Here is a 60,948-nt window from a genome sequence, read left to right as displayed (position 1 = left end):
GGACGGCGGCAGCCCCGGCACAGCCAGCCCCGGCAGGAAGCTTGCGTTGGTGCTGGTCTTGGCAAGGCCGGTTTTCACCCGCAGTCTGAGCTGTTGTTTTCAACAGCTGGGGTGTCTGAGCCGCTTCACTAGACACGTGGACACACACGCTACACACAGCACAAACAAGCACTGCCCCGACAAAATCGCTACTTCTAAATGAACGCAGGGCTAATCACTAGTATTTCTAGTCCCATCTGACAACTGTGTCAGCTCACTTCTCAGTAACACCAGAGATAATTGAATTATTAGCGTGTTTTTGGTAGCGTACAGATAGCTGAAGCAGTGGCTGAGGGATTGCATTACAAGGTTTTAAGCATCTAAACTCTTGGTTGAACTTCCCAGGGCTAACTCCAGCTCCGATTCCCCAGCATCCCTGTATTACCCTGCCTGCGGCGAGCAGCTGCCGAGTCTTAAACCCTCGGCGCTGTCTCCTTTGCAAAGAAACTCACTTCTTCCAGGCTAAAGCAGGACACCTCTCTTTTCCTGGGCATGGATGTCCTCTTGTGGTGGGCCAGGCTATTGCACTACGCCATGCACGAAGCAGTGAAACTAATGTGCCTCTGACTGCCTTTGTTTCAAAGGATTAATTCAGTGTCTTCTCCTGGGTCCTGTCTCTCGGCTGACAAACAGTTTGGCCTTAAAGCTCATCTTCTTAACCTTCACTAAGCAGGAGGCAGTATCCAGCCGTGAATGGAGTTAGGTGTTTCAGGAAAAGCATTAAGAAAGCTTGGAGGTAGATGTGCCCTTCACTTTTTTTTTCCTTCCCCGATACAATCTCCTATTTCTAGCAGGGTTGTTTCCAAGTTACAACAGTGTGACAGGGAAGGATCAGGCCTTTTTTTGAATCAAGAACTTTCCACAGCCTCAGAGTAATGCTAATAAACCCCTGGGACATGAAGCACAAATACAGAGGACCCAAGGACTGAAGCTTTTTCAGTCCTGCTGATGTTTGTAGTATCACAAGTGCCTCTTGGCTGAGTCCTTTGGTTGCTCAGTTTCTGGTTGTTCCCGAGACCCCATAAAGGTGAGATGAGGTAGGTGGGATACGGAGTGAAATGGCTTCATGGGGGAGCATCTGCGGGGGCTGCTTCCCAGCAGCGTGTTCACGGGTGGTGGGCAGGAGAGACACCTCGGGGTCCTGGGCAGGTGCTTGGGACCATCCTGGTGTTAGCAAGATTGATGTAGGGACAGACTGCATCCAGAAACAAGCTCAAGAGAGATAATTGTAAAAAAAAGATTTAGAAAGAAATGTCCAGGACCACATCTGCTATCAGTTATACCAGATCAAAAAAGCAGTAGTTTCACTGAAGTCCTGTGAGCTGAAGAGGGGAATAAGACCTCCAGACACTGAGTCATGCTGGTCTTGGAGGAGAAAAACCAAGTTTCTGTGACATGCTGAAGTAGCTAAAATTGCCCTTTAGGAACATCTGTCACGTACAATGTGTTAGCAAGAAATGTGCAAGATCGAAGCCTGCTCTCAGCTATGCCAGTCTAAACCAGCAGCAGCGTCAGTGAACTCAGTGCAGTTACGTGAGTGCAAATGTGGTGTAAAGAGCAGGAGCAAGCTCCCCGATTCGGGGTTTCCTAAAGAGAGGAAATAGCATGAACTGTCTGTAGAAATGCATTATACATACATATATATGCACACGCACATACATAAAAGCATATATATTTTATATATAATACGTATTATGAGTATGCATTATATATATATATAATTATACATCTAATATGTACAAATCCATAGATAAGATTTACAGCTGGGTGTAAATGATGAGGGGTATGCAGGATCCCGTCCCGTCAGGGCGCCTTTCCCCATCAGCCTGGGGGTCCCCAGAGAGGGATGCGTGTGGCCCTGGCGGGGCAGCTCTGCTCGCAGGATCAGCCATTTCCCCAGCGACCGCGGGGCGCCACTCTGCACCGAAATAATCGTCACGAGCCGCCGCCGGGCGGTGAGCAGGTCGCAGGCAGGAGGCATGGGTGAAAAGCAGCCAAGGTCCACTCCGGTGTGAGGAGACCAACAGGTTTTCCTTTTCCTTCAGCAGCAGCAGGACCAAACTCTGCATTTAAGCAGTTTTTGAGAAATGACAGAAATACACAAATGACAGGGCAGTCACAGTCAGGCTGACAACGTGCCCTTAATTTGGGGTACTCTGGGAGGAGAACATAAAAACCACATAATAACCTGGCAAAAGAGTTGTAATTACATTCCCATGCTTAGAGGGAACAGTCTTCTAGGTGCAAAGTCGTCAAAATGCTGAGGGAAGTATTCGATTTAATTTTTAAAGGATAAGGTATTTCTGCAAGGAAGTCTTGGGAGCTTTTGTCCAGTGATGTTTCTTCTTGGTAAAAATCTAGATTTGTCAATGAGGTAGCAGAACAGCTCAGATCCCCGATCAGGTATGAGTTTTAAAAGATTGATACTTAAAGTCTCCAGGCGCCCAGCTACTGATATACTGTGTTTCCTTCAGGGATTTTTCTTCTGGAGAAGGTACAAAGTACTCTATACGAGTTTTTGAAATGTTGAACAGTTTAGTCACAATGCAACCTCTAAAGAGTAATTCTTCTTTTAGAAAAGAGTTTTCACACAAAAATGACTTGCAGCCCATTGGAATTGGAGTTGCTCTGCTTATATTTTCATGCCATAGAATATCTTAATAGCTTGTAAAATTGAAGTCGTTTGGGGAAACCTCTGCTGTGCCTGAGGAACGAGGGGGAAAAGAACCAGGAATAAAGGGTATTGTGAGCTGGACGAGGGCCTGCAGGCCTTGGCCGGCAGCTCGGTAGCAGGCTTGGGCAGCACAGAGCTGCACCAAACGAGCCCAGCCTGGCTGCACGCGTCACGGGTACGGCCACGCGCCCCCGAGGCGGGAGCGGCGGCGGCGGCTGTGGCGGTGCCCCTTGGCGTCCGTTGTGCCAGGCTTCGCGCGGCAGCGGCAGCCCGGAAGGGCACCCTGCACGGTCCCGGGGTACCCCAGCAGTTTAAAAATTGACGTTTTTGACTGAGCAGCTGCAGGGTACGGAGAACACTGCTTTGCAGAAAAATTGTAATGAAGGATTGGATTTGGTCTCATTCAAACTGAAACAAACCAAAAAGAAAAAAAAAGAACTATTTAGCACAGACCAGAAGCCATCTATTTAGGCCTGCTGCTAACCTCGCGGTGCAAAGGGCTGCCGCGAGCGCGCTGCTACGGGACGGTCGCCCCCTGCGCGAAATAGCAGGCAAACCTAAACCCTCCCTGTCATTTCGGCTAATGTTCTCCTCCTGTGAAATAGCTAATCTTTACATGCTTTGGCCTTTCCCAACACATCCTGGTTCAGAAGTTCAGCAGCTTCAAAGTTGCATCTGATCATTAACCCTGAAAGATCAGAGATTACTTAAGAATTTAAACCGCATGTTTGAGATGGTTGGGACGCACAAAGTTCAGCTACAGATCTGACACCAAATCCTGAGACAATCTTCAAAAAGTTCAAGAGGGAGATTCAGATTCAGGGCTTTGCTTCAGCCTTTTGTTGTCTGTAAATATCCAGCCAGCTTTTTACAGAAACAGAAATGTTTCCACTGCTAAAACATTGTCTGTCTGCAAAACCAGAAAGCCTGTGGACATTTTGAAGAGACCTCTGCAGCCCTCCATGCTGCTGGGATTGAAAGCCCTGCGCGAGTCCTCCTTTCCCAGCTCTTTGGCTAAGCTGGAAAGACGATCGCATCCAAAGCGCTTGGCTTTCAGTGAAAAGGCTCTGGGGTTCCTGTGGGTGTTGAACCAGGCTGCATGGGACATGGCTTCATTTTCCTGCAAATGCTCTCCTCATTCATCTGCTCTTGTTTTCAGGCAGAATTTAAAAGTGGTTATTTTTTTTTGCAAAAGGAAGTCTGAGCATATTCAAACTGCATTTCACTTTGAGAATAGTGTAGGTTTGCTTGCTTAGTTCTTTTTAAAGCTGCTTCCATGAGTTTTGGGTGTTTCTGGCAGCGCACAGTCTTTGGTAAGTATGGCCTGGCTTACAGCTCCTGAGACTTCAGCTGGAGAGAAAACAGATTTCAAGTAAAAGTCCCATAAGTCACAGTTCTTCAGTTATACCAGAGGCTTTGCTGGAAAAATACTCTTTTCTGATGCATTTTCGCTGTCACTCTTATTCCTCATAAGATATGTGTGAGAGACATTGCTGTTTGTGACCGTGTTATACATAAAAGACAGAATCACCACCTATCATCACGGTTAGTTTTCTTTTCCATTTGTTTTCATTTATGGCTTTCAGTGTCACAGAACTGTAGGAGACCTTAGGTTGGAAGGGACCTCCAGGTGTCCTCTAGTCCACCCTCCTGCTCAGAGTGGGTCTGACTAGATCAGGGTGCTCAGGCCCTCGTCCAGCTTTTTCTAATATCTCCAAGGATGGAGATTTGACAGCCTCTCAGGAAAACCTGTTCCTGTGCTTGAGCACACTCATGGCAAAGGCTTTTTTTTTCTTATATTTATTCATAATTTCCCATGTTGCACCTTATGTCTGTTGTCTCTAGTCCTATCACTGTGCACCTCCAAGAAGAGCCTGGCTCTGCCTTCTCCATCCCTCCTCATTTGCCCGTTGAAAACAGCAGTAAGAGCCCTCTTTTTTTTTTCTCTTCTTAAGGCCAAACAAACTCAGTTCTCTTGTGCCTCGTGTGTGCCAGCCCCCCAACCATCTCGATGGCCTGAGTTGGACTCGCTCCTGTACATCAGCATCCTTGTCCTGGGGTGCCCAAAGTGGACCCAGTGCTGCAGATGTGGTCTCACCAGTGCCAAACAGAGGGGAGGAACCAGCACCCTTGGCCTGCTGGCTGCACACTGCCCCTGCAGCACCGCGTGCAGCTGGCCGGCTTTGCTGGAAGGGCGACGGCGGAGCCATGCTCAAGCCAGCCCAAGCACACAAGAGCGGCGCAGGGTGGCAGGGGTGCGGCATTTCCCTCTTCGCCTGCTTGGGCAGCGTGAGCCGCTGGTCTAAGTTAAAGGTTTTGGAAGGATCTTAAAGAGTGCCAAACAGCAAATACATTGGCATTCTCCTTGATGAGATTTAACCTTAATGCAACTCATTAGTCCTAGCCATGGAAGTTCTGAACTTGATGGTGCCAAAGGATTAATTTAAGTCTAAATTCCTCAGGAACAAGCTCAAAGAAAGGGAGCTGCAGGTCACTTAGTGAAGGAAGCATGTTAATGTAGCCTCATCTGTAACGCCAGTCTATGCTGCAGCTGGGAAGCAGGTTCCTGCTACGGCAGTGGGCTGAGCTCAGGCCCCTGTGGCGCGCAGAGCAAACCGGATGCGAGCCGCAGCCTCCGAGCCCTGCTCACAGCCGTTCTCCTGGAATGCAGCAGCAGGTCGGCTCCGGACAGAGCGGAGCCACTCTCTGATTGCTCAGGAAAAACTCTCAAAATACTTGGATTCAGGCATGAGCACAGGTTGTTGCTGCTTTTGTTTTTCTGTTGTTTATATTGCTTCTACTTAGCAAATTCTGAAAAGAGGATAAATTTGGATTTGTGCTTTGTTAGGAGCAGGCTGGGGCTGCTACCTGTTTACTGTTGTCTAAGTTCAGGTCAAGGACATCTGACATAGACACAAACTGCTCTTTTTATTTTCCGTCTCCTAAAACTGTACCATATTGCCTTAGCAGGCTGGCATGTATTCAACACTGAAAACCAGACGTTGCCAAATTTCTAGTGGTTGCTCTTGATGTTTTATGCTGTTACCTTAACAGAAATATGCACGTCATTTCTTTTGTAAAAACAGCCAAGATTTACTCCCTCAACGTGGGTCATCTCTGCCTTCAGCTGCCTTGCTCTCAGCAGCGATGTCTATCTCAGAAATGTTGCCCTCAGCCTTTCGCATGTGGAATTCGGTAGATTATTCCATAGCAACCCAGAGTCCTTCCAAGCCATTTGTCACCTGGGCACCAAACAGCTTCTCATTTTGTGCCTGTGAAAACATTCACCCGAGTATTTTTGCCAGTAAAATGACTTCTTTTTTCCATCACAGTTGCAGGCATTAAATTGTGTTGCAGAATTGTATTGCAAATACAAGGTTGTGCATGTGCATGCAGAGGGAACAACGCTGTAAAGTTAGCTGTGGGCAAGTAATAGAAATGTGGGAAATGTTCTGGGCAGTTGATTGTTTCACTTGATGCATGCACAGATTGCAAGAGACCTTTGGAGAAATGGAAATATGGGTACTCTGGGATATGGACTTCACATGTTTAAAATGAACTCCTAAAACAGTAAGCAACTGTGGCAAGTAACATGGCCCATTGCTAAAAGCTTGGAGAGCTGTGGCGACTTCACTTGGTGGCTGCGTTTCTGCTGTATCCTGAATTCCTGGTGCGAGGCGCTGGAGCTGTTGGTGCTCCACTGCGGGCTCTGCAGCAGCGCCAGCCTCGCCGCCGCCGGCCACTCGTGAGAGCAGCTTGCGCCTGAGTCCCCGAACACCCTCTGCTCCCTGTGCAAACACCAAGATTTTAGCACAGATGCGCAGTGTCTTCGGTGCTAAGCCCACCAGGGACGCTCTGTCGCCTGCAGCAGTGCTTGCTTAGGCCTGGCACTCTGCCGTCTGCCAAGCAGTTCAGCTTGCGATGCCGGCCGCACAAGCGCGGAGCCGGAGCAGCCGGGGCTGTCACGGCCAGCCCGACCCGCCGAGCACGTGCACGGCCACGGGGCAGCAGCTCGCGCCGCTCCAACAGGCGCCGTGGCTTCGGCGAGCGGCGCTGCGGGGCCGAGGCGGCCGTGGCAGGCAGGACACAGGGCCGAGGTGGCCGCGGGGCTGCACCGGACCAGGAAGCGGATCGGCACCGAGGCGGCCTGAGCTGCAGCGCGAGCTGCTTTGCAATGGCCGCGGTGTTAATCGTATGTGGATAGGGTCGGCTTAGGAGCCAGGAGCGCCCGTCAGCTTCAGCAAATAAGCACCTCCGTGTCCAAGAGCAGCAGCACCGTACAGCTCCTTGAAAACGGAGCCCGAATGAGCAACACAGGGACTCTGAGGAGGTGGGAGAGTTTCCCCAAGCCTCTCTTTCAAGAGTTTGGCAATGGTCCAGCGTTATTTTACTCTGCAAAGCTGCAAAGCCTCATCTTCTGCCTGGTCCCCCGGGATTTCTCCCCGGCAGGGCTCCAGGGCACGCTCGTCTGGGACGGCCCGGGAGCAGGGCTGGCAGCAGCAGGGGCAGAGCCCAGGGCAGCCGGCCAGAAGCCCTCGGGTCTGCACTTCTGGTGCCTTAAAAGCCCTTTAAGTAATGGAAACGCACTTCTGGGAAAGGCCTTGGCCGGCAGGAGCGGCGTGGGGCCGGGAAGCGCTGCCGGGGCTGGCGGGCAGCGCTGGCTTTCACGGTGCCGTGGCGGGGAGCAGCGCGTGCTTGCTGCGCTCGCACAGACGCCCCGGGGCCCGGAGGGGCCGCGGAGCCGCGTGCTGCGTGCTGCGTGCTGCGCTGGGTGCGGTGGCATCTCCCCGGCTGCAGCTCCGCAGAGCTTTTGCCTTATCTCGGTTTCGCGCATACTTTGCTAACAGAAGCCCCCGAACCAGTCCTGCCGCTGCCTGCGGCGCCATGTGGGCTCTTCAGCCTCCGTCCTTTCAGACATATGTAACAGATACACATGTTTTTTTCACTTCAGGGATTTAGAAGAGAAAGAAGGCTGGGAAGGAGCTGCTGTCCAGTGAGCATTGCATTAAAAGTGAGCTAACATAGCTTACCAGTAAAAGCGTGCTTAGCAATACGAGCTGCCACCCAGCAGCACTCGCACCGTGCTCAAATCGAGACCTCTGTCAGACTGCCAAGGATGCCGTAAGAAGCGGCGACACCTTGCAGGGCCCAAGGCTGTCACGGAGCGCTGCCGAGGAAGGCTGCTGGCGCCAGAGCCGTGTAGACCGGGCTGCGGAAGTCTGTGAGAGCCGGTTGAGTGTTCCCAATCCCTTCGGCAGGGCGTGGGTAGCTGGAAGCAATAGTTACCAAGCAGGACGGGCACTTTCACAGCCTCCTTTATTCTCTCCGTGTTTCTGAATAGCTCAGATGTTGATTGGCTTGTGAATCTGGATACACTTTGCTTTTTTGATCAAAAAAAGGGCTGAAGATTTTGCTATTTTAATGAGGGTGGCTTATTGTCTTCCATATGTGTATGTATGTGTTGAGTGGCTCTACCCTGCAACTTTGAATTAGGAAAAATAAGCAAAATTCTTCTAGCAACTTTCTGAACATTTATTTTTTTCTTATTTGACCTTCAGCTGGAAAAGAAGGTGCCACATTAACAACCCTGTTCTCAGAAATACAGTAAAACAGCAGGAAGAGAAGGGATAGATTATTAGTGGCAGCTTGTTTTTGTGGGCCAATCGTTGTAACTGAAATGTTGTTTCCTTAATGAATCGCAAGTGCAAATGCAACCAGTGACAGAGCTAGCCACGTGTTCGCAAGCACAGGGCTCAGGCTGACTTCTTACGTTGTTTCACAGGCCCTGCAGAAAGGTGACAACTACCTCTGGAAAACAACCAGCCATTTACCACCATATGCCGTGACGCCGAGCAGTCAAGGGCGTGAAGTGGGAGCTATACTGGGCCCACGTGTTCCTGCAGGGAAAGGGGCATGGCTCCTCCGCCGGCGCTCCGGGAGTCTGCGGTGCGCCGTGGCCCCACCGCAGCGCCTCGGGCAAACGCGGCACTGCGAACACGGCGGGTCCTTTCTGTGCGGGCTCAGGTTAGCTGGGAGATTGGGAGAAAAATGTCTCTAGTGCAAAAGCAGGTCTATATTGAATCAAGACACCGAAAAGCACTTGGTGTTCCCTTGCAGGTTCCTTGTATCGATGCTGAGCTCCTAAAATAAGCAGCACTGTCAATACACGAGCTTCGTGCCACCCTGTGTTTCTGGCCTGGGAAGTGCTCTGCCCAAGCGAGATGAGCAGTGCTTTTTGCAAGATAACACTGCTTGTTGTTGAGATCAAGCCATCCCCAGGAAGGCTCAGAGGTGCGTAACCGTGACATGCAAACGTGCAGCCAGCTCTTAGCCGCCCTCTCCTGCAGCTGCCATTCTTTGATCGCGTTCTTCGTCCCTGTCACTTTTGTCAGAGTTTCCTGTACTGTCCTGATGCCAGAGCATGTGAAAACTGGCAGAAGAGTTGGTTAAAGCAGCAGTACAAGTGGCAAATGTACAGAGCAAGGGTTACAGCTCCTTCAGGCTTTGGTGCCTTAGCTGGGAGCCACAGCCGCTCTGCATGGAGAGCAGACTGGACCTTGCTCCGGCCTTGCGTTGGCATGTTGTCCGACATTTGGGCAGGAGAGACGGCTTCACTAGGGCCCTGATTATATAGAGGGTTTTATTTGTTTCTCCCGTTATAAATATCTTGGTTGCAAACAGGAGCTTTTCTATACTAATACAGATGTGTTTGTTAGTTGTAAGTTGAAGGTGGTTTCAGTTACATTAATGTAAGTGTCTTATGCCAGTATTTCTTTTCCTTCCTCCCAGAGGAATAAACTATATCAGTTCAGAGCCGTGTTTATGACAGTCTGCAGTTTTGCCTCTTCCAGCATCATATAGGCTCTTTCTGCACTAAGCCAGGGAGAAAGCGGAGGGAGCAAAACAACCCGCTGAGCTCCCCCAGCGGACTGCCCCCGCCGGATGAGCGCGTTTCTTGCGTGCGCTGCAGCAGCCGCGCCGGTGGCGCCAGCTCCCGTTTCCCGGGCACACAAGGGCTCGCGCCCCGCGCCGAGCTCGGGGCCGTCGGCGTGCTCTGGCTCCGGGGCCGCCGCTGAGCCTGCCGGTCGCTGGGAGAAAGGTTGTGGCAGACCGTGGCTTTGAAGCAAGCACAGCCTTAGCGCTAGGCATAGCCTCCCGCGGGAGCACCAGGCATGCTGAGCCGCTTTGTCCGAGCTAAGGATGGACGTGGAGTCGCTCGGCGGAGCACCAGAATTAGACTCGCAAGGCTGAGTTAGCAGGTTTCCAGCTCACACTGCTGCAAACAGGCTAGGGACAGGCTGGGGTTTATTTTAAACAGTCCTCGGGGCTTTGCTCTTCAGCAGCGCCCCAGGTCCGCCAGGGCACCAGCAGCTCCAAAGGTGAGGATGCGCCGTGCGCCAGCAAAGGCCCTTCGCAGCCGAGGTAAATATCCAAGTGCCGGCGGCGGGTTATGAAACGGGGCTGTGTTCTTACTGAAAACACAGAGAAAAACATTGATAAAGGATAAAGTAAAATCTGAGCTCAAGTGTATTGTATCCAGGTTATTTGACTGCAAAGGTCCGTGCTGCACAGGGAACGTGGGCCCCTTGGGGAGCTGCAAAACCCGCCGCGTCCCTTCTCCAGGCCACGGGAGGCAGAGAAGCAGCGTCTGCCCTTTGCCGAGGCTGAGTATTCGGCACAGGGAGGACGGGGAAAATGCCCCTGCACCTCTCAGGAATTTTCCAGAAAAACTGGTTTTCACTGGAAACTTGAAGTTGTGAAATATCTTCACAAAGTTGAAATCTTACAGTGAAACACCTTGGAAGTAATTCGGAAAAAATTGACTATTCCCTCTCATTTGGTCTGTCCTCTTTCCTTTTAATCCTACTTCTAGGTCTAATTTCAAGTATTATATTCGTTCGGCTTTGTTTGATTTCAGTTTTTATCATTTAAGCCTGAGTTTCCAGTTCGTCTTATTGGGCTGGCTAGCTTTGTTCTGACGCGGGGCTGACAGGCCACTGCGCACTGTATACAAGACCTGGCGTTAACCTGGGATTTTGCATGTGTATTTTCCTGAACTATAACCCCAACTTTCGCCTGAATCTCAGATGCAGTTAGAGCCAGTCAGTCCTTTACAAAACACCTTGAAACGAGGCTTTATGGTGTCTGAAAGGACAGCCACCCCCATTCTAACACACTAAACCTTGTGAAAATTAACAGTGACTAACCACAGCCTGGCCTGGGTCCCAGCAGTGCTCGCTCTACAGCCCTGCAATGGCATCAGACCTAAATTTAGTGCAGGGTTTGGGCTCATATTTGGGAATGTGACAATGCAAGAGCCCAGCTTATTGCTGCCTTCTCTGTTAAGAGTTGGGATTGGTGACGGGGTTGACAAAAGCCAGTACTTTGCGTTTGTTTTTGCCGTCACGACTAGTCCCTCTGTTACGGATGAGGTTAAAGGTAGGGTTAGGGCCACCATTAGCCCAAACTTGTTCCCAACGCTACTGCTAATGTAAACTGCTATTTACCAAGTACTCATAATGACGCAGAAAAGCCCTACCGCTGTGACCACCAAGCCTCATTCCCGTCCTTAGGGATTTGTGTATCCAGTAACACAGCAAATTCTTTAGTTCGTCTTGGCTCCAGCTCTAACCTCGAAATCTTTGCGTATCCATCTCCAAGCTGCCCGTGCCCTGAGCAAAAGGAGATCTCAGGTTTTCCCCCTGCTGTGCCCTTCTCCATGAGAGACCCATGCCTGATACGGACCCCTCCAAGCCCTCTGCTTGCTGACGACAGCCGTTCGTCTGAATTTAAAAAGCTGCTACGTGCCAGTGGCACTGATGCACCTCAAAGAATAGCTCAAAGCTCTGATGATACAGCCTCTACAGCAGGGCTGCTGAGCCGGTGTCAGTGCTGGGAGGTATAAGTCACTCTGTGACTGCTTTGTAGATCTATTTTTGTTTTAGAAAAAGCACAGTTTAAAAAAAACCCAAAACTGTTGTATGACTTTACTTAATGACTTTGGGGGTCAGAGGGACTTGCACTAAAGACAACAGTTTGTTCCCAGATCTGAAGCACTTGACGAATTGCTGCAGGTCCAGATCTAGAAGATAGCCCAAGTGCTTCCTGACCCAGCGTTTTCCACAAGACGGTAGGGAATGACTTTCCCAGCAGAAGCAAGCACAGTGTAGACAAGATGAATGGCTCATTTCCTCTTTAATGCACCACAGAAACAATCTTTTATTAAAAACTATGCTTTAGACTGCAGACCAAGAATGAAAAGGCAACAGTCACTTTTAAAGGTCATACGTACAATTTCTTTGTGGCAAGTTTGCCTTCTGTGACTGACAAAAGCAGGACAGAGCAAGTGTCTTCCAACTGCTCTGCATTAAAAATGAAGCAGCATTACTTGGAGGAATGGCAGGCCCCACCAGAAATAATACAGGCTGCTGACGGTTGTGCTTGCACAATAAAAAGCAGCTTCCCACATTGTCAGAAGAGTTTCTCCTATATAGAAATAAATAAGCATTAATTGTATGAAAATGGTAATGGCAAAGAAAGAGAGATAAATCATATTGCTCCATTGTAAAAATACTCTGTGGCTTAAAAATGTATTCTTGTTTCTCATATGTAAGAAAATGTGTGTGTGTGTGTGTGGGGGGGTGCGTGCGCGCACGCGTGCGCGCCTGTGTGTGTATGTGTATAAACAAGATAGATAGGCATATCTATATATAGCTATATGTAATTATATGCATGTGTTGTACACATGTCAGTAGCTAAAAATACTCAGTAATCAGACGTTCTCCTAAGAACAAATGTTTGATGGGATGCACTGAAGGCTGTTGTGTAAGATTTTCCTAAATATCTTTTACATACATGAGCGTTGTAACTTAGCAACCACTGCTGTATGCAGCGAGGACAATATTTCAAAGGTAATTGTAGCTGGCCTTACTAATGGCCCCTATCATGGCTTCTGAATGCGTAATTGAGCCAGACAAGAAGAACAGAGGCTTTAATCAAAAAACCCGTGCAGCAGCTGGCCACGAGCGAATCGGAGGTGCAGGGGCAGGCTCCCACTTTGATCGCGGTCTGCACAGCAAAAGAGAGATTTAGCTTAAGAGCCTGAAATGTTCAAACTGCCTTTCCCCAGCTGAAAACCGAGCAGAGCCGGTGAGAGGGATTACAGGCACTTCTAGCAGGACAGTGTCGTTTTTCATGGAGGAGCTACAGGCTGAGGCAATGCGCCAAACAGGGAGCTGAGGGCAGGCGTTTCTGTTCTGGTGTTGCTGCCAGCTATTATCTGTTAACTCTAGTACCTGTTCTATTGTCATTACGCATCATATATTCTTCTGCTCGATGACAGGCATGCACGCAGAGCCGCACGCCCCTCGCGGGTACTGACGCACGGGCGAAGCGCGGCGGTCGGTACGCAAGGGACCGGTCCCCGTCCCCGTCCCCGTCCCCGTCCCAAGGGCAGCCGCGGCTGGGCCGGGGACGCAGCCGTGGCGCTCGGCTGCCGGGCGCGGGAGCTCGCTGACGCCCCAGCGCCGCTGCCGGGCCCAGGGGCACGCGCCCGTTCAAGCACCTGTCTTGAGCCCGGCCCAATCCGGATACCATGTCAAGCAGCACCGGCCGGCGGTCTGCCGTAGTCCTAACGACCCTGCGGGTCGAGGGAGCGTTGGAGGCTGCCAGACGTTACTCATACTTCTGCGACTGTCAGGCTCTTGGCTGATGAATATATTGGCTGCAATATTAGTATAGGGTTACATAAAAGTAGAAGCATTTTATATAAGCCCATTTTATCTGCAAACCTTTTATACTTAGAACACCTATTTCTTTCGGAAACACTAAAACCGTGTTACGTAAGAGCTCGTTTAAATCCTTTGGCTTAGGGTTTTGGAGGGGGAGGGGTTGTTTAATGCACACTACATTCAGGGTACATTTTATATCAACGCATTAGTATGCAGCTGGTCTTGCAATGCTTTTTGCCTTCACTCTACAATACCTCAACAATGGCAGAATACTTTGCTACAGGGAAATTTTCCTCTTCCCCAGAGCTGTGTTCATGTTTGGAAATTTTCATTTGTAATGCTCTGGATGTTTTGCCAACACAGCAGAGACGGGAGCTCAGCGTTGCTAGCTGAACTCCTTAAAGTACGTAGTGTTACAACATTGGGAACATTACTGACATCACTTAAATGACAGTAATGTAATTCTCAGAAATCTGCTGCACATTCAGAAAGCATCTGACTGGAACCGATTATTTAGCAATATGAAGAGGCTGACTTACCGTGTTGTTGGTATGGCAATATTTTCTGATGAATTAATTATTCCCCAAGGCCTCCCTGAGGGGAAGGGAGGAAAAATGGTGGCAATGGTCACAAAATACATATGTAACTGCACAGCAGGCAGCTGAACTACTTTGGATTTATGTCCACGTGACTGCAGAAGTTGGCCTTAGGGCCAACCTTGCTGCTGTACCACCATCGTGACAAGATTTGCTTCCCATTATATGCCAGAACGACCTGCTTCGTTTTACATTAGTTCGATCACATCCATGTGCAGCCCAGGGGACCTGATGCCCTCCACCCCTTGCTTTCCTGGTGTTAGGAACTCCAAAAACGGAGAAGAGGAGGAAGCTCCTGCCGCGAAGCCCTCGCGGCGATGCTGCCACCCCCAGACCTCTCTGTTGGCCAAAGCCATGGACTCTGAGATGGCAATGATGTCAGCGCTTTAGTTACAATAGGCTTCACTGATCTTCCCTCCCCTCCGGTCAGCCTGGGCCAAATCTTGCTGTCTATTCTTTAATTTTCCACAGTGTTTCTGAAAGCAAGGCCATGAATCACCCCAGTTTTGCAGCCCTCGGCCGAAGGGAAGGGCCGGCCCCGCAGCTGTGCAGCCAAGCCCTGCGCCCGGGTAGGGTCTGCGCTACCCGGCGCCGCGGCGGCAGCAGCCCCCCCGCCGCGTCCGAGCCCCAGCGGTGGCCGTGTCCGCAGGAGGGACGGCGGGGCGGCTGGACGCGGCCGCGGTCGCGAGGGAGTGCTGGCTCGGTGCCGCGCGGCCGCCCTGCCCACCGCTGCCCGTCGCGGGGCAAATACCCTAAGCAAATTCTTGTCGTACTTCACCGAGCCAGACAGTGTAAATTGGATTAAAGTGGTGCCTGGAGAGATTTGCAAGCCAAACATTTAAAGCGAACATTAGATCGAGCTGGTCGATAGCTGGTAATCGGAGTGCCCCTTTCCCTCCCCGCGGACGCGGGGGCACCGCGGGGCACGGCCCCGGCAGCGCCGTCGGGGCTGCTTCGACTGCAGCGTGCCCGAGGCAGGCGCTCGAGCTGGCTCCTCGCAAGGGCATGCCACTTCCCAGGAAAGTGCCCCTTCGGAGCAGGCACGTCTGCGGCACTCGGCCATGTGCGAAGAGCAGTGTCAGAGGCAAGAGGCTTTGCCCTTGCCTTCCGCTGATCTGAATGGGAGCTTCAGCTCCTAAAATAGATGCCAAAATTCATGTCAAATCCTGCAACAATGAAGAACTTGAGCTTAAAAATATATGATGTATCCTCTCATTTCTACTAGGAAAAATACGTGCTAGGGCTGACTGTGAAGGTTTGGGCACCCTCTCGCTCCCATGGGAATTGCAGGGGAGGATCTGTCCGTCACCTACCTGTGCTCCGGGAGCAATCAGGCTGCTAACTCCAGCTAATTATTTCATCTTTAAGTACTACATCACCTTATATTATTTCTTACCTGTCATAAAAGTCAAGTGATGTAGTCAACATCTGCGAACTATTTGGATAGTTTTATGGACGTGGAGGGCAAAGCTGTCTCACTGAGCATGGAATAAGAGAAATCGAGCCTAGAGGCAATACTAGTAACACAGGCGTCCCAAGACCCCGGATGAGGCAGCCCGCTGATCAGAGGAGTAGCCGGCACACACAGCGGGAAAGCTCAGCGAAGCCCCGCGCGGCTGCTGCAGGACCTGGCAGTGGCAGGCAGAGCTGGGGCCAGCGATGACCTGAGCCGTGTGCCTCTGCCTAACGGGGCGTAAAGCTACAGAGCAGTGCCCAGGCGGTTTTAATCCATAATTTGGAGAAGACCGGGTGACTGCAGAAGAATTGCTCTGCGTTATCGCGGGTGAGCTCATCGACACTGGTGATGCAGTCCTCACCAAGGGACTGTTTTGCTGCTGTCTGATTCTGCATTTCGCTGAAAAACACTAGTGTTTTGCAGTGCACGTGGCAAATAATTAAACTTGACTGTGGAAGATAAGCAAGCGGATAGCAGTTTTCATCCATGGAAACCAAGACTTCCTACAAAGTAATGTTTATTTTGTCTTAAAGATTAAACCAGTTTGTTTTAGCATGAGTTTTGCAGTGGCTCAATGAACTCATGCACTATGGGGCTAAGCCTGAGGTCACGTTTGCTTTTGTGCTGTGCACGCCTTGGCGAGGGAGGCGTTTGCTCAGGGTGCAATGTACAGCTCTTACCTCCCTCTCCTGAATCCGCCCCCTTCTCCCTCGCATCCGCGGCCGGAGCACAAAACCCTGACAATTCCCACGCAGGCAGCCGGCAAAGCCAGCTCCCCCGTGGCTCGCGGGACGCGTCCCCGCTGCCGGAGGGCAGCCCGGCAGTGGCGCCGCGCGCGGCCGCCGGTGCCTGGGGGACGGGGCGGCCGGCAGGAGCAGAGCAGGCTCCGGGTCGCGCTTTGTCGCCCGCTCGCAGGAACCACGCGTCGCAGCCCCGAAGCAGGCTGCCGTCAGCGCCACCGAAATGCGGCTCCCTGGGGGCAGCCGCACTGCGAAGCAGAGCTTGGTCCTGCTGCTCGGCAGTGCCGTTGTTAGGTCCTAGCCGTTAAATAACGCCATTGGCAGACGGAGGCGTTGCGAGGATGGTTTACGACCTCCGTCTGATGAACACGGGAGAGCAGGCAGGTGTTGACAGAAGGGGAGTGAGCACGTTTGCCCAAATAGCCGCATGAGGTTGTATTTTGGGGAAGGCAACATTTCAGAGTGCAGTGGGAAGAGCTGCAGCGCCTCTGGCCCGGGGCTTTGTTGTGGGCCCCAAAACGGCTGAGAAACACGGGTGTTTCCCCCCAAACAGCCCTGACAAAAGTGCATGTTTGACAGCCTCTCTGATCCTAAGTCGCCCATTTTCAGGCGATGCTGAACTGCTTCTCTGTTATGAACTTTCCAACATCCTGTTTTCACCACGGCTATTTTAATCTTCCTATTTCTCATCATATTTTTCCTGCTGCCCATGCCAATGCACACTGTAACTCCTGGCAGCCCGGCTGGAAATCTGCTCCTCTGGCGGCGGCGGCGGCGCTGGCGGCCGGGCGCGGGCTGACCTAACCACGCGCTCGGCCCCGAGTCACCGGGAGCCACGCAGTCCCGAACCTGCTCTGTGCACTTCGATATCCTCCTGCATGAAGGCTGAGGAAGCAAAAAAAATGTACTTTGTTGCTCATATAATTATGGCTTTATCAAGACAAGAGAAATTACGCAAGGTACTGATTAACTATCAAAGTAGGAACCATATAACACGTACGGCCACATTCCTCCATGGTCTCCGCAGCTAGCGGTGCATTTTCAACGTAAGCCTGCAAAACGTGAGCCTCCTGGTTGCTGCTCAGCTTGTCACTCCCCACCGGGGTTTCAGGGTTCATTTTGCTCCTCGGGTTCTTCTGTCCCAGATGACACATCTCCTCTCTCTCCTGCGGGTCCTTAAGCCGATCATGATAAGGTTTTGTACCTTGTCTCTCTGGGAACATCAGTTTTATACTCGAGGTTATGCAGAGAGCGAGGTCGACAGCAGTGTGGCTACAGCTGCCAGCAACGCCCAGAGGACATTCCCACCTACTGCGCAATCCAATGGCTGTATAAAATGGCACCTTGAGCCTTCGGAGGGCTGCGTGTGATGTAAAATTGTGGCACTCCGACACTTTGGGGTCTCTCATCAGTGGCTTCGTGGCTGCACACGCACAAGGCTTCACACTCAGCAAAGCGGGGCTCTGCTCCCTCCAGCCCTCGGTGGAGATCGCCGGCTGCTTCCCGCTGGGGCTGGATTTCCAGTCCCCGGCACGCGCACGAGGGGCCTCCGAGCGAGGGGCTGCCGGCGGCACGGCGCGTGGCCCCAGCTGCCCTCTCGCCGGCACGGCGCGGCACGGCACGGCACGGCGCGGCACGGCGCTGGGGGGGGGCGCGCGTTTCGGTGTCGCGCTCCTCTTCGGCCCAGCGTGACGGTGTTCGGCTGTTACCTAGCCTCTCCCACGATCAAGCGACAGCAGCGCCGCAGCCGGCTCTGGCCTCACCTCCAGGCCAGGTAACTGGCAGGGGGGACCTCACGTGTTAAGGAAGTCACACACAACGATCAGTGCCAGCCTGGGCAAAACAGTGCTTGTAACATGCAGCCTGCATAAAACAAGTAAAAGGAAAATAAAGCATCATGGAAAAGCAGTAAAATGTCATGCATAAATGTCCAAAGGATAATTTAGTACATAGAAGTAACTTAGCCTTTCAATATGTATCAACACTGAACTTGCTAAGAAGCTTCGTAGTGTTAGCAAAAAAAAAAATCTCAGAAAGGCATATATGACACAAAATAAAAAACAAACCCATCTGCTTTCTTAATCATAGGTTTAAAAAATGTCCCTGCTAGCTATCCAGCTATTTCAAGAACTGTACTATTTAAATCTATATCCAAACAGAAACACAGAAGTCATAATAAATCTGTCATTCAGTTCGATGGCTTTAAACAATTAAAAATGATAAAAATTCAAGAAAGACATTAAATGGAAATGTTGTGTTTAAACAGCTACTGACACTGAAGATTTAGGTTCTAATCCACCTTGAATTGAATCCTCAATAATGCTGAATGAGAAAATGACATTTTATTACCAGAGTCTGGTTGCAGAACATCAATACATAAAGTCTTTCCAAGGCTGCAAACTCAAAATGTGTCTGTAAGCGGATTAAGATCAACCATCATGTAAAACAGAAGCTCTAACATGACCGCGCTTGTGCCGCAGAGACACCTTTATCAGCAAGATGGTGCCTCAGAAGGGCTGGATTTATACGCTTCTTGCACCAGTCATGCTGGGATTAGTGTAGCAAAGAGTCCGCCACATTTTACAGCAGCAGAGCCTTGGGGTATGCCTTGAGCAACATGGCAAAATTCACATATAAAGAAAAGCCTGTATTTTATTAGACCTCGTATACATTCTGAGCTTGTCCAATAATCTTTACCCAAGAAGACAGGGCACAACCTACACATCTTGGATTGCACCCAGTCACAAGTAATCACTAGAAGAATATACTAAGCCTAAACCAGACATTAGAAGAAATTTTGAAAAATCAGTTGAAGGCACAAATAATTTGGAAGAATAGCAAATTAGGACACAATGTATCAGCCCTCTGAACCAAACAATTATGAAACAAAACCAAAAACTGAAAAAAAAAAAAAAAACCCAAAAACCCTACCAGCAATCTAGTAATGATTCCTTGCTACAGAAACATCAGTAGAGAGCAGATTAATAGCAAGGGCAGCTTAACCCAAACACGTGAGGTGTGCGGGAGGAAAGGTCCTTCTGCACGCCTCTTCCCGTGTAGCCGCGCTCTTATTCAACGGACCTTCCTTCCAGCTGGTAGCTGATAAATCTGTTAACCCTGCTGTTGTAGCGAGAGATGCTATGGTCAGGGACGGAGCACTGCTGTACTGCGTTGAGTTCTGGGGTAAGAATGAATTCATTATCAGACAGAAAAAATGATAAAAATGTCTGTAATCCCGCCTGAAAACAACACGAATAACACTTGCTTCTTCAAGGCTTCCAGAGGGACATAGCCACCAACGCCTGACAGTATCCGTATCACAGGCGAATGTTTTATCAAAAGAGGAAGCAAAGTCAGGGAGTGTGAATGGGTTGTGCGAGGGAACGATATCACTGGCTCTGAACCCGCACAAGTCAGAAGTTCACTGTCCTGCATCCAACTGCAAAAAAAACCCCATACTTTCTTATTTCATAACAGCTGTAACGTTCTGGGTAGGTGACATAAAGGTTAAAAGTAATTTTGGCTGCAGTAGACCAGCACAGAGATTACCAGAGGAATGCTATTATCGGCGTTCGCTCTAGGAGGCCTGCTTTGCAGTCAGGATGCGAGAGAGAATTTCCAGAGAAAAGAAGATTATATTATGCAACAACTATCGCCAGCTATTGACAAAACTATTTACAGAACGTCGCGGTACCCAGTTATCCCCGTGTCCACGTGCGCTATCACACACATGTACTGTTTGGTGCATGCAAATTTTATTATCACTAATTCCCAGGCCAAAGAAGGAAGCCATTGAGCTTTTCAACAGTCAATATTTTTAGGAGTTCTCAAATAACACTCAGAGTAATATAGATAACCATTTTAAATATAGAGACACTTGAATGAAAGCATAAGCATTCTAGGTATAAATGGTGATCTTGATTATATAGCGTGTTACTAAATACACCACAGCGTTACTTCATGGATTGTTCAGCTTAAGTCTGACGCAAACGGTGGTAGAACAGCAGACAAGAATTTGCAAGATTATGTAAGCGTAAAAATAATTCAAGGAATAAAGACCAAATTGGTTCAGGATTGCTGTGACTATCTTTTGATGAATACAGACATTCTATTATTTAATTATGTGCCAAACCTAACTGAAAGGTTGACAAGCACTTCCAAATCTCAGCAATAGAACAGCAACGTGGTCAGAAATACAGGGAAAAAGGTTTGTGAGAACAGATTCAGTTCAGGGATGTTCTTCCCCTGTACTTGTACCCAGAAATAATCTGCAAAGCAGTGTGCCACTGGATTCCTCAGGGGCCTAATAAAAGTCTCCCTGACTTTTGTAGTATATGTGCCTGTAGACTAGTGACTATGAAAGGTCCACATTTGGAAAAACTTGCTGCCTCTGACTGTCAGAGAGTTTAGAAGAAAGGGGCAGAAAAAAGAACCCCCAGAGCTGCAGAGCAGCATCAGTGCCATAGGGAAGAAAAATTCTGCAAGCAGAAAGCCAGGTAACCCCCCCCCCCCCATACCTTGTAAAAAAAGGCTGTAAAAAACCTGTCCTAAAATAATGCCTCCAGGCAATAAGCCAGACTAAAGTGAGAATTTAGCAGGACTTTCAATTTACATAGCAGGTGAAGCTCTAAGAACTTCTGCAGCACAGCAAACAAAGCCACAATAGCAAGGCAAACAGGAAAACAAGGTAAAAACAAGGTTAAAAGCATGCACTTAAGTACACAAATGTAGCTGTAAGCAGAGGTCTTGTTGCTGCATATGTAGACGTATCCAATTAATTTTCCCCTAACCAGCTGAATAACGAGGGCGGAGATGAAGCTGCGGTGCGGGCTGCGGAGCTGCCGCCTGCCCCCGTTCCAGCGGTTTGGCAGAGGCGGACGGGCGGCTGCCAGCTCCGGCGCACCAGTCGGGCTCCTTGCTAAGGCCGGCAGAGATGTGCTACTCCGGCTGTAATCGTACCGCTGACAGCAGTGTGAGGCAAGTATTATATCAATATATGGGATCATAAACAGTAAATCTTACTTAATTAAAATCAAATACAATTGGGAGAAAGTTAACTGATCATGCCCAAGACCTGTTGCTCAGAACAAACTGTTCATCTTTGTGCCAGTTTGCAATTATTAGATCTCGTATGATGACAGTACATTTAACACGCCCTGTCCTGGTCTGTCAAGTAAGGGTGAACATCATCTCTTCCAGCTCAAGTTAAATATATGTTAAAATGCTGCCTTTTAACCAAAGACCACTTAAGAGAAGAAGAGGTATTTGTAAAAGATGGCTAGTATCTTCATTTCTTTTTTTTTTGTTAAATAAGGGTGTTCATTTTAGTTGGCAAGCACCTTGGTATTGAACAGTGGTGCCTTTATCTGGCTTATACTTTAAGCCTCTTCCATGATTTGTTTTCAGACAGTTCAGTTGTCAGGCCACAGCTGAGAAACTACTCCTATAACTGTCATACTTTCTGCTTCAGGGGTGGGCATGGCTGACAAGCGCAGGGCAAGAACAGCCTTCTGCTCCTGGGAGTGCTCCTTGCAACCCTGCGCTTTCTGCCTGTTCTCCCCAGACAAAACTTGTGCAGTTTACCTAGGAAGAATCAAACTCCATGTTCCAATTATCTTCATTTTCTAGCAGTAGATTTAAGCTTGCATGATCTTTGTGAAGCACTTCCAGTTTCTTTAATCACCTCCACACAGGGAATTACTTCTACTTGAACAGCAAGATGGATGAGCTGTACCCTCCAGTGTCAGTGGATGCAGCCTCCAAGAGCGCTGTTTTCACCCAGGGAAGCCAGAAGCATCCGCACAGCATTTCTCCCAGCACAGCTAGATGGCAAAGGCAGTGAAGCACCGTACTGGATTTAGGCTTGACCCCTGACTCTCCGCTGCTTGATTCTGAGTACAAAATGCTCCTATTCTACAATCACAAGCTTCTTACGCACTATTTTCTTTTTTGTTAAAAAAAAAAAAAAAAAAGCTTCATTTGCACAAAGTGCGTCTTTAGGCTGAATTTTGTTTCCAGTTTCTAAGTGCTTCCCACCCACTGCTTTCATCCAATCTCAGAAAAAACAGACTATCACACCACTTCTAAACAGTCCCTCCCCTAGGAGAATAGACAAACATGTTTCCTCCTCCCCGCAGCTCCGTACACATGAAATATGTGGCTCTGTAAACAGTTACATAACGTCTCTAATAATATACACTGTGCCCCATCTCCCAAAGTGAGTTAAGTTGCAGCTCCCCATTTAAGAGAGCTGTAGGCTCTGCTACCTGCCAGAGGAGCGGGGGCGGAACAAGTTAGAAGAACTAAAACACTGCCATGGAAAAAGTAGGAGTTTGCCAAAAGATGCAGCTTTATCGTAGGGCTAATGAGCTCCCTCAGGAATGGTTTCAACACGAGGAACCGGAGAAGGAATACATCCTGCTGTTCCTAAGGCTTGCTGAAACAGAAACCCAGGCTGCATGCTTCAAAACATCCAACAGCAGTTACCTGGTCCTACTTCTGAAAAAGCCTTATGGAAGTGCTCCAGTCATTTTCTTGGCTGAGGGACTTGTACGTTTACTCTCACTGCAGTTGCCAATGACATGACAGGCTCACATGTTCTTTCAGCAGTTTTTCCACTTGGGTAATACTCTGTCTAAACAGCTGATGAGACAGTAATGCTCACTTAAACCCGGGAACTCACTTGTCTTTTCAACAGCCATGGTTATAGATGCTACTGCATACTTACACTTCCACAGATACACCGTCACACAGGGTTTTCTTAGGGCTTTTTTCTTAGGGTTTTCTGCAGGCTGCAGCTGTCCACACCGGGTCGGAAGCACCGGACGTCTGGAGTCTACACCCAGGGCTCTGCGTCCCCAGCACCAGGCAGCTCAAGGGCAGCCTGCAACACAGCTGCTCAGTGCTTCCTTGCATACCTCCGAGTCACCGACTCCAGGCAAGCAGACCTGCCTTCGTAATACAGACAGCTGTATTATCGTGGAGGCTGTTTATTCTCATTGTACAAAGCATCAGGAACACCACTCATTTGCTGGCCATGTTTTTATTTGTCTTTTGTTTTAAACAGGGGAGCCAATGATACATCCAGTATTTCAAAAAATCAGAAGGTAAAACAAATTTTCAAAAGACTGAGATGCTACATGCTATATTTAACCTAATTTTATTCATGCTTGCTTTTGAGGGAGGTAGGGAGGGGGATGGGAATCATTCAGTAAAAACATACAGTAAAAACAAAATGTCTCACCATATAGAACTTTAACCTACAGTAATGTTGTACCTTAATTATTTCCATGCACACAACTAACATTACAAAAAATTTTTTTTAAAAATGAACACAATTAAGACTTCTAGGAGCATTTTATAATAAAGCAATTCCTAATTTCTTTTGTAGAGATCAAGCACCTCCAATTACAAATTCCTATACACAGTGAGTGCTTTACTTGAAATGAAAAAACAAAACAAAAAAGATGTATTGGATAGCCTCAGAATAAGCCGATGTTAATATATATTCAGCTATGTAGGCAATAAACCATAGTGCTAAACAAAAACTTTTTATCTGAAAAGTAACTCAAATTAAGTTGACTTTCTATAATTACAGAAATATACTTATTTGCTAAAATAAATAAAAGTGCTGCATATTAACACTTCACTATAAAGAATGCATACCAGAACATTTATAAATATTGAATGATTTTCAATAAGAATAGCTACTACAATAATGCTGGCTAAATAGAAGTGCATAATGAGAAGCACTATGGGTGGTTAATGTTTTGCCACATACTGCTGTTACCTTGAGGTAGATAACACATGCGTACCAAATTCTGCATTCATTTCAGTTGCTGCTGGTATCATGTGTCTAAGAAATGTGTACAGTATGAAAAACTCTAAAATACACATGAATGAAAAATGTTTTGGGAAAAATAGATATTTTCATGCAATTATGTACAGTCTCACTGTGTAAATTTCAAGGCAAGATTCTTTTTCTGCAAAACATGGACACTGTTTTTCTGAGAGAATGTTTTGTGTTTTTTTTTTTTTTACTTGGTTTAGTGCATTTTTTTATTACCTCCTGCATTTTGCATTATTTTGCTCTATTCTTTAATTTTGTGTGCAAACGACATGCCAGTTTAAAAACAAAACTAACTTATGTATAGAAAGTAATTCTGGATTGTAAAAACAATGGTAAACAGAAAACTAATGAAATCCATACCAAAGTTACACCATCTGATTCAAGTAAAAAAATTACTTACACTAGTAATAAAAAAAGACAAACACGCCTCATGAATATAAAAGAAATGTCTGCTGAGTGTTTTAATTTAGATGTTTCAGAATGCTGCTGTATGTTTTGTGGGGAATTTGGGGAGATGATTTCATAGCAGAAGGCGTTAACGTGGCCTGTATTGATTTCAGGGGAGAACCGACAGGGCTGTGAAACTGAGGAATACCTATAGCCTCAAGCTGCTTGTTGAAGAGGAGTTCTCCACTGTTACTGAGAAAGCTCTCTTCTCTCTCCTTCTCCCCAGGCTTCCCCTCCTCTACTGGCTCAGGTTCTAGCATTTCGGCATCTTCTTTCTTACTAAAAAATTTGTCCAAATAACTGGTGTAAGTATTTTCTTTTTCAACTTGTTCATCTTTCCTTACTTCACAACAAAACTGGTCTATGAGGAAGCACTCTTCCCCACTACTTACAAACTGACTATCCCAAGAAGTTTGGTACAGAGCTTCTAACTGTGCCAAATTAGCCATTCCTTTCTCCTGCTTCTCTCTGCTCACTGACTTTGATATTAATCCTTTCAACTCTAGTTGAGACACTGAGCTATTCAAGTCATTTAATTTATCAATATCAGTAGACTCATGTTGTAAACTAAGCTGAATGGTTTCTGCTATAAACGAATCAAAGTCAAATCCTTGATTCTTCTCCCTTTCTTTTTCAACAAGCTGCTGTGATGCTTCCTCAAGTGCTATCTGAGCTTTCACCAATCCATTCTTTTCACATTTAGACTTGCCTTTCTTATCAGACTTTTCTTTGCTCTGTTCCTTCCAGTTTGAAAGATCTATAATAAGCTTGGGCTCATAGTAATGGTTAACTTCACTGTCTCGCCAAACTAAATTATCTAGGTATGAAGATGACCTCATTTTGTAATTACAAGTGTGACTACATTCCAGATCGCAATACTTGTTTTCATGGTGATCTGAATACTGCCAGCAAGGCTCAGTAGAGAAGTGGGTATCAAAAGCAGGATCCTCCAGATACTTTTCACGATCTCCATCCAAATATTTGCGAGGATCTACTTGCACTTCTTCCTCATCAGTAACATCAGAAAGAGCCCTTGGATCACGCTGCACTTCATCAGCTTCATAGTTATTATGAATAGGCCAGTCATGGTCTGAAAACTGACTCTCATGGTATCTGTAAAACAATTTCCTAAGTGTTAGTGACTAAAAACAGCCTTCTAACTCCCAAGACAGATAGTTATGATTAGAAATACCCTTAGAGAATACTGACAATTCAATATACATAAAGCTTTTCCTCAACCAAATTCAGATGCCTCTTTCCAGTTTTTAATTTAATCTGGAATAAAGCAATCCTTATATGCACATCTGAAAGATTTAAGTCTAGAATTATGTATGATAGTTCACTCCATTTACAGATCTCTCCTTAAAGCATGCTCAACTGAGTTTAAATATGACTACTGTAATCCTCTTTACCACTAAGCGTTAGACAAAAACAATCCATACTTAAGACTCTCTTCTTTTTAAATTTACCTTTAAGAGAAATATTTTTTGGGGAAAAAGAAATGAAGATTAAACTACAGATTCTAGAGTCCAAGTGTACTTCAGTAATCCATCAGCGTATCCAAGCCAGTCTAACAAATCACAAACCCAATGACAATGCACTGACTATGGAGGAAAAATTTATTCCCAGGCTGACTTGAAAAGAAACAAATAGAAATGGAAATGATGCCCATGAAGCAACAATGACTTCAAACACATAACAGTTCAGTCACATTGCATATCACAGTATGCAATAAACTTACCTTTCCCAATTATAAATATGGCTGTGACTTTCGTCCATCAGCAGAATATCATCAACCTCATCTTCAATGTGAAAAGGATGACTTGAAATAGGCTCATCCGTTGGAAAGGAATAAATGCTCATGTAAGGATGGGACAAAGCTTCTTCTGCTGTCAATCGATCCATGGGACTAAATGTCAAAATTTGCTCCAAAAAGTCCAGTGCTGCAGAGAAAAAGCAAGTTACAATTAGAGAGGATAAAACTGAGATTTCAAGCACCTAGATTTGAAGATTAAGATTCATTGCTTTGCTCTACAGGTGTCCATCTGCTTAAAATCTTAACTTCTCACCTGCACAGTATCACTACTCATCCTATACTGCCAAAAATATATTATGTAGCCATAAACCTAGAAGAGCGGAGGCTGGACAATTTAACATCAACAGTAATTTAACTTGGAACAGGAAAAAATTACAAAAGAGAATGCTTCAAGTTGAATCAGCGTCTACCAATAACTGTTACTAACAGGCCCGTCAGTCAGTAGTTAAGATTCAAAAGTTTTTTGGCTTTTTCGGGGAAACTGTTTTTGACCTGACTCCATTCCAATTTTTAATTTGTATTTGGAGTGCTAATATCTCAGAATATGAGCGATTTAATCAGCCTTACAGGGGGAACAGGTCCAGCAGAGATGCAAAATTCTGCTCCAAAGATGACCAAGTAGCTATCATGTAATTAAAATGTTTCTTACTACAGCTGAAACCAACTTTTCTTCGGAGAATGTACAGATTCTTCTGAATAAAACTTGCTTCTACCAATCACATGCATGCATTGTAAAGTTGTTCACCACTATTTTAAGATTTTTTGAAAGACAAAGTATTTTTTCTGAACTACTTACCTTCAGGACTGATGCCTGGAAGCAACTGAGTTAAAGGTTTGTGTGGCTCAGTCATATCATTTCTAATGTAAACTGGAATTACATTGAGAAGCTCCTGACGGTCCTCCTCATGTACAACAGGAATTGATTCTAGAATCAACTGCATCTGTTCAAGTTCATGTGCACCTAAGCACCAGGAAAAAACACAAGCTGTCATTTCAACTTCAAACACTCCTGATCCATGTATACGAAAGACGCATCAAAACTCTGTGCCCTGTGCAGCTACCTTCTATGAAGACTAGTATCTCCTGCAACAGAGGAAAGTCTGAAGCTCCAAATTTGTATGATGCTAGATATGAAAAGCTCTCAAAAATGGTGCAGTATACAAAGAATTACAGAGCTGCTTCACACTGATAAACATACCTAACCTTAAGTTTTCGTAAGTCAAAACCAAGGACAAGGTGCTCTATTAATACTGTATCTTTTTGCTAACATCCTGCAGCCTTCCCCCTGCAGTGGATCCACCTCATTCATTCAACATTTGATCTGTTTTTGATTTACACAGTCCCTTATCAATAAAAGCAGTCATGGTTTAGCTCAGCTAGAGACCTGACAGACTATTCACATTCATATTAATATTCTGCTCTGAAATCCTCTATTACTGTCAGATGTAAGATGAAAATATCTGCCAGATAAGTAGTGTAAGTCAGAAAAAAAATCCTAAGACTATATTTTAATTGAAATTATCATATATTTTGAAGTGCAGTGTTAATATACTCTAAGCTTCTGCCCCAATAAAAAGGTACATAGGCGGAGGCTTTAAAATAAAATTCAAGGCAGAAGGCAAAAAAAAAAAAGCGTTAGATGCCAAACACTAATAAAAAGTTAAGACAACACTTCCACCAGCCAGCAGTGAAAGTCCTTAGAAATAGATTTTTATATTTGCTTTGAAAACAGATATAATCAGTTTATAACTGTCTACACAATAAAATAGGAAAGTATTTTAGTAAGTTTTTATAAAGTCACAATAAAATATTTTAAGTTACTTCACTTCTAATGGTCTCTGAAGTATCACTGGGCTAAAAAAGAACAAACCTATAATAGCATATGCAGTGGATGCATTTCAAATAAACAAATGATATCTTATTTCCATACCAATATTAAAATTGGTGTACGAAGAAATACAACTCATCTACTGCAACCTATTGTTCACCTCCCAGAAACACTCACCACCCTAAAGATTCAGCTAGCAGACAAAGATGTATAGAATTATTTGCATGGGAGCGTTTCCTTCCTTCACCAGGCAGCTTTGGGCAACCATTAGCAATGTTTTGAGGTGATATTATATACAAAAACAAATGAGGTCAGAAACAGATTGCACCGTCTCAAAATATATACACTATAGGCTCACTACAGCAGTTTGCATGATAGTCTGCACTGGCCATCCTACCTCACACCTGCCATGATTCAAATAAAAGCTGAAGCAAAACCACTGAAGAAAGTTTGACTGATACCTACATTCCCCAGTTGAATCACCACCATCTAATGTAAAGTTATCTGCAGGACTGAAAAAACTGTGTTGTCTGCCTACCTCAGGCTATTACAAATAACTTAAAATAATCCATCAGATGCTATACTGTCCATAATTTACTGTAAATCAGGTTCTATTGTATCTTTATTTCATATCATACCCATTCCAAAATTAATCAGCCTTTTCATTCCACCTTAAAAATTTTATTTTAAAATATTTGAAAGAAAGACTTACATAAGTTATTTGGAATAGTTATGAAATTCCTGATGTGACTTCCCTTCCCTCCCCTGTCCCAGGTATTCTGCAATTTTAATCTGCCATTATTCATCCTATTCCTTTAAGCTTTTCAGAAAGCAGAATTCCTAAGGGATAGTTCAGAAGTGGCAGCAGACAGGAAGGTTACAAATTAACCAAACCCTCCCTTCAAACAACTTTGCAAAGGAATTTTATTCAGACTGGTAGCATAGGTTTACTGTCACATCCCCAAACATTTTCCCTTTCCAAATGCATGACATTAAGTAGTTCGCTTTTCTTTCGGCCAAAAAGCTATGGTACTGCTAATTTAATCAGAGGCACGCATTTAAAAATATGTTTATAGATACCTATTCAGTGCAGCTAGGGCACATAATCCTACAAACTTCAGATTTTTATTATTAGACTGGGTCAAAATATAGCTCACTGTACAACTATCAGACTAATAAAAACTTCTGGCAAATACTAATGTATCAAAACCCCTTTCGAACAGTTATCTTCACAAAACAAGTAGTTTCAAGTTTTATGTATCCTCCTATATAAACAGAAGTTATATGATCCACTCCCCATTCAAATAAAGTAAAACAAAGTGATTTTAACATTACTAGGGAAGCTGTAGGCTATGTGCTGCCATAAACCAAGACGCAAATACATAACAACTAAATTCTCAATATACCAAAACCCAATTAACTGAACACAAAGGTTGTTTACTGAAGACCAAAATTAAGAAAAAAACAAATACACACACGTGCACACACACGCACAAGATCAGCAATACTTCTGCTGAGCTTGATTAAATACAGGCCCATGAAAACTGAAGAGAATTTCACTAGAATCACAAAACGCCATTCGGCCTTCCACATTTGGTCAAGTACTCATCTCAAGCGTCTCTCTGTATTTGTCCGAAATGCAGATGCACAAAACTGATCAACTCATTAGTTAAGACATAATCTGGTGTGACACTTTATTTCTAAGAACAGTTTAATCCAGTCTTTGGAATAGAATCCAAAACATCTAAGCCAACGCTCCAGTTTAGCGAGAGGGGAAAAAAGGTCAAACCAGAAAGATGGAACAAAGGTCCACAAGTCCCTAGGAGCCACAAAAGCAAAACCTGCCTCCCTAAGGGGTACACTGTCTTAAGCTCATAAAAGAAAATAAACCTTAAATGAGTTCAGAAAGCTCAGAATAGAGCAGACCATTCCTTCTCCATCATGGGCAGGAAACTCAATTTCTGGGCAAGATGTTAAGACTCTACCCAGGTCATTTGAAGCACATTTTTTAATTAGCATTTGAAGCAAAGTCAAAATGCTAATAATGCCATTACGTAGCAATCGCATCACTGGATGCAAAATCCTAAAATTCACAGGCTTTCCCCTACTTTTTGTTATTTTCCAATAGAACATCCAACATTTTCAGGTACTGACACAGTGGAAATCTAATGCATCTTTTATTAGCAGAACTTTAATACACTGGGGACATTACTCCAGTAGTTATTCACTGAAAGAGTTACCAACTCATTGCAAGTTAAAGAAAGCCCCTTCACATATTAATTGCTAGTTTCTATAAAATTATGATTTCAAGGTGACAGTACACTATTAATAGTTTTAATGAGAAAATGCACTCAACTTAATTATCTTGATGTATAAAGCTAAGAATTACTGCAGAGGTGTGGCTTTAGTCCACATGTCTCTAAAGGAATGTGAGCTCTGAAATACAAGCTCAGTTCATAGAGGTTTTATCTATATGAGCACAGTAATGTGGGCCAAGAGGAGCAAAGATGGGAGCAAACTGGAGCAAGACAGCTGCTGCTGAGGCCCATGGGCCACAAAATAAGCATTTCAGGGGGTTTACTCTAGACTAGCTCACCTGCTCCCATGGGTTGAATGCCCAACAGCAGGTGGAGCAGATCAGGTAAGTTCCTACAGTGCATAAGGCAATTTCATTTTATCTAACAAGACTATTTTGCACATGGAGCTCCATCAGCAATGTGGTGCAGGATTGAGATGAAGAGATTTGCTTCAAAAATGCATTCCTGATTCTAACTGAAGTACTAATGTAGGCACACCCAATGAGACTAGAGCATTGCTTCCTATCTCACCAGAAACATTTGGAGGTTACAAGTTTCCCTAGTACACCACACTGAATTTTAAATCCCAATTTAAATCAGGTATGTCCCACCTAAGGTCCTGCTTGTACCACTGAAACACAAGGCATGAACTGAAGTTGACTGAAGCTGGGAATTTTCCTAGTTCAAAACAATCTGTAGATGGCAAAAAAGAATTGGGAGTGGGAGAGGAAAGCCTATTCTTTTACAACATGAAATATAAAGAAGTGAGAAATGATTAGGTCTACTACATTTAAAATCTTTAAGAAAACAATACTCAGATCATTCATCATCCTCAAATACTTCCCGAGTACATCACTTTATTAAAACACATACCCATTTAGAACACTTCCTATGCCTCCAATAAGTTTAGTTTAACCTAATGAAAGAGCGATTTACCACACATGTGAGTACTAAATTAAATTCTGATATTTATCTACATACAGACTGGTACGAGTAACAAAAATTTAAATATTTCCTACTTAAAAAAAATACATCAATGTATGGTTTGCTTATACAAATGTATAATAATATAGCATATCCCAACAGCCAGTGCAAATTGATACTAGCTGTGAGAATCAACCTTTCTTTAGCAAGATTATTAAGTACTGCCATTTCTTTTAGGAATATACACACATTCTTCTTCCACCCACCTGCAAAGAGGGTTTTCCCAGTCAGCATTTCAGCAAAGATGCAACCTGCAGCCCACATGTCAATGGCTTTAGTGTAGTTGTTAGGAGAAAGCAAGAGACGGGGTGATCTGTACCATTTAGTAACCAATCCTTCAGAAAGATGGCCCTAATAAAAAAAAGAACAAAACAAAAAACAAAAGCTTACTTGCATTTAAGAAGAATATTTTTAAATTATTTATTAATTTTTAATGCATTACCTATTTCAGTATTTTGACTTAAGCTCCGAGGGATAAGGGGACAGCACTAGACCATGTGCCATCCTCTAGTCCAACATTCCCTCAGCATAACATGCATACAAATAACATCTTTTTTTATTTCTATTGTTCAAACAGAACAGCAATATCTTTATGAATGAACAGCAATAACATACAAATACAACTATTTATTAATCAAATGAGGGATGGCAACAAAAGTTTTCTTATTCCCAGATGGCAAATAAATGAAGAGATAATAATGAACTCCCTTATGAAACATTACCTGAACCAGGAAGACAATATTTCTAAATAAATCCCAGGGAGTAGCCACACTTGTCACTATGAATGCGCACCATTTTTAAACTTATCTAGGGCTTCTATACTTATGCCTCTCAGGGTCTTTATTCACTGTGCACACTCTGCTGTTCTGAATACATCTAATTAAAAAAAAAATTTTTTTTTAATTTTATGCTTGCAGTAGTCCTAATAATTAAACTGTTCCCATCTGAGACAAAACAAGCCAAAGATCTCTTTTACTCTATTTGCAAGCATTTCAGTTCTGCCCAGGTAATCTAGTCACCTAGATGAAGATGAATTCTACTGTATGATCCCTAACATGATATCCTACCCATTAAGAGGCCTTCTTAGTAACTCCAAAATATTCTAGCCAAATATTTCGCATAATAAAATAACTGGCTAAAACCAGGAAGTGAAACAGGCTACATAGCAGGAATAAGAATCTGAGAACTCGTCAATGAAAGCAAAACACTTCTGATGTTCTAGAAGCTGGCTGTACCGACATACAAAGACACTTTCTTGCACATATACTTTAAGTGAGTTGAGTCACCCTTCAGAGGATCCTAGCAAGCACCAGGTAAGAGACAGGAGCAGGGAAAGAGAAAATTAGTATACCCTACACTGAGCTGTTAGATCTGTTCATTCCCTCTTGGAGTCCTGCCATCAACTGCTCATTTAAGGTGAACATTACTTTAAATACCTAGACAAGGACTGGCAGCCTTATCTAATCCTGCAAAAGGGAGAGAGATCCTATTTTAAGAAGTCATGGTTGTCAGTATATCACTTGAATATTCTCACTCTCCACATACCTTGTGGGAATAATGAGGATCCATGATTCGTGCAAGACCAAAATCACCAATCTTCAGCACCAAGTCTTCAGTATTTATGAAAAGATTAGCTGGTTTGAGATCTCTATGCAGAACATTTGCAGAGTGAATATACTTGAGCCCACGTAGCAGCTGGTACATGAAAAGTCTGGCATGATCTTCCAGTAAAGGGCCTTGCTCTAGCAGATTAGCCAGATCTGTTTCCATGTACTCCTGGACAATGTAAACACAGTTCAATTCTGTAAGGGAGCCCACGTCATCTGTTAACTGGCTTCCACTAGGACCAAGAATTTCAAATAGTTTGACAATGTTATCGTGGTCAAGTCTTCTAATAATTTTGATCTCACGTAGAGCATGTTTAACACTCTGAGGATCTGTAAGGACAATTTTCTTGACAGCCACTCTTTTGTCACAGTCATTATCAACAGCAGAAAAAACTAAGCCATTTCCTCCACAGCCCAGTGGTTTTAAGTCCATATACCGAGAGCCCAGATCAAAACCGTGAATGTTCATGAGACTTTCAAATTTTTCTGCCATTTTCAAATTCTTTATGTTTCTTTTTCCTCAAACTATTAAGCTTCTGTAAACAGGCAGAGACACTTCCACCGGTATCTGAAGGAAAGGTCTTATAGAAAGGGAGAAGAAACACTTTGCTTTGACTGCAAGATGGTTTCTTGACACTCTCATTTCATTATGAGCCAGCCAGGCCTGTTGTGTCCCCTTGAATTTAGAGCCTGCAAGCTCTATAACTCAAACTGAGCAGAAGATAGAAAGATTGCAGCATTCATAGTTCAAGAAAGATGCAGCATTTCTGCAGACATTAAAGAAAATACTCACAAGAAACTCAAACGGAATGAAATGACATACTATGCACTCAGCTCTACTGTGCTAAACTGGTTAACATTTAACAAAAATGTGAATAAATATGCACATAATAGGCTTCTATTAACATCCTCCTCCTCACAGTGCAGATACATTCAGTGTTGGACTGGTCCTGAGCAGCGTCATTCTATGGTGCTGATAAGCACTATCTTTTCTTCCTTTTCTCTCCTTTGTTTACAGTCTAGTTAAACAGGAAACTGGCAGCTCTTGATTTACAAAAGATGCCTTCTGTTAATGATCAGGTGGCTCCAGCTCACCACAATCACAATCAAAGCTACCATCCATTTTATTCCGTGACAACCTGAAAAGAAGAGAAAATAGATCAATGTCCCAGTACATACAGAAGTCCTTCTTCTCCCCTGACAAGTTGTGCTAAACATGCAAGTTATTTAGCGCCCAGTTACAAAATGAGAAGCCAACACAACTGCTGCACTAACTAGAAATAACACACCCTTTTCATACTTCTTGTGGGGGAAAACTGACAACTATCATCAGATCACCATTTCTAAATATATATTCTGAAAGTTTTATATATAACCTACTGAGAATATTAGGTACGTAATCAAAAAAATCCTACTGAGTTTTAATAAAGAAAAGAACATGGTAGAAGACATGGCATTTCTCCAATGTAACTGTTACAAAATGGTCAGCAATGATAACATCCTGCATCTCAGCCATCAAATTTTGGAAGAACTCCTTCCACCCGGTTTTTACCCCAAAACAGATTTGGATTTTTAAACTTTAATTATTTTGCCATAATAAGAGATAACAGAGTACCATTCACAAAAAAGGATAACATTTGTGCACGCCCAAGATTTATTCACTTTCCAGAATATACAGCACACATCCAGTACCATTTCTGAAGTCTGAATCATTTCAAATAAAGTTTACTAATATCTCAAATGATAATTTTGCCTCTATAGCATCACTGTTGCAAGAATCATAGGAGCACCTCCTACTTTCTACATCTGAGATGTACATTATTACTTTATCAGTTACTTACACACTTAAATCCAATCTAGATTATAATAGAAAACTAACAGTCAGTACATTTTGCATAATGACTGATGTATTCTGTAACTGTTTCCTCTAACATATGGGCACTTTCAGACATCATTAATTTTTAAATCAGTATAATACTCTAATGAATGCAACTACTATTTATGAAAACAAAAATAGTTATTTTCTCAGTAGGTTTCCCTAGCTGCAATAGCAGAGAGTACAGTCATAAAGACCACACGTTGTATTTCTGCACAACATCCTCATGATTTCTTTCAAAAGCTCAGAGATGCTACTGACAGAAGAGTCAAAGGCACACCTTACATGATGTGGTAAGTTACAGCCAATTTCATTACAAATCAACGAAACTTCCTTCCCACCAACTATAGCTCATATCAGATCATTGTGTCATATCTTCAATCTTAAATTAACACATTTCAGCTCTTCAGCCAGCCCTCTAAATAAACAGAACATTCTCCAAACTACCAAGTAATTTAGAATTAATCTTTGAGTGTTTTTCCTTAAAACTGTGCTAATATTTCAGCAAAGCAACCAGGACCAAGCAAAACAAGTCACTGCACTCCAAGCAAAGCAAGTCACACACAAAAGTACAGCAAGTGACGTATCATCATCATATTTAAATATTGGCCTCTTAATTTGCTAGAATAATCAGAACTGCATGCAGAAAAAATAAAATAAGGCAACTGATAGGAATAAGAGTGCTGCGACACACTTAAGAGATTACCATTCCTGAGGCTGAAGTTTGACTGCCACCAAGACACACACCACCAGCACACTGGCTTACTCATTCCCACTGCCACACACCACCCCGCACTCAGGTATTTGTAGAGCCACATGACAAACCACAGCAAGGAAGAAGGAAACCCATCCTTTACTGGATTTTTCTTTTTAAATAAAGATCACCAAATGTAGTATTCCTAACCTGGAAGTTTCCACTATTGTAGTATTCCGTAAAAATGGTGATCTTCAAAGCTTTGTTTACACAGCACACAGGGCCATTGCCTTGCGAGTCCTTTCTTAGCCTATTGTGAGGAGTCCTACTTATACAGTGTTTTATAAGGGTTATTATAACCTTAGCAAGAGTTTAATGAGGTAACCCCATTATTGCAAGCAAGTTATTTCTAAACAATGACACTTTTCCAAACACTATCTTAAGTTTAGATTAGAACTTAAGCTTTCAGCATGAATACCCTTCTTATAATAACCCATAAGTTTGTTTAAAGAATATAAAACTCATTCTAATATTAATTAGGATAGCATCAGTAATGATTCAACTATTTGATCATTTACAATTTTAAAAAACAAAAAGCTAGCCTCTTGATTTTTAACTTTTTTAAACCTAAAAAAGTTCTCATTCACAGCCCAAAGTACCACCAACTTAGGCATCAATTTCAGGCTCGCTCATTTTGAACTGTTGCCTGTAAACTAGCTCATGTCACTCCAGACCACTTTCCTTTCATTCTCTATTCCCTCAAAAATTGTTATGGAAATTTGGTTTTTGTGGCTTACATTTATACTTTAGATTTCATGCTAATTCAAGGTCCAAGGCCTCTGTTCAAATATCCTCCAATAAATTGGATTTCAAATCCTTAGGAACATCTAAAAACAATTTAATTCTCTCCCATAGTTAAGCCTATTATTTCATGTCACTGATGTCTGCAACATGCAGCAATACTAAACTGTTTTCCACCATTTGAGTGTCACATCTGGGACCTCTACTTTAGCCAGTTCCATCACACAACACAGGAACAGATTCAGAGATGTCCAACTGGCTTATCAGTTGCAAGCAGTAAGATTTGCTGATCTCTTCACCATCAACTCGGACTTTACAGCTTCATGCCAAGACTAAATAAAGGTTGAAGCAATACTACTGATGTGAGAGCAAAGACAACATTAATGTTTACTTCAAGGAAAAACAGTTACACCCCACTTACCTTCTGAAGCAAGAGTCCTAAAAATTTCATCCTTAGTTAAGGAAACAAAGCACTGATAATTTAAGCAGCCTACTGCAGCCTTCGAGATGTCCCTATCCTGCCATAAACTTCCCATATAACTATGAGCAAATGACTTAATCCCAAAGCCACAAAAGGCAGCATCTAATCATTCAAAACAGGATATAGTCATAGGAAACCTGAAACAGGAGGCAACCAATCTATCCAACAGATACAGTAACCAACATTAGTATTTTGAGGATAACTATAGGTGGTCATAGCTAAGATATCTGACAATAGAAAAAAAACCTAAAATGAATATCCAGTCTTGCAAGAGCAAGCTTTTATTTACTGTAATTTGAAATTCTACTTTGGAAACAAACCAAGTTACAATACTAGAGCAGGTTCATTTACCCTTATCAAAAAATATGCTTCTGAACCAGCACAGCACATTAGCTAAAGCTTTGCAGTATCTTCTCTTTCACAGATAGCATCAAAGATGTACTTCTTCTACCATGGAAGTTGGGTGTCTCACACAGCAGAGCCCTTTGCTCAAACTCAACAGACCCTTTGCTGCCATCACCTGCAGCCTGCCGGCTCCTCTGCCAGGACTGCAGCTCTCAGCTGTTTTGGTCTGTGACATTTTTGCTGTGCAGAGGCCAGTGAAGCAAAAGCAGCTCTACCAGCTTCCCCATGCATGGGTTAACAGCAAGCAGGCACTTAGGACAAATAGTTCTGTGGACCAGAAGTGAATGGAGGGATGGGAGAAAAAGAAAAAAAAACAGAGGGGGGAAAACTAACCCCAGACTTCCTTAGACTCCGACTAAAAAAATAATTACTTAAAGGATAGTCAGCTAACCAGAAATTAAGGCTTTTCTTGTGTCAAAATAACCTCAAAGTAGCAAGCTTTCTTCTTCACATTTTATAGCCCTTTTAACACTGGATTTTTTTTTTAAACTAATACTTGCAAAGAATGACACAAACACACATCAACTTTACAGATTATTCAGTTTCAGTGAAAGTCCTAACCATCATTCCAATTGCCTACCTTGAAAATACACAGTTAAAAAAAAAATAGATCCCTCTTCAGTTGTGCAACACACTAAATGCTTATGAATATTCAGTACAATTTGTATAGCACTGACAGCCTAACCTGTTAAAACACATGATAGAATAGCATATAGTATTTAAAAAAAATAAAAGAAATAACTCCCTCCCCCCCCAAACCCCACTGTACTGGATTTTTAATCACCCTGATTTGTGCTCAATAGGCTATTCATTTAGGCACTCATGTTTTCATTTAGATTATCTGTCATTTATCCAAGACTACCTTTTTTAAAATAGTACTTTTTTTCCTTCCTCCCACTAAGTTTTAACAGGGAAGCACAGAGATATTGATTTCCTATGTTTTTTGAAACGGATCAGTTCTTGGGAGAGGGGGGCACCCGTGACCCACAGAAGATCTTCTTGAAATTATCCCTGCTGCTGGCAGACATCACCACACATGACTGGCTTCATGCATTATGCAAGTGGCCACTTAAATGCGTGCTAAACTTCTGCATGGGGATTTATCATAGTTTTCAGGAAACAGGATGTACACTAAGCCACTGTCAAATACTAGACGTTTACTTTTTCAGAAAACCAAATAAGACTGAAAGATGCAAATTGATTAAATTATGTAGACCACATAATGACCAAATCATTACTCACAGGAGGAAGGCTAAGAATGACTAATGGCATTATTATACAACCTGCTAAGCACTATCCCTTTGACTACAAAAATACGGGGCACAGAAGTATTTTTTTTAGACCAGCCACGTTGCAGTCAGTAGGCAGAATGAGTCATCGTGCAACTCCTGAAACTGCCGCTTTTTAGAGCCTCCTACTTGCTCCCCACACTGTTTAGGGAACTCTGTAGTGGCAGCCAGCAAATGTTACTATTAGTTTATAAATTCTGTGGAAGATCTGTAAAGGCACACAGAGATCTGCTGCATCTTCCATAGCACAAACAGGAAGGGTACGGTCCTCCAGTGGAGCAATTCAGCGGGAACCACCGCGGGTGCCCAGGAGCTCCGGAGCAGCTCAGCAGCAGCTCGGCGCGGCCCGGGCCCCGCTCGCGCGCGCTGCTCCGCCGCCCGGGGGGGGGGGGGGGGGTCGGGAACAGCGGCCTCGGGAGCGAGCGCCGAGCGGGAGGCCGGAGCGCAGGCTCCCCCCAGCGCGCACCTCCCGCGCCGAAGCCCCCCGCTCCGCGGCACCGCTCCGCGCAGCTCGCAGCCGGGCGGCCGCGGCGCGGGGCGCTTCGCCGTCGCCGGGCCGGTCAAAGCGGCCCCGGGGAAGCCCAAGTTCCCGTCCAGAGGCGACTTCTCGCCTGCGGCCGGCGCAGCCAGGCGCCCCAGCGCCGGCCCCGCCGAGCCCCAGCCGCCCGGTGACGTTACGCGGCTCTGCCGGCGGCCGCGACCTCCCACCGGCCCCGAGGCCCCGGCGGCGCCGCCCGCAGACGCCCCCGGGGCGCAGGCCCAGCCCGCGGCCCCCTCCCCCCCGGCGGCGGAGCCCCCCCAGCGCCCCGGCGAGGGCAGCGCGGCGCCGCCCGGGCAGGGCTGCCGGCGGCCGTTAGCCGGCGGGGCCGGGCGCTGCTCGCCGCGCGGCCTCCCCCGCCCGCCGCGCCGCGCCGCCCTGTCAGCGCCCGCCGCTCCCGCCCGGCTCCCTCACCCCGCCGCCGCCGCCGCCGCCGCCGCCTCGGCCCGGCCCGCCCGCCGCACTGCGGAGGGGCCGCGCCGGCTGCGGCCCCGCCGGAGCGGGCCGGGGGGGGCGCGGGCCGGCGGGAGGGAACAAAGCGCCTTTGTGCGGCGGGGCCGGGCCGGGCCCCGCGCGGAGCGGAGCAGAGCAGAGCAGAGCAGAGCGCGCGGCCGGCCAAGCCCCCCCCGCCCGCGGCCCCCGCCGCACTCACGGGCCGTCCCGGGCTCATCAAGGGGCTGCGCTGCTCGCACGGCCGGGCCCCGCGGCCCCGCCACCGGCTCCCGCCCGCCTGCTCGCAGCCGCAGCCGCCGCCATGTAACCCGGCTCGGAGGGCAGCGAGGGGCGGGGCGCGGCGGGGCCGCCTCCGCGGGGCGGGGCGGAGCAGGGGGCGGGACCGCCTCCGCGGGGCCGGGCCGGGCCGCCTCCGCGGGGCGGGGCCTGGGCGGGGTGGGCGGGGCCTGGGCGGGGTGGGCGGGGCCTGGGCGGGGTGGGCGGGGCCGGGCCTCCCCGGCCGGGACCCCGGAAGCGCCGCGCCGCGCCGCGCCGCCGGCACTGCGCCGTGGCGGCGGGCAGCGGGTGAGGCCCGCGCGGTGTCTGACCAGCGCCGGCCGCGGCTCCCGCCTCGCGGAGCCCAGTGCTTCAAAGAAATCGGCCTAATGGCGCTTTGTGCAGCAGTTAAACGTTGCACCTTGATAAAGTTAACTCAGGCTTTATAGAGCACGGACGCTAACGGGGCTCTCCCCTCCAACGCTTCATTAATACTCCAAGCTCCAATCACAACTGCTTCCTCCTGCTCTTATTTGATCTCTGCTCCCCTCCGGCAGCTTCCCTGGGGCGAGACTTCCGTTGCTGAAACGTGCATTTGACTCCAGGCCTGGAAGCGTGTCATTTAGCAAGGCTTTGGGGTTGGTTTGTTTAGTGCCTCCCCAGGCAAAAACAACGCACACCAAAAGAAACCCCAAAGACAGCGAAGGAAGTAGGAATGCCAGTTTTCGGCAGCTGGAAGGATGCAGACAGGAGGGTTAGACCCTGTCTCCAGAGCGGAGCTACGGGTCCTGCGGCAACCGGGGAGGAAGCCAGGGCAGGAGCAGGGCTGGAAGGACCCGCACCGGTCGCCATGGGGCAAGCCGGCAGCCACGGGCACGAGCGTATGGCTATCGAAGCAATGACGAGCAGGGAAGCGGTGGTGTGGACCAAGTTCACTCACCCTGGCTTAAAGGTCTGTCGTGGCAGAGAAGCGAAAGCGCGGCTGGAAGCTAGGGCCCACGGGAATGCAGACAGGCTTTCCCTGTCTCACGGGGACATCTTGACTCAGATTTTCTGTGGACCTGAATGTTCTCCCCACAAAGAACTGCAAACTACCTGCCATTGCTTTCGCCTCCGCAGACACCGGCCTCCTTTTCTCCTCTCTTCCTATTGCATCTCCCCTAACACAGACAGGGACAGTAAAATTCTTTTTCCTGTAAATCACAGCTAAAACAATAAAACAAAGCAAAATAATTCAAACAGGTTCAAAATTCTCCCCATGAGACTTCTATGCAGCTGTCTTAGTGGGGAAAGAGATGTTCTCATGTATTTAGAAAGATGCATGAAAATACTAGGTCTGCATGTAACTGAAAAAAGTCTTAATAGTTTCGATACAACTCGTCAAGACCAGGTGGAGTTCCCCTAGGTCCCTCATATGCCTTTTCAGTGTAGGTTGACTCAAAAGCAGAAAAAACAATTAATGCTTTTTTTTTTTTTTTACTGGTTAAACAGATTATCTATAGTTGATACTAGCATAGCTGTACCTTGCACTGCATAGGGCTCTATGCCTCCCTCTGCTGCCACCTGGGCAGAAGCGTTCAGTTGACCCTGGCAGCTTTGAATCACGTGACTTTAGTTTTTTAATGAATGGTCATATATCAACATCCAGGGAGCTCCCTATCCAGCTTTTCTAAAGTTATTTAAGTAAGTTTTAAAACCACTTGAATTATAAAGCCAAGCATTAAATGTTTTAATTTAGTCAGATATGTTAACTCTTCTATTAGCAGAGTTACAAAGTAGAAGGCAATATATTGCATGTAATCCTGCTGATGTAATTCTGCTGGTATCAAGTGCACACAGCAAAGGCTCATATGCTCCCATACCTTACATGCTGAACAGGCAGCAGCTATTACAAAGCTTACCTGCAAATTTTCACACAAGCTAAAACCTACCCCTTGGTGTGCTGCCGTATTGCACCAACTTGTACTGAGAAAAGTCTCTCACAGCAGGAAAAGGTGCGGACAGAAACGGAGTATTGCCCTACAGAGAGTAAGTTAGAAAGGGAAGAGAAGAAAAAAAACATTCCTTAGCACTGAAAAAAAATCACACAAATAGACGGCTTGGAGCACAGTCCCCAAACACTTATACACGGAAAGCAAATAGTGAGCTATAGCTCAGCCTGCCAGAGGCCTGGACGTTTGCTGCATGTGTGATGCAGCTTCTTGTTAGAGCTAGTGTTAGACGACCCTCGTCTCCCAGCCACAGAGGCCCCTGGCATCCCCTCCCTTCAGCGCCGTTACAGCCCTGCTCTTGGGCGCTCCCAACATGCTTGGCCCTCTCCCTGTGACCACGCAGCAAAACATGCGGCTTTACTCAGTAGCAGAAAAGAAATATGAGGTCAGATCACATAAGCCAATTAAAAATACAAGGCTTTGCAAAATCATTTTTAGGAGTACAGAGGCAAAAAGATGGGGAAAAAAGGTTACAAGAGATATCAGCAGTTCCAACCTCTGTTGTCCTCCAGGCAGCAACACTGGACAAGTAAAGCTACGACTGGGTCCCACTTTCCTGCGGGCACAAGCTACATCTGAAGGGTCTTTCAGGCCATGTGTAGCCTCTGGGACAGGGCCTGCCGACCACTGCACTCTACCGAGAGTCAGATAGAGCCTACAGCAAAGCACGGCCCGCCGCAGGGCGATGCCTCTGTGGCCACGTGCCCCGGCGTGGCGGGAGCCGTGCCAGCACAGCGGGAAGGCACCGTCCCGCGGCAGGGGGGCCCCTGCGGGCGCTGCGGGCGCACGGCTTTCTCCGCACGTCAGCAAAAGCGGTGGCAGCCCCCTTTGCTGCCCTCTCCCCTTCGAGCCTCTCCCAAGGAAGGCCACGAACAGTTGCTAATACGGTATTGTACTAATAACATATGCACAGAAGGCAATAGCCAAACTGCACTTTACAGTATTTGCTAATTTATAGGCATTTATGCTGCAAACAATGGATAAAAATCAGAAACAAAGTCGCAGTTCTGCCCACCCAGTCTAACAATGTTGGAAGATTACAGCCCTAGCTGCTCCAGAAGGCCTGTGCTTAAATATAGTCTACAAAAAAAACTGCAAGAGTGCATATTTGGAAGAGGTGATGTTAGGACAGCAACCAGAGCCAAACCACAAAGGAGAATTTACTTGCATTAAAGGAAGAGATTTTGGCCTCAAAAAGAAAAAAAGGTGGCAGCAGCAGTGGTTGTATGTCTAAAAGCCAAAGCTATTTACTTAATTAAAGAATTCTTCCACCCATACAAACTATTTTCATTATGAGAGACAAAAGAGCAAGCTGATCCTAGGGTACTGCAGCAAGAAATTTTTTATATTAAAGCCTTTTTATAGTAAAGCATCTGGACAGCCCATCATCATACTATATCCATTAGACTATTTGCCAACACTCACATCTGCCATTTCAGTCAGGTGGAGAAGTTACAGATCCATGGAGTTTGCTCTGCAGCAGCCCAGTGTGTTTGGAAAGTAGTTTAGCAAACACAGAGGCCATGTAGTAAGTGGCAAGCGTCCTCACCCAGGCAGTACACACTCATAAGTCTCACAAAGTCTAGATGTACCACTATTTTTCTGGTTTCCTAGTTAATAAATCAGGAGCTGTTTTTTTGTTCGGTTGGTTTTGTTTTTGTTTTTTTTTCCAATTCTTTTTGGCTGCCATACTAAGACTATAGCCTATGTTAGGATCTAATGAATCAGATCCTTCAACCCAGAGAAAAATCATGCAAATAAGGATCTGGTGCAGGAACGCTGCCTATCTTCAGCCTCATTATTTATAGAGTTATAATGCTCATGACTTAAGACTTGCTCAGAATTTAATTGTGTGTCACATTGCAATTTACAGCTATCTAATCCAGCAAATTGCCAATCTGTTCCCAGATTTTAAGCGCCTATTGATTAGATCATAAATAACTGTGTCGAATTGTTTTCCCCTCCCCACAAGAACACAATTGTGTAGCTTGTAGATGATGTGCTATATGATCCCATTTTAAAACATTCGCAGATATTAACCATCAGTAAAAACACACAGTAAGAAAAGAAGTGGTCCTAGGAGGCCAGAAAGCCTAGCAATTACAAAATAATTAGAACTGAACAATGAGTCATTTATTTCATCCAAGCTCAAAAAGATCAAACAGTAAATTCCAATATAATATTTCAACCTCGCATGCAAATCATTAGCTGTGGCGTAACAGGGAGTGAAGTACTCCTCAGGCAGCCACACCCGCTAAGGCTGGCAAGGGAAGAAAGGTCCCTGGTTTGAGAAGGTTGCCCAAGGTGACCTGGCAGCTCCGAGCTTCTGTCTCAGTTCCACTGCTTCGCCGAGCATTTCTGCAGGAAATCATTGTCTTCAGGATTTATGCAGGTCTCTCTAATGGTTCCAGGTATTTTCAGAAAAGAACGAATGGAAGAGGATACCTCACCCCAGACAGACTCCCTCTGTTCCTGGGGCAGCGGTTCGCTAAGATGTGCCGGGCAAGGATTCACCAGCACACGGTCCACGGCGCGCACGCGCCCGGACAGCTACCGCGGAGACACGAACGTCCGCCCAGAGCGAAAGGCAACTGGCTCCTGAGGATCCATTTTTAAGGCCGGCCCATGTTTCTTAGCAAAGTCTAGGATTCGTTTTGCATGGGGATGGGGATGAGTTTAGAGAGAAAATCCAACTCATTAAAAGGAAATGGGGAGAGATTCAAGAAACATTCAGTTTCTTCTGCTTCCTTGGCCTATTCTGCTTATCTGTGTGCTGCAAGGGTGATTTGCCCCTAAAGTGTGATTTGGTTTTCCTGGCGTAGCTCCAGAGACACTCCAGAGTTTGTCTGGGTCTCCTTTAACTACTGCCTTCTCCAATTAGCCTAGTTCTCTGCAGCTTATAAGCAAAGCTTCCACAAGTCGCTTGCTCTCATAGTGAGCAGTTTCACGATGCCAACATTCAGCACTGACAGCCCAGGTAATGGGGATTTTGCTGACAACCCCCAGCAGCTCAGGTAGCTTCACTTCTTGGGTACCTCCATTTCCTGGGAAATATCAGGACAAACCCTTCCACGCTGACTGTAGCATTTTGCTGACTAGTCTCTTTTATATATATATAAAATATTATATTATATATAATAATATTTATATTTGTTTTTAAAATATTTTTTAATATTTATATTATATCTCTTATATATATTGCTGAAGTTTTCCCCAAAAATTTTAAAGTATGTTTGAGGCCAGTATTATTAGCAGGTAATCACACAGAATAGTTTTCAAAGTCACTATTTAAAAATCTTCTACCAAAATTTTTAGTCAAAAATCCCTTCTTAGTTTTGCACAGTCCAGATGCCCCTCTTCTTCTTTTAGTGGAGCTGATCAAACTCTATTTGACAATAGTTGAAGCTACCCAGGAGGAGACAGCATGCCATCACCTCATTTTCAGTCACTTGGTGGAACTAAGTTTGCTAGAACAAGCTTTGTGCCTATCTACATTCTGATCAGGGAAGAAGACATGAGAGTATATGGGGATTTAGGAAAAAAGGAAAAAGGCAAACCCTAAGATCTTCATCTCTGTGCGAGAAAATAGAAAGAATGGAAAAGAACAGGCTATTAACAAAGAGACCAACTCAGACCAAAGGCAGCAATGTACAGAGGCCAAGTGAAGGTGGAAAAAGAAAGTCACTCACAGAAAATGTTTAACTTTAAGGTTAGAAATAAATGAGTTCTGTGACATACTTTGGAAAATCTGTGATTGTGCAGGAAAAAAAGTCATTAGATACTTAAAGCAGAACATTTCATTCTTCCCCCTTGGTACATCATCAGCAATATAGGACACCATTGGTACAGCTAGCTGCGTGCAGGCTCCCCTCTTAATAGCTCACATCTTTATTTAGATAGGCAATTCTATAGGGTGTTTCTTCTGTCTTAGCCAACACTTAGCACACTTAGCTATACTGGGAGAAGAGGGAACCTTCAAAAACTTGCCTTTTAGGTGGGTCAGCACTGGAAGTGTCAGCCCTCAGAGCATTAAATTCACTTGCAGGCCTGGAGCTCTCCCAGATTTCTCAGCCTCTTATTAATTCCTTGTACTTAACCTTGCATAGATGTAGCTGTCATTATTTCATGCACAGAATAGTAAACATGGCGAAAAATTTACCAAGGTAGGCAATTAAAGCAGTAGGAAACCTAAGCATGTGTTAGGTTTAATCACCTTTTAAAAGGTAACTAGTACCAACATTTTCACACTTGGATGCTCCAAGTGACCCAAGTGTCTTGCAGCTTCCCAGTGCAGGACACGTGAGTTGTGCTGTAGCTGTGCTGTAGATCCACAGTCAGTGGGTGAATCTACAGTTCAAAAAAACTCTACAGAAAGAGGATAAGCAATGTTGTGACACAACACAATGCCACATTGTTGTGGCAAAGCATAAGATTAAGCAGAAACAAGAAGCCCAGAACTGTTTTTTTACCACTGCAGGTACAAGAATATCCTGCGGCTGGCGGTTCTCCCTGTCCAGACCAGCCCTGCTGGGCTGCAGGACAGCACTGCTCCGACCGCCACATCCAGCACCCCAGGTGAAGCAGTGGGGAGAGCATGTCAGCCCACAGAAGTGCCACCAGAGCAATTGTCTAAGACATCTCCGTACTAGTTATTGCATCACTGCAGCGCTGCTAGAGTTGCAAGGCAGTACATTACTGTGTAGACATTATTTGTGTCTGTAATACCTTGAGTGCTCCAATGCAGAGAGATACCCTGGTAGCAGGGGGCTCCTAGCAACAAATGCATTTGTTTGTAGATAGTTACTGGAAAATACTCCAGCTCTTGAGCAGAAGTCGTAAAGGCCTGATGTTGGATTTATATTTTTATGTGGAACTATTCTTGTTCATTCCTACAGAACAGTAAACCTTCCTACATGCAGCATTTTGCTGCATTTTAATTGTTATTGCATTAAAGAGATAAAGCCTGGCTGTGCAATTGTAAATACAGTTGGTGCTGCAGTGCTTGTCATTTACCGAGAAAAAAATCTAACATTTGCTAACATTTTCACCAACATCAGAATCCTCTTGAAATACATTTGCAGGAGACAAAGCTCAATACAAATGCATGGGCAGCAGCTGATACACTTTTTTAACAGCCTGAGGCTGTGCAACTCTTACATATCAAACAGCAATAAACATTATCTAAGAGTTTATAAAGGGGTGGAGAGGTGCAGTAAGTGAGTTGAGGCATTTTAAACACTTTCAAACATTACTTTGCAATAAACTACGTACAAACTGATGTATGGCCAGAAGCAAACCTTACTTTGTCAGTGAGGAGGCAGAGATCTGATGCTGCCACAAGAAATTTGGGGATGTGAAAGCCAACGTTAACTGGCCGTATCAGAAGAGTCTCAAACCTCTACTGCTACTTAGGAGATTAACACCCCAGAAAGGCCTTTGAGCCTGGGACATGAACTCAAATCCAGCCTAGGCCAACTATGTCACAGTGATTCACATAGCAGTTTGTAGAAACAGGGTGAAACAAGACAGATTCTGAGACATGTTAAGAAATTATATCCTTGTAGCTAAGTTGTGGCTCCTCAGGCAGACACCATCTTCCATCCTATTTGCCCTGCACAGTGGTGTCCAACATGCACAAAGCTCATGGATGGACCTGCTTTACAAATAAGAAATGTTCTGTGTGGGCCGAAGATTAATAGGCAAGAAGCACTGTGCCAGCAGGGTCAAGACAGGTTGGTGGGAAGCTGGCATAACTGCTGTTGCTCAGGGTGTGTTTCTACAGTGGCCAACACTTTTTTACAGGATTCCCGAAATATCACCTATCACTGAACAGCAGATTCACTTGCGAAAACACTGCTTCTTTTACATGCTTCCTCCTGTCACTGTCAGATTCCTACCCCATCCATCTCCTGAAGCCAGAGAGATGGAAAACCTGAAAAGTCATTAACAGTGCTAATCACCCTTTATTTCACCTTTTTTTCGGGCCTTTTATGGATATCAGAAAAGTAGCAACATTTTATAAAACTTCTACCATCACAGTATGTGGCAAATATTCAGCACTGCAAAACCCACATTAAGTTGCTTTTGTTGTATCTTCAAGGCATCAAAACCCAAAGTTTTTGTTTTGATAACAGAGAACTCTGGAACCACCTCTTCTCCCTTAATAATCCATATCTTAGTACATGTTGCACCATCTATTTCCAAGATTTTCACTGCAAATATAAGAGACTAGTCATTTTCCCTTTTCTTCAACCCCATTATGTCTTTGCTTTCATTAAGGTTTTTCTAGGATGTTTCAGGTTTTCTTAACAGTTTTGAGACGCTTGCTGGGAGGGAATACATTTCCGAACAATTTGTTTTCTCACGAAAACTGGGTTTTGCCTGTGTGCCAGAATCAGCAGACATTTTATAAATAGCCTTGGATAGATGACAGGAAATGATGCAAGATCTCACTGTGCTCCACTCCACAGAGGGCAACTGTCTGTAGTGCTCAGGAAAAAAGGACTGGCACCACTGACTACTACACAGAAAAAAAAGACACATGCAAGCATCGTTTACTGCATGGTATCAGCCTTCTGAAAGAGAAAGGATCTCTCCTTATTACAGCTCAAGTAAAAAGTGTATTTGCTTGCAACTATGCTACAATGAAAACCAGCAAAATTTTCTTCTGAGGATGAAAAACTGAGCAGAACTGTCTGAACTCAGTTGTCTTTTACTCTACAGGAAGAGCTTTCACCTTCTTGCATGCTATAAATGCCAACACATCTACTGGGGATCCTCCAAACCCTAACTGGCACCAAACACTGGGATCATCTTCTTACCATGGCATTTCCCATCAACTTCAGCAAAGTCGCTTCCATCTCAAACTGCTTTAAATGGGCTCCGATAATAGCTGCTTAGGGGTTAATCTCTATCTATTCATTTAATCCCAAGAACTATCTGTTCCTCTTTGCAATAATAATACAAAATGGAGAATCAATTAACTATCTCATTTTGTTTATATCTACTGGTGTCCATGAAGGTAAAGCCCAGTGATTTATCTACAATAAATACTTTATTTGGAACAGCTCTGCTAAGTCCATGGCAAAACTCTCAACAGATTTGACTTCAACATACTAACTCCAGCCTTCTCACCCACTATACCACTCCCAAATTGTTCCTCTTCAAAACAGCAACAAGCATCTCTCTATCAGCGTACTTCTCATCAGGCTTTCACCCAACAGAAGACTGACCAGCATGTTAAACATCCAACTACAAGTAATAGTGAAAAACAGATAGTGCACCTCCCCAGCACCTCCTTCTCTCCTCTATATTTAAGTCCTCTGTGCTCCTGCATTTCAGTTAAGTGTTGTGCAAAGTTGGAAAGAGGTGGCCTTGGGAAATACTACAGCAAAAACCACTCTCCTTTCTACACCACTAGGCATTCAAAGTGTGAGCGCGCATATGCAAACTCCTTTGCGGAGAGGCATCATCATAACCAGCCACCCACAGCACCTTCTCCTACAGAGCCAGGGTAAGAGAGGCTAGCCTGAGGCTCTGGCTGATATTTTACTTTAACAAAGAATTACATATTTGACCTCTCTCATGACCATACCTCAGAGTCATACTTCTTTCAGAAGTGAATAGTTTCTACCCATCATTTATAAGTTATCTGCTCTCATGACAGACAGAACTGCCCAGAAGCACTTCCTGCCTATGAAAGGAGTAAATAATATATGATACCTCTTTTGAGCTTTTGTACTAAGTGATTTTACCTGTGATCTAAATTAATATAAATTCAAAGAAAAACTTGACGTATTTGCATTAAAAACATTAAATCTGACAGAGTTCCTGTTATTTTGGAAACACAAGATTTATTACTTCTACCAGACCAGTGTGACAGACAGTGCTGGAAACTGAGTCATGCCCAAACTTTCTCAGGAAAACACTGTGCAGATAGGAATGGAATACTTCTGTCCACACATACATTCCAGGAAGTAAAAGCAGACCCACTTGTTAGTGGGTGTTCACATACTGTGTGTGTCTACATGAGAAAAAAAGGGATTGAGAGGGCACAAGAGAAGGTTGGCAAGGCTGTCACCCTTTGCAGCACTCAAGGAGAGCTCTAGTGCACAAGATCCAGCTGTTCTTGAGGATCACAAACATTGAAAAAAACAACTAGAATTTTAAACACAGACTTGGTTCATTTCTGAATGTGGAAAGAAAACCTGTATATTTTTTCTGCCTCCTGACCCACAAGGAAACGTGTGTCAAGTGCCTAATTACTGAAGTGCTGAAGAGCTTGCTCCACAGAGACACACTGTTCATATATAGAGCTAATGTAGAATTCTTCTCAGAAATACCACCATAGGGCACCCTGCTCTGGAGAAATCACTTAGCTGCAGCCCTAAACACAGAGAGTTATCTACTATAGATAAACATTTCACTGTATAGTTAGGCCTAAAGGTTCTTACATGATCTAAATAGCAAGATGTACTTTGTAAGTGAGCTGGTATTAAGAAAGATTAAAGAGGTAGAGAAACCTTTCAATTTTTAGTGCATCAGCATTCTCTTATCCCCAGCATATCTCTAAACAGTTTGCAACTATATTTGGTGAAAAGCTGCTAAAATCGAAATTTAAGAGATATCACGCACAGCTAAAGCTATTTTTTTTTTGGGGGGGGGAGGGAAAGCTATTCCTCTCTCATAAACACTAAAAAAGCATTTAAGTCTCTATTAAAATAAAATCAGTCACTAAAAAACTATTTTATTTAAAAAAAGGTACTAACACTTATCTCAAGTTTATTCTCACTGTTTGACCTGGACACTCCCAAAATAAAAGCAATTAAGATGATTCAAAGAAGGAGAGTTTCAACCTTTGGACCAGTTCTAATTGCAATACGTAGTTCTCATTATAGCTGCAATTCAATAGGCTTTAATGTCATCAAAATGTTCACACATGCTCCATGACCTACTCTGTAGCATCGCCTTGGATGACAGCAAGAGCTGTAGCATGGATGGTATCTGCAATCTGATGTCCAGGTGGCTAGCAGAGCCACAACAGGCTGAAAGACCCATTTCTGTTCCCTTGCAGCTGTTATCACAGAAGTTAGATGTGCAAATCCGTTCACTAAAAGACTGAAGTCAGGCACTCATGTTCAGTAGTGGAAGAGTATTTTCAGCAAGTTCAAGCTAGGCAGTGGGATATTTTATTTGGTCACCCAACAGCAAGAAATCAGGCTTCAACCACCAGACAACAGCGGGGAAACTCCTCCTGGTAGTCTGTATCCTGAAACAGTGGCCCAGACAACAGACCACAGCTCACAAACCTCTCATCTTTTCCCTGTTGTTAACTTTTCCAAGACAGAGAGCCTCCCTAGCTACAGACTGTCTTGGAAAGGAAATATCCCAGCAGCCAAGGATAGAAACAAGCCTCAGTCCTTGCTATCAAACCACCCTAACAGGGCTGGACAAGGAATCCCGTTACCACTGTCCTGCTCCAAGGGTAACAGAGGACTTGATGCTCTCAAGCCTGTCTGTCACACAAACACTTTTCACTAAGACTTCAAAAGACAGTGCAATATCCCTCGAAACAAAGTTGCTGTTTTTTCCCTCAACCCAGAGAGATGTTGGCTGTTTATTTTTCCCCAATAGACAACCCAAGCTAGTATTTCCACAGCTGCACAGGCTGCCTAAATATTTCCTAGCAATACAGAGAAAAGTGAGATTATTATGGTCTGTGATAACATCCCTGTTTAAATAATTAAGGCAATTCATTCACTTGTAGTAAAAATGATTCAAGGACTAAGTGTACAATTTGCGATCAAAGTACTATCCTGTTTATCATCCGAGGTCCAATGATATTTGTTAGTAAACAATACAAATGTAATCATTACTAGAAAATGGTAAATCAGTGGCAAGGCTTGAACAGTCCATTCTCAAGTAGGAAAACTTCAACCAAGAACCTGCAGTAACAGCAGGGCAGGAATGGAAACTTTTGAACCTTTTCACACAGAGGAACAAGAAAATGTATCTTTCTGATTGCTCTAATGTTTCAGATAGCAGGAGAACATAAGGTCCATAAGGAATATGGGCCTTAATGTTAGCTAGCAAACTTCTCTGACCTTTCAAGGGAACTGTATTTGACATGACAATCACAGTAATCAGAACAAGCTCAGTCTGCTCTGACACAGGTTTAGTGCATGAGCAGATATTCCTTTTTCTCCTCACAAGTGCTTCAGTGCTCTGCTTCATTCACTGCAGTGCTCACCCGATTAGCAGTAATTGAATACCAAGAAAAAATAAAATCAGTGTGCTGCCCTATGTCTTATTCATCACACATTGCCCTAGTCTGAGGACAGAACTACAGAGGATTTTTTTTTACTTTATGGGGTTTAAGGGCTCTGCAAATACCATTAGTTTAATTTCTACAATCTGCAAGGCTACCAGGATATTATTCCACTTTCGAGACTGAGAATTGAGTCACAAAGATCAAGGTCACAGTAGCCTTTAATAACAGATGCACAATTTAAGATTCCAAGAACTGAATTTTCGAGGTGATTGATGCTTTATACCACCTTTTCAGCTTTTCAAACAACTTTTCAAAGTGATTGGCACTTGTACCAAGCACAGATCCCTGAAGCTCTGAGTTTTCAGTTTTTGCAAATTATTCTAGGCTTTGTCCGGGCAGCATGATTTTTCCCCAGCACCAGAACATCCCAGAGCAGCTGTGCTTGCACCTCCACCACCTCAGGCTCTCCCCTCCCTCTCAGCTGCTCATTCACTTTCCCCCCCGTCTCCTCCTGTGTCCCACCCAGTTCCCAGTTTCCATGTTCTTTCCTCTCCAATTCAAACTTCATTTCTACAAGCTCTTTCTCCCAACCAATTCCATAAAAATTCCCCACCTATTTGCTACTTGTTTCTTCTGCGTATGAGTCAGGCAGCTTTCTCCAGCTTCTCAACTGGACCCAACAGGAGCCACTAAAAGCAGTGCTTGGGAGGAACAATCTCCTTATAATCAGTTAAGCTGCCCAAACTCTACACAGCCTGCAGCAGCCCACAGATGCAGCCACAGGAAAATTTCTGTTCAGAAGTTCCTCAGCTGGAGCATACTCTGCACTGACAGACTATGTGGGGAATTTATCTGCTACCACATCTGTCCAGTCTGTAAAAACTGAGTTCTCCAGTTCATAGATGTCAAGAGATTTTCCACAAAGATAAAATGCACATCTTTGATTCTGACCATCCCTAGACCACATTTCAAGAGTGCTCTCTTATTCTGGAACAGGTGCGGGCTTTTTAAAAACTTTTTTTGTTTGTCTGTTTTTAAGTTGGGCAAAATCGATGATCTCCTCCAACACGGATCTTGAAAAATGACAAAACATTTGAGCTAAACTCTCAGACTTGGAATATACCCAGCATCAAACATTTCCATCCCAATAGTCAGTAGTTAGCAAAGCCACGGATGACCAAACCATGGTGAGCCCCAAGCAGTTCTATCGAGAGACAGCTCACCAGCCTCACCAGAGCAAACCCGTGGGTGCAAGCACCATGTGCGGCTCAGCTGTGCTACTGCCTTAACCTCTGTCTCCTATACATACCTCCCCTCTCCACCACTTCTCCCGTGGGCAGAGGAACAGACCCAAGCACACCACCTTCTTCTCCGCTAGAAGCTACCCAGAAAGTCAACACTGGCGGTATTACATTTCTAGGCAGCCTTTTTCTTACAGACCCTCCAGGATGGACAGCCACTAGCTAAGGCAAGGAAGGTGGTGGTGAAAGTGTCTGCCCATAAGAGAACACATTGGGGATGAAAGAAGTGGATCATGCACTTTCTGATAACAAAGTGGCACTGGCAGGGCCTGTTCAATGGGTCGGCGAGAGGCTGTTGGCCAGGGAGGCCACGGAGCAGCCCACATGGTGACACGAGCACCAGCCATGGCGGTGCGGCGGGCCGTGCTCCAGCCTCTACCCTTCAGAAGGGTACTTTGGGGAAAGGACCTGGTCAGTGGTAAGTGGGAGGAGACCTCCCATAAATAAAGAGCTCACTCCCCAGGACAAAGTTTCTTTCTATTATTTTGCTCTGATTTGCAGTTAGACAGAGCCTTTCCTACCACATGTGTGGAAACGTGTTTATATAATCTCCATCATCAGCTTCTCCATAATCTCAGTTTTGACCGGTTGGAGGGACTGACAGAAAGCCACATATGGCTGCATTCAAGGTGTGGGAAGTGATGGTGGCAGACAACATCCACCCGACTTTCTGATGGTTGTGGAGGCTGTAATTTCTTTTTACTTCCATGCTATCCTATGTGCAAAGTGCTTCAGGACCCCCTCCCCCTCATCCTATTAGGAAAAGCAAAATTTCACAAAGCTCTTTCCCAGCGTGTCAAATCCAGGCTCTGTGGCTCCGTTTGACAATTTTATGAAGATGGCATTAACTCCTGGCTGAGCATAAGCAAGTAGGTCACTGAGCAACAGACGTGCAGGACTCGGTGCTCTGAGGCCTTGCCGGGATCGTTCTCCCGCACCGCGCGGAGCCGGCACTCCGGCCCCGGCAGAGCCCCCCCGCTGCCGCCCCGAGACAGGCGCACCAGGCCCAGGACGTCTCCACGTCACAGTCCGGAGGAGACCTTCAGAGGAGACCTCTCCCTTCGCCACGGCACCGCGGCAGCGCCCACGGCAGCCCCGTCCCGCAGCGCGGCCGTCCCCACGGGCAGCCTGGCCGGCCGGACCGGGCCCCCGCCGCCGCACTCCAGGCTTCTCACCTGCAGACGGCACACAAACTGCTGGGGTCCTCCAGCACAACGCTGACGGCCGCGCAGGCAGGAGCCTAGGAGCACATCCTCCAGTCCTCTCTTTTGCTCTTAAAAAAACATTTATTTATGCTGCTGGTGGTGGCAAAAAGGAGTCTCGGTCCCCAGTCTACCTTCAGTTATATTTTTCCATGTGCAGAGATGAAGCTTTGACACTCCTCTCCCTCTGCAGAGCAAACACAGCATTTGCAGGAACAAAGCTATGCTTATGTAAGCTGCTGAGAACGCCGAGCTGAGCGCCTGACAGGGAAAACTTCTGCTAAAACCAAAGTCTTGTCTTTTCCAGAGATCTAATCTATCTTTTGTGCATTCCTGACCTTCAGAAACTATTTTCATCTCACACGTTAACTATAACAATCCTCTTAACAGGGGAACATTTTGTTAGAGCTTTAAATTGGGTTACGTAAATTATTTGTAGTTCTGACAGCAGGTTTCTCTTCCGTCCACAAGGACAGTTGTTGTGAGACTGCTACAAGGCTCATTTGCAATCACTGCAGATAATCATCTGAAGGGACTTTTTGAAATGCGATTTCACCTGGGGAATATGCTACAAGTTTAACAAGGTATAAAGGCTGTTTTAAAAGCAGCATTTTTGCCAAATAATTTGTAATACAATGACTTCACTTCACAAAAATTAAATAAAAAATCCCTGACATGAACAGTAAGTTAAGAAAAAACATAATTTCCAACTCCCATAAACTTCAAGAGGAACAGAACACAGATGGAAGAAATATAAATATATATATTTTTAAAAAAAGGAATATATATATATAAAACAGAGAGAGAGAGGGCGCACACTTAGCTACCTGCAAGTCAAATCCTGCTCGGTACCGAGCATGTCCCAATCCATTAGTTTATGACTGCTGGCTACAGTGGGAATTACAGTCAGTCAGGATTGGGCTCTTTGCATCCAGTTAGGCACTTGTTCAGAAAAAAGCACAGAGTGGAAAAATTATTCAAGAAATAACAGCACTACTTTTAACACTACATCAAAGAGCTCAGTGACTGTAAAAACACACTTTTCAATACTCTACTATGACTCTTCCTTCTCCCCACCTCCCCTAACCAGCAATGTCGCTAGCCATTGATTTTGAAGGGGATATGTTCTTGGGTACTAGAAAAGTCTCCCTCCTCCCTTTCTCTGGTCACTGTAAAGACCGACTGGAAAAAGAGTTCCTATGCATTTCAGTCATACTCAAATCTTTTTTGGGTTCCCCACAGAATTTATGAGCTAGAAAAAAAATAAATAAATAAAATGGTATTTTATTCAAACCAAAAGCATTTTGTTCAACTTTATAACACTGATTCACTAAAACAAAGTTTTAAAATGAAAAACTTCAAAAGAAAATATGGACATTTCATTTCAACATCTTTATAAGTGTATTCCAGATTTTTTTCTCCCTATCTGACAAGAGCAGTGAGTTGAAACTGAAGTAGATTGGGGGAATTTTCATCTAGTTCCAAATATGTCTGCCTTATGCAGAAGCGACAATTGTGCAAATCCAGTAAAACTGATTTCTACACATCCCTGCTAGCATGAAGCTCTGCACAACACTGGTCCAGAAGCCAAGAAAAACAGACACCCCTCCTGCAGCATGCAGGGAGTGACATTTTGGGGGGAAAACAGTGTGGATTTTCTTAAACCACATACACACGCACACATGCACAAACACAAGGAACATGCAAAAGCTTAGGAGTTTTGTATAGTAGGACCTGTAGCCACAAAACTTAAGATCGAATAAGATTTCCAAATCTTCCTGAGAATATTTTTTTGGGGTATTTTCAGTCATACTGGGCTCATTCACACTCTTTCAAGTATTATCTTTGTTTTGTATCCCCTCCCCTTCTCTCTTTTATGCTAAATATTTATTTTCAGCAGTCTTTACAGATTTGTCTCATGATTTTATTAGTAGCATTAGTAGTCTCTCTTACAATATTGTACTACAGAGAATGCAATGTATTAGTACTTCTTGGTGCAATGTTAGATATTTTTCTGAATTATCTAAGGATACTAGCTGACTAATATATAATGCTTTTATTTATATAAAATCACTCTGTGCGATCAGGTCTGCAGACAATATATAGTTATTTTAGTAATTCTCAAAGAGAGAGAGATGTTGGTTTCAAATGTTAGTTAGAAAGCTTGATCTTAACTCTTTATACTTTTCTCTCTAAACAGACAGGTCTCATAGGAGAATATACACAGACATTTAACTTACCATTACTGAAGCCATCTTTTGACTTCCTCAGTATCATTAATATTTAAGCAGAAAGAACAGAACAAAACAATTATCCTAATGACATCACATCAGAATAAATAAAATAATTTTTTAAAAAGTCATCCAGAAGTAGTGAGAAGGTCGACCAGAAAATGCTAGTCAGAAATAGCTGTGATCTGAGGAGAAGGGGAAGGTTATGTTCTGTGATATGAGTAGTGCACAGCTGTCATTCTAGTAATAATTCATCATATTAATATTTAAATGAGAGTAGGAGGAGGGCATGAGATTGTGTGTGACTCAAACAACAATCCCTCCCTGTCCTTAAGCAGAAAAATAGGCCACCAATACAGAAGGAGTATCAGGAGATACAGAGTGGGAAGGTTTGTTTTCATTACTGCTTGAATCCGAGTGGGCAAACTGGTTCCCAAAAAAGTCTAGAAATTATACAGTTTTTACTACTGAAAGTTAAATTCTGTTTCTCCTCTCAGAAAAAGCCATCACCCAACAAACAAACTGATCAGAGCACTAGTGCTCTAAGTCTGTGTATGCTGTTTCTTGGATTTAAGTACATTTCCAGAAAGTGTCTACATTTCATGCAGAGAGCTGTCTGGGGAAGCCTTGGCTGAGTCGGGCAGTCGCAGAGCTGCCACTGCACTTTGCCATTCATCTACAGACGTGCTGGGTAAAAATACCTTCTTTAACCTGCACCTACTTGCTTCCAGGCTTGTTCCCTCATCGTGGCCCATCAGAGTCTCGCACCCAGGAAAGCCGAGGAAAGCCGTGATGCCTCGGGATGAGCCGGACAGACTGCCGTCGGGGGGAGCGCCGCGAGCCGCCCGGCCGCGGGGAGAGCTCGTGGAGCCGGCGAGCGCCCAAGCAGTGGCACCGACACCGGCACGATGGGCTGGGCGCAAGGTGGGGAGCTGCTGGCACAGGCATAGCCCAGGCAGAGGTGGGTGGCATCCCCGGCAGAAGAGGAAACCTGACCACGTTTGGCAACATATAGGGTTGCACAACTTCATCCAACAATTCCACACAAACACCGCCTCTCACATGCTAGTTTTTCAGAGTTTGGGGTTTTTTTTAAGTCTACATAACTTCTCTGTCAGCAGGGAAGCTGTTACTGTTGACACCCCTGGGTGAGCATCACACTGTTGGCTATATAAATATATAAAGGTAACAAGCAACCATTTAACAAGAAACACAGACACAGACTCCAGAAATGGCCACAATGCTGAAGAACAAATAGCTTATAGCAGAACAATTCCACAGAGAAACACTCAGCCCAGGGCTCAGCATGAAAATACAAGGAACACAAAGTACAACCGTTAAGAGATGCCAAACTCATGCAGTAACGTCAGTTCCCAGCACATCAAGACAAATTCCTCATCAGAAGATTACTATTTTCTCCTATTCAAGCAGAGACATTTTTCTCCCCCTTCATTTCATTAGTCTAATCTTACAAGATCAAGTTTGCAAACAGCCTGAGTTAACGTTGATACTATTTTTAGCTGACTTATACAGGGGGTTTATTTGCTGAACCCCATACAAAAGGATTTGTATTATTAATACATTGTATAAAATACCATTCTTCAGCCCTTCTCTGTATGCATTGTCAGTGCCCCGGTAGAGCGACCATTTAAAAGTGGTCTTCATAAATTGCCATAAAGACATAAAGCAGAATCAGAAACCCTGGGCACACTGAGAGCCTGGAGGAATGGAGAGTAGTCATCTAGACTGCTCACGGGGTAGATGAAGGGGGTCTTTGGGAGGATAACCACTACTCTGTATTAGTAACTACACTAAAGCAGGGGAGGTTGGTCTCCTCCTCCTTGGATTTTGGGAGCACTGGAAGCCCAGACCTGCCACACTGGCCTTCACCCTGGCAGAGCCCTCTCTCCTGCTCCCCAGTCACTGCTGCCTCGGGAGCAGATGCTCTGGGGTATACAAATACACGAGGGGAATAAGGAGGCTGGAGTTAGCCACCCTGTTAGCCTATTAGCACTCCCAGTTGTGACTCGCACTTTCCAGTCACCTGGAATGGCAAAAGCCACCTTCCCATTCCTCGAGCTTCTATGTCACCCTCTAGTGACAGTTCCAGCCTCTGATGAAGTATCCTCTGATAATCTGCAAGGATGATGACAGCTCGCACTCCCACCGCTGAACCATCACTAGCATCTCAGCGATCAGAGGACTCAATCTTCTATCAACATGAACGCTAAGTTGTGTTGTTGGCCCCTGAAGAGTCAAGGGAAAACGCTGGGAGAAGCAAAAGAGGAACAAACCTCCCTTTCTACATGAAGGGGCTGGATCTGGCCCACTGGGGTTAAACTGGAATGCAAACTACTAGTAGCACCAAAGATGATTTAAGATAAAGTCAAGTTTGCTCCTTTCCTCCTTGCTCATCCTCCTCCACACTGCATACACACACATACTATTTCAGAAGCAATATCCTCCTTGTGCAAGCATTTATGTACAATTGCTAAAATAATCTGCAGAGCAGCCTCCAGTTTTCTCATTGATTTTCAGGAGCCTGAAAAGGTTAGCAAGCCAAAAAAGTCTCACTGCCTTTCCCTCCTTTCTTTTAGCCTGCACTTTAAAAAGCAACTGCATGAACATATTAATACACATTAACAAGGAGGGAAGACTAATGTACAATTCTAAATTAAAAGAAGAACAGTGGACAAAGGTTAAACAGTCTTTGCAACTATTGAATTAATTGAAGGTGAATGTGTGGTAGAAGATAAACATTTTCAGGAACAGATCGGATCAGCTGACAGTTTTAATAGCTTCTGTAAAATGTCACATTGCAGCAGCTTTTATACTATCTTTAAGGGCAGCTATCAATTTCCAACTGGGCTAGGTGGCAACTGGATTAATGTACAAACTAAGGAGGCCCAGAAGTTCAGGCTCAGATTTGTTCTTTCTCCAGCCACAGAAAAAGTTGTTAATTTAATCCAAATCCATAATCTTGGTTCAGAAGAGGTTCAAGCCTGTGTTAACAAGTACCTTTGAGGTCAAGGCTTTTCTCATCTCATCTCATGCTTTGTCCAATGTCTCCCCAAATTCCACTCCATTCCAGCCTATGTTCTTATTTAAAAAGAAAAAAAGCAAATTCGTTCATTTTTTAAAATTTGTTTCTAAAATACAGTATTAAAAAGAAATTCCTGTCCAAAGGAGGCTACCTCTAATTTCTTAAATGCCATTGGGTGCACTTTTGTGCTAAGACTCCCCTCCTGTGAATTTGGCATAGCTTCCACTTATCTCGGAGAAGACGTGCCAATATGCACTGTGTACTTAATTCAAACATTTGCAGGGGCAAACAGCTCTGTTGTTGAGTCTCATTTCAAGAGAAGTAACCACTCAGGAGACATCATGTCTGTCATTCATTTCTCTGATAACTAAACATCAGGCCACACAGCAAGTCCTGAGCTGCTCATGGGAGCAGAAGAGCCCACAGCAAAGCTGACCACCAGACTTGCCCTAGGAAGAGAGGGATCAGTGTGAAGAGCCGAACTGGCACCAGAAACCCCAAGCCCTCACCAAACACAAATTTCAGTTTAACTACCAGCACTAGGGTTTAAAGTTAAGACCATCAGGTGCAGACTGCTGGCCCCAGCCAAGACATGGTCTGCACATTTTTAACTTTTCTTTAACCGGGCAGATGCCACTCACTTGGCCATTCCAGATGAAAACAAGCAGTCGTGCCTCCCAGCGGCCACACAAGCGGCCTTCCTCTGTTTTGGCTGAAAAGACTACGTGGCCCATTTGAATAACTAACAAATGCTCTCACCAGTGCTGTGGCTAGCTGAGATTTCAAGTAACAGCAGCAAAGCTTACACAGTTGTTTATCATTCAGAAAAGAGGGGTAGGCTTTTTATAGTCTAAACTTTATAAAATGATAAAGATCTATGAGTCATCTAACATGCAGTTTATCTAGAGACAAATAGGAGTAAAAATAGAGCAGGTAGTTTCGCCTCCTTTTTTTTTGGAACGGAAACAAAAAGAAAGCTAAGAAATTAGTCAGGAGAAAGAAGGCTGCTAAAGATACTGAGGAAACCGAGCACAAGGCTATGGCTGAAGACTGTT

General features: G+C 44.9%; 1 protein-coding gene across 2 annotated transcripts; it reads right to left on the bottom strand.

Moving 5' to 3' along the window:
* Positions 1 to 23,261: 23,261 nt before the first annotated feature.
* On the bottom strand, positions 23,262 to 39,894 carry MAPK6 (mitogen-activated protein kinase 6). Of its 2 annotated transcripts, XM_067305552.1 has the most exons (6): positions 39,800 to 39,894; positions 33,002 to 34,202; positions 31,663 to 31,807; positions 27,144 to 27,308; positions 26,273 to 26,474; positions 23,262 to 25,644 (listed from the first exon to the last, which is right to left on the bottom strand). In XM_067305552.1, the coding sequence occupies exons 2-6, from the start codon at positions 33,554 to 33,556 to the stop codon at positions 24,546 to 24,548; spliced, it is 2,166 nt and encodes a 721-aa protein (XP_067161653.1). In that variant the 5' UTR covers positions 33,557 to 34,202; positions 39,800 to 39,894; the 3' UTR covers positions 23,262 to 24,545. The 2 variants fall into 2 exon arrangements, with proteins under 2 accessions (XP_067161653.1, XP_013812682.1); XM_013957228.2 differs by lacking the exon at positions 39,800 to 39,894 and having other exon boundaries at positions 33,002 to 34,554.
* Between the last annotated feature and the right edge of the window lie 21,054 nt (positions 39,895 to 60,948).

This window comes from Apteryx mantelli, chromosome 15 (assembly GCF_036417845.1).
Source record: "Apteryx mantelli isolate bAptMan1 chromosome 15, bAptMan1.hap1, whole genome shotgun sequence".
Lineage (NCBI taxonomy): Eukaryota > Metazoa > Chordata > Aves > Apterygiformes > Apterygidae > Apteryx > Apteryx mantelli.
The sequence above is the reverse complement of the archived record's forward strand: the minus strand, read 5'-3'. Positions and strand labels throughout refer to the sequence as shown.

Bases quoted from the DNA above. Each gene is read 5' to 3' on its own strand.
- MAPK6 (XM_067305552.1), bottom strand. From the start codon at position 33,556: ATGGCAGAAAAATTTGAAAGTCTCATGAACATTCACGGTTTTGATCTG. The intron at 27,309-31,662 runs GTGGGTGGAAGA...CCTGGTGCTTAG, and splicing joins TGGGAAAACCCTCTTTGCAG to GTGCACATGAACTTGAACAG. The intron at 25,645-26,272 runs GTAAGTTTATTG...ATTGTTTTACAG, and splicing joins CATATTTATAATTGGGAAAG to ATACCATGAGAGTCAGTTTT.